Here is a 71,590-nt window from a genome sequence, read left to right as displayed (position 1 = left end):
ATTTAGTAGCTTTTCTTCCTTTTCCTCTTCCTCTTCGAAAATAGCCACATCCTTAGCTTGGATTCTTTGAGATGCTCAGAGAAATCCTTCTTGTTGGTCTTCTTTTATTTCATCAACATTTTTCCAATCTACTTTTTTTTTTTCCTTAGTTGTAAAAGCTTCCCTAATTATTTTGTCATAATTTCCATCATCAATAATAGTATTAAACACCTTATTTTTAATCAATTGATGGCTTTTGGGAGTGACATTATATGTCTTAAAAGATAAACTTGCCTCTCTTCTGCTCATATTCTTCTTCATTATCACCATCTGGCTCACAAATGATCTCTTCATTCTTCTCAACAATGTTTACAGTCTTCCTCAAGGGACATTTGTTTGATTTGTGTCCCAATTGATTACATTTGAAACACTTTCCCACTGTAGGTTTGGCATATGGATTTTCTGTTCTTCTTACGTCTTTATCCTTCCCTTCTTTGTCTACCGTCTCTACTGCCTTGTTTCGTCTATACTGGTTATTATTCTTATTGCTACAATCTTCAAACTCTTCTGTGGACTCTATAACTATGTAATCTATACAGTTCCTCCAACTTCGCTCTTATTGCATTATTTCTACCTTCAGGGCCATATTCTTCGCCTTAGATAAGGTTCAGATAACTTGTATACCGATTTTGTCTCTGAGTGCTGGCCTCAACCCCTCCAAATATCTTGCAACCTGCTGTCCTTCTGACTCCATGAGGTTGTTTCTTTTAGACAATCTCATGAATTCCGTAGTGTATTCATGGACAGACTGACTGCCCTGTTGACAACGCTGGTATTGTTGAAACAGTATCTGCTCAAAATCTGGGGGTAGAAACTCCATCTTCAATAAATACTTAATCCTTTACCAAGTTTGTACATGACCTTTACCTTCCCGTTCTCTCCTAGATTGAATCTGTTCCCACCATGCTGACGCTCCCCCTTTCAAACGGCATGCTACCAATCTAACCCGTTTCTCTGGAGGGGTCTCCATGTAGTCAAAGAATCTGTCAATTTCTGCAATCCAATCCAAAAATTCTTCTATGGCCAAGCTTCCATTGAAAGATGGGATATCCACCCTTAACCAAAAATCTCCGCCATCCTTTCAACAAGGCCATAATTATTTCTCACCATATGACCTTCATATGGTTGATGACGTTTGAACCAATTTGGTTCAAAATCATCTTCTTCCTCTGAATCTCCATCATAGACATATTGTTTATGAATTGGGACAAGACGACGTCTGTCAATAGGAACACTACAGGCCAACTCCACCCCTAGCCTTTCTATTGTCATTCCACCTCCTGTGTGCATCAATTTGTAGAGCATCCAGACGATCTACAATTTCTTCAAAGCGCTCATTAAAACACCCGAATTTGAGATCCATCCATTGCTCCAAACGTCGCTCCAATCGTTGCAACGCTTCATCCCCCAGAGGGGCTCTAGCCTCCTGATCACCGTCACGAAGACCATCACCGTCACCACTAGTTGACATCCTCTCTCTGATACCTCCTGAGGCAGCGGATACGCAGTTCTAATCCAAGAACTCACAATAAACAAGAAAATTCAATTCAATTCATCGATCCCCTTTCACAAACCCTAAAACAAGTATTTATAGAGGTCTAGACTAAGGACAAAATAGTAAATAAAACTAAAATAGTTACAAATTATTTGATAGTAAACTAACTAATAAATCTAAGATAATTACAAAATATTAAACAAAAACTACTTTGAATATTTAAATTTAAAATCCTAAATCTTTAGCCATTATGCTGTGTCACAGGCACCCCAAATCGGGGGCAGAAAAAGTGGGGTTTCGAGAGTTTGGGAGGGTCAGAGTTAACTCTTTTTTTCCTTTTCGTGAAATTAAAAATATCTATCCAAACGAGAGAAGGGCTCACTCTGACACTCTAAAACCCTCGCTTTACTTTACTTTTTCTCACCGCCATCAATCCAAACATAGCATTAGAAACCAAATTCATATCTTAAATATCTATTAATTTCATTGAATAAACATAGATATGATTAAAAAAAAAAGTCAAAAGCCAAGAACTCTTTCAATGACTCAAGGAAGGTTAAAACCAATTTCTAATATTAAATATTTATTAGTTTCAATTAATATAATGAGATTTGATCACTAAAACACATACAAAACATACACACAAATTCCAAAAATTCTTTGGATCATGCATAGAGAATTAAACATTAATCCAAATAAACGCTCTTGAATAGAATTAATAGATTGAATGAAATCATCATAACTAACAAAAGAACATAAAATAAATTTAACAAAAAAAAAAGATTGCCCCCAGATGGAGAGTTTATATTTTGATGATCCATATCTTGCAGAACTTAATCTATTCTCTAGTCGTAAGAGTGAGATTGGGAGATCAATTACATAAGTATTATTCAATCTTCTTGAGTCCAAAAAAGCGTTAAGAATTTTTCTTAGGTTGCTAGGGAAGGCAGGGTGCTTTTTAAGTTAGGGATTTAAAAGAAAATTACATATATGGCCTTAAAAATTAATGACATGACAATGTGAGCCAAGATGGACATAATTGCATTTTTTTTTTATTGCAAATTTTCTTTTTCTTTTTGGGCACATAGACGACAAACGCCCCCCATCTTGCGCGGACATGGGATTCGATCTCGGGTCCTCCCCGAAACGAAACGTCCTACACAAGGAAGCCAATACCAATTAACTCAAAGACCATTGGTGCAAATTTTTTTTTTCATTTTCATGGTTTTTTTAAATTATATTTAAAAGTTGCCATATCAAAATTCAATCAGTCATCAAATGATATATTTTTAAAAATTTTAAAATATTTTTGTAAACATTTTAAAAACTATTATTTTGAAAAATTCTATGAAAGCATATTTGAAAAATCAAATTAAAACATGATGACATGGTAAATATTTTATTGCGTGTTTTTTTCGCAAATTTTCTTGTCATTTTTCGATATTTTTTTAAAAAAATTATATTTTTAAAAGTTGTCATATCAAAAAGCTAATTTGTTATATTTTTAATATTTTAGAATAGTTTTTTAAACATTTAAAAAACTGTCATTTTGAAAGAAAAAAAAAATCTATGCTGGCGGCATATTTGAAAAATAAAAGTAAAATATGATGATATGGAAAATATTTTATTATGTGTTTTGTTCACAAATTTTATTGTCATTTTCATGATTTTTTTAAAAATTATATTTAAAAGTTGCCATATCCGTCATCTAAGGATATATTTTTGAAATTTTAAAAATATATTTTTAAATATTTAAAAAACTATTATTTTGAATATATATATTTATATGTCCTCCTCCTAGTGCAACCTCAGCATATTTAAAAAATAAAATTAAAATATGATGACATGACAAATATTTGAAAATTTATTAATATTAATGAAAATTAAATATTTTAAAATTTAAATAAAATTATTTTATTTTTTTCCCCATGATACTCTTTAAATCCAATAAAATCACAAAACATTAAATTTTAAAAAAATTAAAAATTAAAAAAATACTTCCATTGAAATATTTTGTTGGAGAGAAAAAAAACCATTTGATATTATTTTTTTTCAAATATTAAGTTGGAGACAAAATTTATATTAATTTAAATATTTAAGTTTGAATTATATTATTAAAAAAATTAAAATCAAAAATATACTTCTTTTAAAAAAATAATAACAAATATTTATTATTAAACAATTTTAATATTTACGTAGATATTTGGCATATAGTAGTTTGGGTAATTTTTTATATATTTGGCATATATTAGGTTGGGGTATTTTAATAAAAAAAAAATAGATAATATAAGATTTCAAGCTAAGAAAACAAGATAATCTTACATTCCAACCACACAGTACTTATGTTACTGAATCAAATAAAAATTGTGTTTACACTGTGCATAAATATCTATGCCCTCCTCCTGGTGCGACCTCAACATATTTAAAAAATAAAATTAAAATATGACATGGCAAAAATACGCACATCCTAATTTTAACTCACTAATTTATTATTATTATTATTATTATTATTATTATTATTATTATTTTGAAAAAGTGGATGAAAGCACATGATTGCATTAAGAGGAAGAACTATTTAAAAAAAAACACAAGCCTACTTTAAAAAAAATTTCATAAATATAAAATTTTAAAAATTTTTGATAAAATTACATGTTACTACAAAAATGTAGAAAACACAAGGCTTTAAATATAGAATTAATTGTAGTTTTTAGAGGGGCTATATTTTTGTTTGATAATTTTGAACCAACCACAAAGGCCTCACCATTGTGTTGGAAAAGAAAACCTTTCAATTGAGAGAAAATAAATTACAACTCTCTTATTACACGATGGTACTCAAAGAAGCAACAGCAACAATCAATTGCGAGCTATTACATGGATATACAATTTTCCTTTAAATAATACACAAATAGATTTCTATAATTTCATGTAATGTGCTCCAACACAAAAGAGAAAAAACAAATATTCTTCAATCAAGCCACATATGAAACCACATAATACTCATAAAATCTATTATTTGCTTTTTTATCCAAACGGTTGAAAAGTTGATCAGAAATTAAATCATGAATTTCTGACACAAAACAGGTACTTAGACTAGTGTTTGTAATTCGAATAAAGATATAAAGAATACAGGACTCATGGTTGATTTGCTAATAAACTTTCCATTGTGCGCAACCAAGTAACATATTGATTTTGATCCTTTGAATGCAAGCGTTTGAGAAGGAAATCTGTCAGTTCTGCACCAACACCTCTGGCTATAAGATATTCTTTCAATGCTCCTTGTAAATTAGGATCAAGACTCCTGCATGATTGATATATCTGTCAGCAAACTTTAATAATATACTATAGTTTCTCATGCACTCAGTCAAAAATGGCACCTGAATAAAGTTACAGTCATGTGCTCCAAGAAAAATAAATAATTAAATAAGACAGCCAAGTAGCTCACTACCTTGCAGGCTATCATGTTACTTTCTGTTTTGATTAAGAAACCCCATGTGAACTTTAAGCCACAAAAGGATAACCGCCAATGAATAGGCTCAACTATTAAGATTTCATTTCATATCCTCATAACCTTTTTTCTGCAAATGTTCTTGAGAAAAGAGAGTGAATACTAGCAAGTAATCTAAGACTAAATTCAACTACTAAGGAATAAAAATTAGCATACTTTTGTTCTCTTCTGATTGCAGTAATAGGTTATCTTTAGAAGAAGGAATATATATTTTCTAAGTATTAATATGTGATTCTTTTATTTGCAAAATCTATCCCTTTAATTACTGTAAAATATCCTTGCTTCTATCAATATATGGGTGGCCTTTCATAATTTCCCCTTGGAGAATAAATTTTAAAACAACAAAGTTCATCAATATTCCAAAACAAAGAGTAGCCTGTTGTACAACCCAACACACTCATTGAAACTTCTAAATTTATCTAGAAAATTATACTGCTTTTGAACCTGGCATCAAACTTTATTGATGAAAGCATTCAACTAACATAACCAATCACTGTAGAATCCCACCAATTGATAACTAAAAACATGCACAAGACCTATTCAACTATCACCAGCAAATGGTTGGTAAGAAACAAATAAAAAGCTAGTCAATGACCAAGCAAAAGTTGCTTGCCTATATATTTCATTTATCTATAAGAATGGTACTTCACCTTTATGAACAAGGACAAATAGCAATCTATGAAAAGTTTGGTTCAACAAAAGTGTAACAAAAGTCCATCACTTTTTAATGGCTTAAAGATGAGGTAGCAAGAGCTCAAGGTTGTTGGATTATTTAACATATATAATAAATAAAACTCAAAAAATAAATATATTTGTTTTATAAAAAATTTTATCCGCATGTGTTTTTTACTTGGTCTTTATTCTGTTGGTTGTGCTGATTGAGGATCATGTTATCACGCGACTTTTGGGACATGTTTACTCAGTGTTCAAGTGAACGAGATAAAACAATATCTTCTTTTTAGACTTCTCTTTGGTTACATCCATTTTTATTTTCCGATTTCGATATTCTTTAGTTGTTGGGTGTTGAAAAGAAACTCCATCACCATCTTCTAGATTGTGCTCAAACAAGGTGGATCCCGGATGTATCTCTGGGAGAATTTTTTGAAGTACTTACAAAATAAGGCAGAAATGCTCCCTAGGACAATGGCACAGCCATGCTTCCGATTGTCTTATTGTTGTTATTATTTTTAAAAGATCTTGCTTTACTAGGATTGAGTTCGAGGTACATTTACTTATGTACTTATTTAAAATAGTTAATATTATTTATTGACATTTCACATCCGAATATTATTTGCATATATTATACAGCAAAGGCACAATTGCATGAGTTGCCAATATCCAAACTTAGACGAAAAAAAACAAAAACAAAGGTTTTCTTACAATTTCTTCACAAATTCCTTACATTTGCACTGACATAAATTACTGATATATGGTGCTAAATGCCAGGTCAACAAGGATCTACATGTTAGCAAAATGAGACAGGATAAGTTTTCTCAGTGTATTCAAACATAGTATTTACATGATGAATGTCGTTGATAACAATACTAGGGTGAAACTTACCAAGTAAAGAAGGATATATATAGCAGTATATTATGCAACAAAAAGTTGCAAGCTAACTCATAATGGAGATATTTGAACCTTTTATCACAAAGATCCAATTCACATATGGGGCATGTTCCAAAAAGCATCAAATCATCTAAAAAATTATTATGTGAAACAACACAAATTTAAAGCTCCATACTGTTCCAAATATATACTCTTATGAGAACCAATATTTGCACACCCTTGCCCTTAGCATCATGGACCTTGGCTTGAGTTGACTCAATGAGGTACTACATTGAGCGAGCGATCTTTCTCTTACGAGAACCCAAAAAGGCTTTGAAGATCTCATATGATACAAACACCGGGAAAGGGGAACAAAGTACTCAAGTAAATATTTGAACCATCTACATATCCAGTCATAAATGATTCTTTAAATAGACCAACTGTAATTATCAAGAGGGATCCAGCTGCCCTTTTCGTGTCTATTTCTGTCAACCAATTCTTAGAAATTTGATGCTCAAAACGCTTTCCAATTTACATCAAGAAAGCAGAATCTATTTTCCACAAAAATACTAAACTCCAACTTATGATACCAAAGATAATGTGTGCGGTAAACTCTTTGTAAGGCTCTACGCTTTGCAAAATGAAATTATCTTAAGTACCCCAGCCTCGGATATGTGCCAAGCAAAGAACTTTTGCACGCCAATATGGAGAAAAAACCTGTTCATCTTCATGAGATACAAAATTATCTCTAGTTGATGAACATCCCAATGTGCGGCATCAAAACCAATATGAATAGCAGTCTGAATTCAAATAGGGTCACCTTGCAAAGAAATTAATTTTCAAAACTAGGAATTACCAAGTTTTATTGCCTTATGCTTCAGCAAATCAAGACATAAATGTCAGTTCCTCAACATCAGATATGTTTCATGCAAAGAACTTTCAAACACCAATTTGAAGGCAAGACCGGTTCATCTTCATAAGAAACAAAATTATCTCTAATTGATAAACATTCTAATGTGAGGCACTGATTCAAAACCGTTATGAATAGCCGTCTGAATTCAAATAGGGTCGTCTTGCAAAGAGATTAATTTTCAAAATTAAGAATTACCAAGTTTTACTGGCTTATGCTTCAGCAAATCAAGACATAAATGTTAGCTCCTCAACATCAGATATGTGTCATGCAAAGAACTTTCATACACCAATATGAAGGCAAGACCAGTTCATCTTCATGAGATACAAAAATATCTCTACTTGATGAACATCCTAATGCGAGACACTGATTCAAAACCAATATGAATAGCAGTCTGAATTCAAATAGGGTTACCTTACAAAGAGATTAATTCAAAACTAAGAATCACCAAGTTTCATTGGCTAATGCTTCAGCAAATCAAGACATATACATCAGTTTCCTTATTAGGAAATCTAAAAGCCTAGTTCTTCCAATTATGAGCTTCTCATTCCTAAATTTCACAGGACTAAACACTTTAAACAAAGAAGCAAATCAAAGCAATCTTTAGCAAAAAAATTTCTACAAATTAAAATTTTTTTTAAAAAGAAAAAGTTGCAATATTTACCTGAATTTGGGACCTCTATACTTGAAAGCCTCCAAAGAATCTTGCGAAGAATGATAAGCAACACGCCTAATCCTAAAATCAGAAGAACCAAATCCTTCTCCAGCAAACACACTGCAGTCAAAATGCAGCAAAGGCTCCGCCTTTGGCCTCTTGACGCAAACCTTCATCCTCACATTCCAATCCATCGCATTCTCCTCTCCAAAGAACAACCTTCCAAGTTTAGCCGAAACAGCAACCTCCTCCTCATCACTCTTTCTAAGGAACACATCCTTCGTCTTGGGATCATCGCATTCCAGCACGAACCCGTCCACAGTGTCACCCACCTCAATGCTCTGTGGAGAAGTTCAAAGAATCAAATGCTAGGGTTTCCGTGAGGGATTGGAGTTGCGGGAAGTTACCTGGGGTGGAGAGGAAGAAGGAGATGAGAGCTCGTAGGCGAGCTCTGCACGGACGGCCTGGAGGAGATCGCCGTCACGGAGCAGCGCACGGCTCCGGCGATATAGCTGCCGGAGCGACATCGCTAGCAGGGACTTCGGCCGTCGTGCCGGTGATAGGGTTTATGGTTTGGGCTGTTTGGGAGCTTTGATCAGTTTTGAGCCGTCTGATCTTTTGATTGTTTTGATGGACGGTGAGGATTAAACTCGTTGGTAGAGCCACCGGCTTTTGAGATGAGCAGTGGGGTATATTGTTCAGATTGAACGGCTCATGTTGAATTTTAAGTAGAGTAAAAAATAGCAAGGTAGTCAGACCAGATTCAACTGAAAAAATCGCCATATGGCCCGGACATACTCCATTAAATTGGGTATGAAAAAATCTGGTGTTAATCCGATGACCAGGTTCAACCGGGAACTGATTGATCAGATCGGTCAATCGGGTCACAATGTTAGAAATTTTTTTTACAATATTTCATAATTTATTATTATTTTCTCATTAGAAACCACAAAATCATGTATATCTATTAATATTAATTTTTAATTTATAATTAATAAATAGAATTACAAATATATATCATAAACATACCAATAAAAATTAACATCTAAAAATAAAACCCATTAATATGTTATGTAAATACTTTATAAAAATATAAGTTATTAAGTAAAAAACAATAAACGAGTGCAATTTTATTATAAAATATAAAAATAAAATATTTTAATTAAATAAAAAAATATAAAAAAATTTGAAACAAAATAAAAACTCAATTGAGATTGGGTAAGTTATATAATTTATTGATAAATATATATCATCCATATAAAAAGATAAAAATTAATGAATTGAATTTCTTATCAATTCTAACAAAATAAACCAATAAAACAAATAAATAAATAAATAACACTAAGAGAAGTTTGATAATTATATATTAATATATTAAATTTGTAAATATTTAAAAAACTTAAAAATAAATGACATAATTAGAAAACATTAGTGTATATTAGGGGTGTAAACGAGCCAAGCTACTCGTGAGCTACTCGAGATCGGCTCGGTCAATACTCGAATTCGATTCGATTTTTCACGAGCCGAGCCGAGCTCGAGCTGCTCGTTTATGTTGCGAGCCGAGCTCGAGCCCAAACATACTCAGCTGGTGAGGCTCGTGAACCTAAACGAGCTTATATATATAATATTAAATTATTATATATATTAATTACAAAAATATATAATTATATAACTATATTAAATTACGTATATTATATATATATATATATATTATCCTAATTCGAGCTTAAACGAGCCGAGCTCGAGCTCCTTGAGATTTTCAGCGAGTCGACCTCGAGCACAAAAAAAATGGCTCGAACGAGCTCGAGCCTTCGAATAATATATTCGAGCCAAGCTCGAGCCTGGTGATACTCGGCTCGGCTCATTTACAACCCTAGTGTATATAAAGTCATTTATCAATTTAGATATCAAATTTGAGCAGTTTTTTATATTATAATTATGGTTTTAATATTATATTCGCTCATTATTAATTATTATAATATTTTTTATATTTTATTATTGACCTCGGTTCAACACTTCAACCTTGATTCAACCCGGTCAACCCCACTGATCCCTGGGTTTCTGGGTCAATGCCCGGGTCGAGTGTGACAACCTTGAAAAATAGTTCACTACTCCCTCTATTCCTTTTTACTTGTCATAAATCCCTGTCATTTTTTAACATAAAAAAACATTTATTATTTTTTTTCCAAAATTACCCTTAACATTAATATTTAACTCTTTTGTTGGAATTAAATAAGAGAGAGAAATGTGAAGATATAAATTAGAGGGTAATTTTAGAAAAATAACTATATTTTTATAAAATTTTCGTGAAATAGCTAAGTTCTTGGTGATATTAGATTCGGTTAACCAAGACGGAATAGAGGGAGTATTTTGTATGACTGAGAACCAATATTAATACTTTTTTTTGAAAAATATAACTAATCAAACAGTGGAAAAGTGGTTTTAATTTAATAATTATTCCAAACCGGGGGCTATATTAATAGGGCCGGCAAACATGAAAGGGTCTAAAAATAATTCTTGCTAATACTTTTCCAACCTGTACTGCGTGTTGTACTTTCCATCAGTGGAAGTTGACGTTAATTATTTTTATTCATTTTTGACCAACTGGGCAGCCTTATTATAATATTTAAATAATGTAAATTATGTCTTTAATTATTACAAAATAATGATCAAATGAAAGTCAACAGCTACCTCTGTGCATTTATAGTAATCAACCAACAAACAGCCCTCCTGCATTAAAAATAATATAGGGTAAAATAATGGATGTCCTTGGCATATATTCAGAAGGACAGACAAATTTGTGCGATTATTTCAATACTAATAAAAACCCTTGTTTTTAAAATTTAAATTTTTAACATCTTTAATAATGCAAAATTACCATTTTCCTTGTTTTGTAACGTTTCCATTGGATTCTCTCATGAAAACAATCACCCTCAAAGAAAAAAAAAATTCATTATAGAGGAGAGAAAAAAAGAAATAGTATTAATCATCCACGACACAAAATTAATGTGAAAAAAGTGAACTCACTTTCTATGTTTGTCTGAGTCAAATATTAATCGGAGATGGGATCACAGCCTCATAAGTATTACATAAAGATTTTTAAAATTTTAAAGATTTATTAGGTATTAAAAAAAAATGGTGTGTTGAAACGGTTTATCCATGTTAAAAAAAGTTTAAAAAAATGAAAGGGGTCTATAGTGTATCCAAAAATGAGGAGGTGAGGTTTTTATTAATAAAAAAAAGAAGCATTAGTAAAATAATTTTTTTACTCTCACTTGATGATATGATCTTTCTAATTGAAGCATATACTTTCAAATTCCATTGAGATATGGTCTATTTTCTTTTATTAAATAGGCGTCATTTACTGAATCACCATTACATACTTCAAATAAAGGCAAAGTCATTAAAAAAATATTATTTTTTTTCAAAATTTATTTAAAAAATTATTTTACATTTTGTTATCTATACTTTTATTAGAATTTTTTAGAAAAAATAAATCTTTGATTACTTTAAATTGGTTCGTAAATGTTTAATTTTCATTATTTGTTTTCTTTTGCTTTTTTATAAAATACTCTTTGTTTTCATTTTTTTTTTAATCAAAGGTAGTATGTACACTCCACTAATTATATATAAATATATATAAAGTTTCAATCAAAGGGCGGGTTTGTAACCTAATTCCTGTACTATTGAGTGAAAGTGCATGACTGGACAATCAATTTTTGGTTATGCATACACCCTAATTGTATTTGGATTTATGGTATTTATCAAATAATAACAATAACAATAACAATAATAATAAATAAATAAATAAAAGTATTATATAAAAAGATATGGTATATTAAGAAAACCCATTCAAATATTCAAAAGGTGATTTTGATAAAACACCCTTTCTTTTTTACTTAATGTCTGCTAAAAAAATTCTCTCAAGAGTGCAATTATAACTGCCCATTATATTCTAGATTGGAATGAAGGTAAATATTCTCTGGTAAGAAGTCTAGTTTATCTTGAACACTCTTTTATCAACAAGAACCGGAAAGTTTCCAAAATTTCAACTTCTTTAAAGGTTTTGAAAATTTGTCTTGATGACTTATAAAATCTATTCAACTTCCATAGAAAAATCAAAGATGAATATATATACACTCGGTCACATGCATGTGAATTAAGTTGACAAAGAAAAACTAATCATTTTATGTATTTTGTATACAACCCTTGGTCCCCATAAAGTTGCCTTACACTTTATTTTGGTTATTAAGTTTTTAAATAATCATTGCTCCTACAATAATAGAATGCTTAATTCCTCTCCCAAGTAAAAAAGTTAATGGTTGTCTACATTCATTTTTTTAAAAAGTTTTTTTAAGGAGAAGACCTAATTAAGATTAACTTATTCATATTATGAAAACAAAAGTGGATATATATATATATATGGCCTTTGGTTATTAAGGCAAGATACTAGAAGCCTCATAAAAAAATAGATCTCTTTTAATCATGTTTATAACATCGGAATATGGATTCCCAGGGATATAGATTCTTATAAATGATAAAGTCAAAAATACTTTATTCTTTTGATTGATTTATACAAAAAAAAAAAATCTCCAAATGTCATTAAAGGTGTGTTTGGTATGAAAATTAGTGTAAGATTCCCAAGAGCAAAAAAATGTATTATTCCCATGTTTTGTATAAAATATGTGAAATCATTTCGAAGAACAATTTACTCCCAAGTACACATCATTTTCACAAGAAATGGCTTTCTATATCCTCATATCGGATTAAGTATAAAATATTCACATGTGCTATTCCAATGTTTAGTATTGGTAACATATATATTCTCCTGAAAATATTTTTTAGTAAACCAAACAAAAAAAATGAAGTATTCCTGGGAACTCATATTCCCATAGTAATAATTAAAACCTTGTACCAAACACCCCTAATGTATGGTTAATAGGAATATTTTATGCCTAACTTCTGATTAGAAATTTAGAATATCGAAAAGATATAATTCTCTAAATAATCCCTCTATTTTTTTTAACGTATCCTTTTAGTCCTTTATTTCAAATTGTAATTTTTTTAGTCTTTCTACTAGTTTGAAGTGAGTTACTAAAAGTAATAGAGGGATCAAAAAGTTACAATTTAAAATAACAGACTAAAAAAAATAAATTTTAAAAAATAAAAAAACTGTTTAGGGAATCATACAAATAGAAAACTATCATTGTGAAATAATATCTATTTGAAGATACTATAGTTATTGGGATGAATTTTATAAATTCTATCCCAAATAAACACGAGAATAATGCATTCCCTCCATTGTATTCCTCACAATCTTAAATTAATCCTCCCACCAAGCACGTCTATGCTATCAGATCCAACCCTTCTTGCTAAAGGCAGATATATATTTGTGTGATTTAAAAACTATAACAAATAATTTTATTTAATTCAAGGTGACCCAAAAGACATTAATTCAGGCCCAGGGACTAAAATAAAAATTTTGATATTTCCAGGTGACCCAAAATAATATCTATTTGAAGATACATAGCATATTAACCGAATTTATCATGTATTTTTTTAATAAAAAATTAATTTTGTATATACTTTGAAATTTTTTTAAATAATATAATTATAATTTACTAAATTGATTAATTATAAAAAAATTAATTAAAATATTGAAAATGATAGCTTGTTATGAAGTTGTTTATTGTAAAACAAATATAAGATAATATAAAGGGTAGAAGTAATTTTATAATATTTTTGTCCCGAAAAGTTATCCATAAAATATCAAATATGGTACAAGATAAATAGTTGTGTTGTACCATAACTACTTGTTTTGTTCTGTACTGTTTGTGCGATACTTAACTGCGTATTAAACGCACTCTGACATCCTCTTGTACTGTACTTTTTTTAACTTTTTAACAAATCAAACAAAAGATAAATGCTGTACTGTCCCTCAAAATTTAGCACATCAAGGGACCCATAGTCTTCATGGATTCTCTTTTGCTTAGAGAACAAGACGCTGGTGCTGCCGTTCTTCCCGCCGAAAGCGCAGCGTTCATATAACAAACCCTCTGTTTCTCAATAAACAACCCTCTCAAACCCTAGATTTTCACTGCTCTCCTCCTCCAAAGCTAAGTTTCCATTCTCTACGCCATTAGAGTTCACTAGAGCTCGCTGGGATGGAGAGTTTCCTCAAAAAGAACTTTGATTTTCCACCAAAGAACCCCTCTGAGGAGGCTCAGCGCCGCTGGCGCTCCGCCGTCGGAAAAATCGTCAAGAACCGCCGCCGACGCTTCCGCATGATCCCTGACCTCGATAAGCGCTCTCAGGTCGAGGCTAATAGGCGCAATATCCAGGTTTATTGCCAGATTATTGTTTTGATTACTCTTTGTTTGATTGATTTGATTCTCTTGTGTTTTTGTGCCTTAAAGATTGAAACTTTATCGATGGTGATGATGAAATGGAAATCACCCCCAATTGAAGCAATTTTTGCCTTGTTTAGGTACTTTTGTGACGTGAAAAGTTGTGAAAAGTTTCAGCTTTTTCTTTCTGAAACATGGTTTAGAAATTACACGTGATTTATGAATTTCTTTGGATTTTAAAAATCTGTATGAAATGGTATGGAGGTCAATTCGTCTTGTGGGCTGAAGTTTCCAGGAAGTTTCATGTGTCAATGTCAATGACTATGATAATATTAGGTCATTGTATGGGACTTCTTGTCGGGTTCATATTGTAAATGGTGAATAATGTGGTAAATATTTAGTCTTGTTTTAACGGCTTAAAGGCCAGTTGCAACTTTTTTTTTGGGTTCATGAACAGTAATTGGTGGCACTTTTGAATGCTAGATGAAGAGTAAGAGGGTGGAGGCAAGACTACATGGGTGTAAATTAATTAAGTTAACTTCGTTTGTAGGCCACTATCCTTCTTTTTTTTGTGAAATCTCAAATGGTTATTTGGAAGAAGATAAAATTCGGTTTAATACTATTCATCAACATGGATCATAAGAGTTGAATTTATGGAGGATACAAGCGTGTAGAGGTGATGTTTCTTTGAAATAAATTGAAGAATCAATTCAATACGAGAGAAGCTTGGACTACATTCTAAATAGAGCTTGTGTTAAAGAGAAACAGGGATTTGTGTGGCTATTCCTTGATAAGTATTTTTGTATGTCAACATCCTAATTACCTTAGGTTCAATGTGTATTGTTGGTCAGTCTATTTACTATAATGTTGCTATTTTTGCGTATCTCTTCTTAGCATTTAATGATTTTTTCCCATAGGAGAAAATCAGGATTGCTCTATATGTTCAAAAGGCTGCTTTGACGTTTATTGATGGTATGGCTTAGTTATTTGGTTTGATTAAATGTTGGTTTATATCTATATATATATATTTTTTTATATCATGTGCTTTATTTTGTTTAATATGTCTATTTCTTTCATATGCAGCTGCCGGCAAGAAAGAATATGAGCTTCCGCATGAGGTGAAGGAGGCTGGGTTTGATATAAGTCCTGAAGAATTGGCATCTATAGTTAGTGGCCATGACATGAAGAGCTTGAAATTTCATGAAGGCGTGGATGGTATATTGAGAAAAATTTCTGTATCACTTGATGATGGAATAAGATCGAGTGATTTAGAAATTAGACAGAAATTTTTTGGCATCAACCGTTATGTTGAGAAGCCATCTAGAAGTTTTTGGATGTTTGTTTGGGATGCATTACAAGACTTGACTTTAATAATTCTCATGATTTGTGCCGTGATTTCTATAGTTGTTGGACTTCCTACTGAAGGATGGCCTAAGGGCATGTATGATGGGCTTGGAATCTTACTCAGCATTTTCTTGGTGGTCATTGTCACAGCTGTCAGTGACTATAAGCAATCTTTGCAATTTAAAGCATTAGACAAAGAAAAGAAAAAAATATTTATTCAGGTGACAAGAGATGGTTATAGACAAAAAGTCTCTATTTATGACCTGGTGGTTGGTGATATTGTTCATCTCTCAATAGGAGATCAAGTCCCAGCCGATGGCTTGTTTATATCTGGTTACTCACTCTTGATAGATGAATCTAGCCTATCTGGTGAAAGTGAACCAGTTTATATTTCTCATCAAAAGCCATTTCTTATGGCAGGTACTAAAGTCCAAGATGGATCTGCTAAAATGTTGGTGACCTCAGTTGGTATGAGGACTGAATGGGGAAAGTTAATGGAAACTTTGAGTCAAGGAGGAGAGGATGAGACACCTTTGCAAGTTAAATTAAATGGTGTGGCAACTATCATTGGAAAGATTGGTTTGCTATTTGCTACACTGACATTTTTAGTCTTGTTGGTAAGGTTTCTAGTGTACAAGGCTAACAATGTTGGACTGTCAAAATGGTACCCTAACGATGCCTTGTCAATATTGAACTACTTTGCAATTTCAGTGACCATAATTGTTGTTGCTGTTCCTGAAGGACTACCGTTAGCTGTGACACTAAGCCTTGCTTTTGCAATGAAAAAATTAATGGATGACAAAGCCCTTGTTAGGCATTTATCAGCATGTGAGACAATGGGTTCAGCAAATTGCATTTGCACTGATAAAACAGGAACTTTGACAACTAACCACATGATAGTTGAAAAGATATGGATTTGTGAGGAATCTAAAACCTATAATGATAAGGAAAGCTCTGATCAGTTGTTGTCTTTTGTGTCTGAAAAAGTTATTAGCATCCTTTTGCAGTGCATCTTTCAGAATACGGGCTCTGAGGTTGTACGAGGAAGAGACGGTAAAAATACCATATTGGGTTCTCCCACTGAAACAGCCTTGTTAGAGTTTGGACTTCATTTGGAAGGTGCTAATAATACTCAGCATCAAAATTGCAAAAAATTAAAGGTAGAACCTTTCAATTCTGTTAAGAAAATGATGTCTGTTCTGATATACCTTCCTGGAGTGGGAACCCGTGCATTCTGCAAAGGTGCATCAGAAATCATAGTAGGTATGTGTGACAAGATCATTGGCAGTGATGGCAATGCAGTTTCTTTGTCAGAGGAGCAGAAAAGGAATGTAATGGATGGCATTAACAATTTTGCATGTGAAGCTCTCAGAACACTATGCCTGGCCTTTAAAGATATGGATGAATCTCATTCTGGAGAAGATATCCCTACTGTTGGTTATACATTGATTGCTGTGTTTGGTATCAAAGATCCTGTGCGCCCTGGAGTCAAGGAAGCAGTTCAGAGTTGTCTTGCTGCTGGGATTACAGTGCGAATGGTAACCGGAGACAATATTAATACTGCAAAGGCTATAGCTAAAGAATGTGGCATATTGACTGATGATGGTTTAGCCATAGAAGGCCCAGAATTTCGCAGCAAAAGTCCTGAAGAAATGAAAGATTTGATACCGAAAATCCAGGTCTCTTTTCCTATGCCAAACAAGCTAAATGATTTACACCTCAGGTTCTTATTTAATATTGATAAGGTTCTGTGCAGGTAATGGCTCGATCTTTGCCTTTGGACAAGCATAAACTTGTGACAAACTTAAGGGGTATGTTCAATGAAGTTGTTGCAGTTACTGGTGATGGAACTAATGATGCGCCAGCGCTTCATGAATCAGATATTGGTCTTGCTATGGGTATTGCAGGTACAGAGGTAAGTTCTCTTCTTTGCATTTTTTCTTGCATGTTGGTTAGAATATTATATTTGCAACTTTTTACTGACTTGATTAAATTTGCTGGCAGTGTTTCCACAAAAGCTTAATTTTGTGAAAGAACCAATCTAGTAGCTTCTTTGCTTTCACATTTCTTGAATTCCCAAGCATGATCAGTTTCAGGTGTTAATTTGTACAGTAGTTCCTTTGTTATATTGTAATTGAAGGCTTTGTCCTAGACATGCTTGCATAGTTCCATTGTCTCAACTTAACCTATGTATATTTATATTAATATAACATATATACATGTGTGTGTCATTCTCCTGAATCGAAACCAGAAGTTCTTTGCATGGATTTGTCTTCTATTGTTGTCCAAATAAAGATAATTTTTTTTTTCTCTACGCTAGCATCACTTAGTTACATTTTAGGCAAATTAGAATTTTTGCTTCCTCTTGAATATTTAAGGATCAGTTCAAGTTGTAGCTATTTATATTCCATTTATTGCTATATGAAATATATATGCTTGCACAGGTTGCAAAAGAGAATGCTGATGTGATTGTCATGGATGATAATTTTACAACAATTGTGGGTGTTGCCCGGTGGGGTCGCGCTGTTTATATTAACATTCAGAAGTTTGTGCAATTCCAATTGACTGTCAATGTGGTTGCTTTGATGGTAAATTTTGTCTCGGCATGCATCATAGGTACACTGAATCCTTCTTGTAACTCCCTTATCACCATCTTTTTATTAGTTCCTCTTGAGTAAAATTTGTGCCTTGCTAATGCATAAAACACATGTTCCCTAATTTACTCTTAGGAAATGCTCCTCTCACTGCTGTCCAGTTGCTTTGGGTCAACATGATTATGGATACACTTGGTGCTTTAGCATTAGCAACTGAACCTCCCAATGATGAGATGATGAAAAGACCCCCTGTTTGGAAGGGTGAGAATTTTATCACGAGAATCATGTGGAGAAATATCATTGGCCAGAGTGTTTATCAATTAGCAGTGCTTGGAATTCTCATGTTTGATGGGAAGCGCCTTCTGAAACTCAACGGTCCAAATGTGGATGCTGTTCTCAACACCTTCATCTTCAACACATTTGTGTTTTGTCAGGTACTGCTTTTGGTTAGACTAAAATTTCTTTAGTCCAGTGTTACAGCTTTTCATGTTTGGTGATTACAGTTAAATTTTGCCATGTGCTTTTCAACTGGTTCTGATAAATACTCGAAGAGTTTTGTCCATTGCAAAAAGAAAAAATGGGTCTTGCATTAATTTGATAAGATCGAACATTTTAGCTAACAAAAAAAGGAGGATTTTGGTGAGCCATAGAATTTAGGGGAGAATACAAGTTTATGTTCTCATAGTTGTCAAGTTCTCATACAAGACTACTACTATTTTTTCTCATACTAGCATGCCCCGTGATGTGATGATCGAAAACACTTGTCAAAAGCCATAAAATTGCTGTTTTTTCTAAAAATGGCGCAATAGAGTATAATTGGTGTTGTCTTTTAACAAGTATGATGTTGATGAAACAGAAACTGCAAATTGGGAAATAATGAAGTCTTATTCATATCAGACAAGTATGTAACTCCTGTTTCATCTTGTAAATTAATTCTAATAGTGATTGTGTTTGAAGAACTGTGATTAGTCCTCATAAATTGCATTGCATTGGCTTATACTTGTGACAAATTACTTTTTTGATCCTCCGAAATTGATGGGCTCCATTGTGTCAGGTTTTCAATGAAATCAATAGCCGGGATATGGAGAAGATCAATGTGTTCCGTGGAATATTTAGAAACTGGATATTCACAGCTGTTTTGTCCTCCACTGTTGTGTTTCAGATAATAATAATAGAAATCCTCGGTACTTTTGCAAGCACTGTGCCATTGAACTGGCAATTGTGGTTGCTGAGCATCTTGATTGGTTCAATCAGCATGGTTGTCGGAGCTATTTTGAAGCGCATTCCTGTTCAGAAAGTCAATCTTTCTGCCTATGATCAGAATGACTATGAACCACTCCCCAGTGGTCCTGAAGTAGTGTAAAGGGAACTGATACTCCTCCAAAACTTCATATTTTCCACGACATAAACTGATCATGTCCTTTTGAAAGTTAGGAATCCAGGAACTTGGCTGTGTAACTTTCGCAACCAGATAATGCTGTTTCCACATAAGGAATTGTAGAATTTGAATCATTTAATGATGTCAACTTTGGTTTGTAAGTTTTACATGTTTGTTTTGTAATTTAAAGGTGCAGAGCCTATCTTAAATCATAGGCAAGTTAAAACACAATTGCTAGCAAGTTTGAAGGAGCATTTTAGTATATAGTTAGGTTCTTGTTTGTTATGGTCTTGGATTTGTTGCTATTATATGAGGGGGATGTTGTCACGTTGATATTTGTTTATATATAAAAGGTACTAGTTTTCTGCAGAGTTTTGGTTGTTTGCGATAATTCTTATGCGTTGTCTACGAATTTTTGTGTTTAACCACCCCTGCAATCTTATCAGTATTTCATTTTCATTTTCCTTCCAGATGTTGTGAGTTCAAATCTTATAGTAGTTTGTCCACATTTTTTAAAATGTTTTTGGTATTTTACCAAAATTTTAAAAATGAAACTAAACACTCAGCGGATAAAGTTTTAAATTTTCAATATTTGCTTTTTTTATTTTATTTTGCTTTAATGTTGATTTCCACACATATATATTTTCAAAATATTAAATATGTGCCATGTATTTATATTCGAAGGAAAGAAATTTTTTTTATTTTTTTATTTTTACAATGTGTACAAACCATTACACAAACTCTACTTTACGCCTTAATGGCATATTGGGAGAAAGTCAAATTCTCAACTTTCTCTATGACTACTTGGTAATTATGACAATGACTAATGAATATTTTATCAAACTTCCCAAATTCCCACTAGAAGGTATAATAAACATGTGTTTTTTGGACAAATGTGGACAACCCTATGTTAATGATAGACACATGTGAGGAGTAAAGCTCCATGACACTTGTACTCTCACCTTTTGGCTTTTGCGAGATGGGATATGAATCCGCCTTCTCAAGAAAGAAACAGTGGACTCGGTGCTATAAACCAAATTATTGTTGCCAAATATTTTCAAAATATAAAAATAAAAATAAAAATACAGTGACCGGAAAAAATGTTGAAGCACCAAAATAGCTTGATCACTTCAACTAATTTATGAATTCCATGAAAAATAGTTTTTTTTATCAGAGATGAGAATTATGAATAGAGCTAAAAGAAATTTATTTATAACAACAACAACAACAACAACAACAACAACAATAATAATAATATCTTTTGTTGTTAACACAACTCTCGGGACCAACATCTTTAATATCCTTCTTGGGTACCGATACACAAGTTCTGTCTATTTTGTAGCGAGGTAGCCCTGAAAAATAAGATTCAAAAAACAAGCTACTAAGAGAGCTAGGGTAAATTTTTCCAATGAGTACCTAAGTTTGGCCTTATATCAGTTTGAGCACTAACTTTCAATCTGTATCAAAATGAACATCAAGTTTTAATTTCATTTCTTCGGCAGGGTAATTGGGGATTTCCGATGGATTTTTGGTGACGTGGACTCCGGAAAAGCTTTCATGGATGCCCCGGGTCCACGTCACCAGGGCTATAGTATTCTGGAGAGAGAGGAAAAGAAAAGGATGATGGGAGAGAAGCTGACATGTACATCTTACGTGGACCAAAAAGATCACATTGGTTAAGTGGCTAAGTTGGTGAGTCGGTGACGTGGACTCAGGGCATCCACGCAAGCTTTTCGGCGTCCACATCACCAAAAATCCATCGGAAATCCCCAATTACCCAGCTGGAGAAATAAAATTAAAACTTGGTGCTCATTTTGATACAAATTGAAAGTTAGTGGTCAAACTGATATAAGGCCAAATTTAGATACTCACTGGAAAAATTTATCCCATGGAGATATTTGTCATTCCTTGGTGTGTTAGGATGGTCTGATTGTCACACAATTGGAGTCTACTTCCTATTCCTAATGTCATTTTGAGCAACATGACGTGATAGTAAAGGCTTATGCGGTACAGGTTTGAATCATATCCCTTCTTAACCATGTCAGATGCTGGAGGGGAGCGATACAGGTTTGAATCCTGTCCCTTCTTAATCATGTCAGATGCTGGTGGGGGGGTGTTCTATCTTATCTTGAATCACTCTGGGCTCCAGCAATGCCTTTTGGGCTTAGTCACTCCTGGAAATCAAGCAACAGGATATATGTGGTCTCTTGATCACAGTCTGACCTGCTCTTGCCTATCTGCTTCTATCTTGCTCCCAGCCAGAATTCATCTAGAGTCTTCTAGTCGGCTAGAGAAAGGTGGCTTAGTCATGTCAAAATTCTATTATTATTATTATTATTATTATTATTATTATTATTATTATTATTATTATTATTATCAAGTACATTTGTTTATGAAGGGAGAAGCATCACTAATAACATTGTGGTAGCGAATTAACTTTTGAGTAACCTTCAAATGCGCAACTCTTTAAATCACGTCTTGAAGTTGATTTTTCAAAATCTTTTGATATGGTAGACTGGGAGTTCATGAGGAAGAACATCCGGGCTATAGGCTTTGGAAGCCACTGGATCAATTGGATTGATTCCATACTTATCGTTTCCAAGGCTAATATTCTAATTAATGGATCACTCTCATGTTTCATCTGCTATAAACAAGGACTTAGACAAGGCAACCATCTTTCTCCTATGTTATTTGTATTGATCATTGATGTGCCATATTCAGTCACACTTCTCACTTTTGACGTCCTCCTTGGGATCCCTCTTGACCCTTGGGGAAAAATATACCACTTATAGAACGCAGATGATCTCTTACTTATGTCTATAAGAGGGATGGAGGACAAGTGCATTTTCAAATTAATTTTATACATGTTTGAAGGTATTTGTGGCCTTGCAATTAATTTCCATAAAAAATTCTTATATTCTTCCAAATGGGACAATACACCAAACCTTGGTGCAGCTCTAACCCTTTCGTAGAGACTCCAATTTATCTTATTCAAGGGAAAGATTGACCTTAATCAACTCGGTGCTCTTGACTGTCCCAACTTACTAGATGTTAGTTTCACCTTGTCGGCTTGGGTAATCTAAGAAATTGACAAGATTCGCAGGGATTTCTTTTAGAGTACTAAAGACCCTAATTATCCTAAGTGTTGTTTTGTGGCTTAGAAGCGGGTGTGCAAAGCAAAGAATCAAGGAGGATGGGGCATCCTCAACCTTCAGGATTTCAACAGAACTCTATTGGGTAAATTATGGTGGAAGCTATCAAGGAACCTACCATGGTGCTGGTCCCCAGCTATTTCCTATAACTACCTCCATACTAGACCTAAAGGGCAACATTCTCTTGTTTTCCTCCAGAGGAAATCTTTCTTCTAGCGAGGAATACATAACTGTCTGGATGCCTTTAAGCAAGGGTTAGCTTCAAAGATTAAACATGGCAAATCCACATTTTCTTAGCATAACTAATGGTTAATGGGCAATACATCGAAGGATTTATGCCTAGGGCTCTCCCTCTTTTGGCCAAATTCAGACATTTTAGTATTTGAGTTCCAACTTATGCCGGCAAACATTATAGTGGTGCATGCTAACCTAAGGGAGCAACTAGCTGAGGGCAGGGACCATAAGGTATGGCGTTGGATGAGCAGTGGTATTTTCGCTGTTAAATCTTTCTATTAATTCCTTAACAATGGTGGCATTAGATGCCCTTTTCATAAGACCTTATGGAAAGATTCTTGCCCCAAGAAGATCAAAATCTTCAACTAGCTTGCCTGGGACAAAAACATCCTTATTGGGGTCAACCTGGCTAAAAGGAGATGTAATAGGATCTCCACGACTATTTGTGTCATATGTAATGCCTCTGAAGAGACAGTCGACCACCTCTTTATCAACTGCTCCTTTACAACCCGAATTGTGTACCACCATTGGCTTATACTCAACCTCCCCAGCATTCCAACCACCCTTAAAGCGGTCTAGTCCTCTTGAAGGGGCGAGTGTCATGGCAGTCTCTTTGGGGTTAGAAGAATTGTTGATTAGGGCTATAAGCTGGGATGTTTGGCTAGAACACAATAATTGTGTTTTCACTTATTCTGCATTACCATTTACTGTTATCAGTATCAAAAGGATCACATGCTCCTTGTCTAGATTCATGCAACTCCTAAGGGTGATAATGCAAATTGGGAGGAGTGCGTTATGAAGATCAAGCACAACCTCAACTTCATGACGTTCGAGGACAGGACCCCCGATGAATGGCGATCCCACCACCCTCTAACCTATCACCCATTGATCCCGATGCAGCTGCTTGAGTGGCTCTAGGCTTTCACCTAAGCCTTTCTCATTGTTTATGTTTTGTTTTTATTGATGGTGTTGTCACTGTTCCACCCATGGTGGATGTTTTTGTTCTCTCAGTGATGTTCTATGTGTGTACTAGTTTTTTTTTTCTCATATTATCTATAGTTCCGTTCATTCACTTTTTATGTTGTTATAGTCACCATTTTTGTTCTTAATAAATTGTGGGTTATCCATTTTATATAAAAAAATTACTACGTTGTTGGAAATAAGTCTTGCATGCTTGTAACAAATTGTAGGTTTGGATTTATTTTTTTCCTTTTTGAAGATGCACTTAATTTAGTAAATAATTATTTATTAGAAAACAAAAAAAAATTGACAATTTTTTAAGTATTTATTTAATAAAAGAACAGATTTTTTTTCCCGTGTTTCTCATAAAGGACTAGAAAAAATGGGCAAAAATAATTGTGAAAACAATAAATTAAGCACCTAAGCAATCCAAAGGGCTTTAGTTTTGGTATGTTTTTTTAAAAGACTTTGAACCAATATTTTCCAATTTTTTGAAAGAAAAATTACAGACAATTCAGTGATGAAAAATGTGTTTTAGAAAATCCTTTTTAAAAATGAATTGAAGGGAAAATTATTTATTTGATTAATCAATATTATTTTTTTAGAAAATAATTAACAACTATATTTTTTAAATAATTTGGCAGGATAAATTTTTAAGTGTTTAACTAATAAATGAGAGCCTATTTGGATTTTTCTAAATTTTTTTCTTGACAAAGTATTTAACCAATAGGTTCTCACTTACAAAAAGATGAAGTTACTATTCTTCTTGTTGAATGGTGATAATACAGATATGTTTTGGGAAAAAATTATTTTAAATAAAAAAATTAACAAATATTCTTGAAATGTGTTTTTTTAATCATAAATTAAACACTTTAACCTGCCAAAGGGTTTATAGCCTAGGTAGTCAGAACCGGACCGGACCTTTGAACCGGAGGAGGCCAAGGTTCAAGGGTCAAGAGGTCCAACCGCGGTCGAACCGGATTTAATAAATAAAAATATAAAATAAAATACATTAAATATTATATTAATTTTTAAATCAAATACACAACCTATATTAATTTTTAAATACAACCTATCAAACAAAAGTTACAAAACAAGTCTTGATTCCAATCATTCCACATTCAAAACACAACATTTAACAACATTTAATTAAACTAAATCCATATAAAAGTATAAAACACTAAATAAAATTAATCTCATCAAGTTTTTCTCAAACACTAAAATCAAATCCATAAAATTAAATCCATAGCTCATAATTCTCAACAAAAGATACATTTAGATAATACTATGCAATAAGCATGGTAAGAAAATTCACAATGCATAGTTTCATACACAAAAAGTTTTCCACATTGAAATGAATTCCACACATGGGTCATGGCCATGGCCCATTGGCATGTTTTTTTTTTTTAATTCACTGTTGAAACCGGATGAACCGGTCCGGTTCATGGTTGAACCGCCCGGTTCATCCGGTTCAACAACGGTTTTTCCTCTGCCCGGTTTTATAGGCTGAACCGGACCGGCCTAATACCCGGGTCCGGTTCAACCGGTCCAACCCAGTTCTGACTACCTAGTTTATAGCCACATTGACTCCACTTTTAAAAATAAATGTGACATTTAAGTATCTTGAATTCAAACCTAATTAAGCACAGTGGTGATAACCGATCTTTGATTGTGGGTCAGAGACTATAACTCGCACTCTTTGTCATCGAGTGATCATTTAGTTCTTGCCTTACCTTAGGAACACACCATTGGTACAATTTTTTTAACTAACAACGCTTGAGATATTTGAAAAAATATTAAAATAAATAACAATAATAATAATTAAAAAAAAACTGAAAGAAAATTTTACATAAGCTAAAATTAACTAGGGCCCCAGGGCCCTTCATCCCAAGCAAGAAATAGTACGAGAGAGAGAGAGTGAGACTGAGAGCAAGAGATCGAGAATCGGAATGGAGAAACCCAGCGAGATCAGCAGCAACAAGATGTTTGGGGGCTTCAATCGGAGATACAAGCACACCAGCTCCACCCTCGGCTGCTCCATGACCTTCTCCATCTACTTCCCCCCTTCGCTCACCTCCTCCCAGAAGCTCCCTGTAAGCCCTCTTCTTTTTTTCTCTCTCTCTCTCTCTTTTTAAGCGGTTGATTGTGTAATTCTTCTTGGATTATGGACTTCATGTTTTGATTGTGAAGATTTGAAGAGATACATATCTATATATTTTTTTCTCTCTCTTGCTGATTCTGATTTTGTATTTTATTGGTTGTTTTTGTGTGTGTATGGGTTTTTTTTTAAAGCTCAGTGGCATTGATTTTGGTTGGATTGTTGTTAATTTCTTTTTCTTTTTTTTTTTTGGGTGAATATGATGAATGCTGTTTTCATTTCATCTTATTGGACTAAACATTGTCAAGTAGTTCGATTTTTTAAGATCAGTGGCATTGATTTTGATGGCTTCATTTTGTTTATGAATCTAGAAAAATTGGATTGAAAAAAAGAAATAAAACATGTAGAAAAATGTTTATGGTTGGATTGCGGTTAAATCTTTTTTGGTGAATATGATGAATTCTATTTGGGTTCATCTTATTGGGCCAAACATTGTCAAGTAGTTCAAGTTTTTTTTTTTTCAAAGATCAGTAGCATTGATTTTGATAGCTTCATTTTGTTTATGAATCTAGAAAAATTAGATGCAAAAAAGAAAGAAAATGTAGAAGAATGTTTTCTTGAGTGAGATTAACTGAAGATTATAAATTGGATTGAAAAAAAAAGATATAACATGCTCTAGAAAATGAGATGACTGAGTTCCAGATGTATGTGATTTTTTTTTCTTCTTCTTGTTTTTACTTAATAGGTTCTGTACTGGTTGTCTGGCCTTACTTGCAATGATGAGAATTTCATTATCAAATCTGGTGCCCAAAGAGCTGCTGCTAGTGAGGGTGTTGCTCTTGTTGCTCCTGACACATCTCCGAGTAAGTTATTGGAATAACTACGTTACTGTAATTTACTTTTAAGTTTCTGAAATTGGCAATGCCCCATTTGCTGTATCAGAAATTACTCACTTTTCATTTTTATCTTTTCCCCACATGTTGTCCTGTACTATATTCTTTGCAAAAGATGGCATGTTGCTTCGACTGAGAATCTTGAAACTTTTCCCCTGCTTTTCGAAATTGAGCACCCAATTAGTTGTCATTGGACTATGAAACTTTGGACAAACTGTATGGGTTGGGATTTACTAATTTTAATTCATCTGAGATGTCATCTAGCCTATTGTGTCTTTCTCCTTTAGAAGCTTGTTTGACCTGATCAGCTACTTGTATGTGCTTGTGTTATAAATCCAAATTAATTATATTTCCATTGTTTGCTACTATAATGCCATTTTAATTGCTTTGGAGAAAGTTGGCACCCACATACATGGACAGAAGAGCTGAAGCTTCAAGATTATCTAGGACAATCTTGGCACAATGATAGTGTACCAGCCTTTCAAGTAGGTGGCAAGTTACATGAAATTCACAGTGCAACACCCAATTCTTGTTCTTATTACAATTTTTCTTAGCATTCTTGGTCAGAATACCGGCTCTATTGTTGCTTTGGAAATTCTTGATGGCCATTCAAAATTTGCATATCGTACAAGTAGTTGTATTAATGTGTAATGTCGGTGACCTTTTTCCTGGTATCAATTATGGCAGGAGGTCTTAATGTGGAAGGGGAGGCTGACAACTGGGATTTTGGTGTTGGTAAGAAATTACATTCCTTACCTATTTCTTGTAGAATTTTGGATGGTCTTCCATAAGCATCAATAAATTTGAATTTTTTTTGACTTCGATCCACTTATATTTTGCACACTAATTATAAAATATTCTTGGTCCTTTTTGAAAGTTTTAGAAATATAATGTTACTCTCTTTATTAGAGTAATTAATAGTCCTACGTTGGTTAACTTAGTGCCTGTGAATATGAATTTATAAGCCTAGGTTTTTATCTGATTAGCTTAAACTTTTGGTTTGAATCAAGTCCAAATAATATTTGGTTTAATTTGTATTTAATGCTATGTATTTGTTAGATTTTTTTATAAATAAATGATACGATGTTAAAATAAGCAGAATCATCAACAGAAAAGTCAGATTCTGGTGCACTTTGCTCATCTCAGTTTACAAAGTAACAGTAGTAATCAATAAACTTGGGTTTGTAAGTCTGGAAAGTCAATTGTTTTTCTCATTCTAAATGTGTCTTCTTTATTAGACTTGGATTTGAATAATATAATTGATATAAATCTTTGAGAAAAGGCATAGATCATGGTGATTCTTGTTTCCAGTTTTTGAAAGCTTGAAATTGTTGAGATAGTGTTTAGAAGGACCAGGAAGACATGGCTGCAAGGATTACAGAGATTGGGATATTTTTTATTTGGTTAAATGCGCTATGTTGTAGCTGGAGAAAATAAAAAAATAAAAAATGAAATCTTGAATTTGCACAGCTTCATCAGCCGAGGTGTATCCATTCCTTGGTGGAAGAGAGAAAGTTGAGGAGCGCAATGACCCTTAGTAGCAGTGCGCCCCCCCTTCTTCCTCCTCTGGGCTCTGGCCACCTGGTGAGCTCCATTGTGCGCGTTGTGTCCCGGTCCCTGCCAACAACCGTGAGGTGGTTCCGCGCTAACCTGTCCTTGCCCAAGGACGGGTAGGGGTGGCAAAACGGGTTAGCGGGTCGTGTTCGTGTCGGGTTGACCTGTGAATCTGACACGTTTAACCCTGACACGAACACGACACGTCTAAAACCCGTGGCGACACGACACAACACGTTTAACACGTTTAAGTCTTAAATAGGTTAATACGACCTGTTTATCTGTTTAAAACATGACACGTTTAACACGCCACACGATCACGACACGCGACACGTAATTTTTTTAATCAAAAACATTTTTTTAAAAAAATCCAAACTAACATTAAACATAAAAATACTTAAACATCATATTTGCCGTGAGAATAATTCAATTAATTTATCAAGTTTACTATCAGACACATTTACCTATTCATATTAAAGCGGGTTAACAGGTCATACGTGTCAACCCGTTTATGACCGAACGCTATTTAGCGTGTCATAAATGGGTCGACCCGTTTATGACACTAACCCGTTTAACCTAAACCCAAACCCTCCTAAGACCGTGTCGTGTCGTGTCGTGTAAACGTGTCTTGTCAAAAATTGCCACCCCTAAGGATGGGCCCCATCAATGCTCCACTGTCTGTGGCGGTGCGCCAGTGTCCCTCGGTTGGATGCGCTGGGGGTTGCGGGCACGGTGTTCCCCCTCGCTCAAGATATGGCACGCACGACCATGGTGAGTTCGGGTGGCTGCCGGCAAGCCACTCGGACCTCGGCCGAGGGTTGGGTGACACATCCACGTCGCGGCGGCATTGTCTGTCCTTCGACCATTCGGTTTGTTGAGTTGGCCCCACTGCCCACCGAGGTGGTGCCACGCTAACCCGCCCTTTTGCCAAGGGTGGGCCCCAACGGTGCTTTGCTGACCACGGTCCACGGCCGCGTGGTGGCGCATCGATGTTCCTCTCGGTTGGGTGCGTTGGAGGCCGCGCGTGGCGCTCTCCTTCGCTCGGGACATGGCGTGCACGGCCATGGTGTGTCCGAGCGGCTGCTGGTGAACCACTTGGACCTCAGCTGGGGTTGAGCGACGCTGCCGTCCTCGCGGTGGCGCCGCCAGTCCTAGGAGTGGAGCCTACAACGTAATTTGACTAAACACGGGGGAAACTTACCAGGTCTAGACGATCAGCTAAGGAGTTCCAATAGCTTGGAATGATCTCAAAAAATCATGTTAAGGAAATTCAACATTCGATGTTGGATGTTGTGGATACTAGTATTGATGTGCTAATTATGAATATCCGACTTGTTCTGCACAACATCGGCCACTTCCCCATAGTCAGTGAAAACATGCCCAACTTCCATTTGCCGTTCCTCTGCAAGAGTGAGAGTCATCTCCAATGCCATTGCTTCAGCTTGAAGGCTAGAATTTGTCCAAATTTGGAAATACCCTGCAAGGTGAATCCTCCTGTCAGTGGATATAAACATAAAGCCAATACCACCGACCATCACAACAGAAGTCCAGGAAACATCTATGAAGAGAGATAATTAGAAAAGAAAGGAGAGTTTAGGTTAGCAAGAGACTTACCTATCTGGTTTGTCAGCCTTGATCAGTACTCTTGAACATGCTCCAAAGCACGGAGAGCAATGTTATTGAGATCTGGCTACAAACCTCTAAAGACAAGATCACATTTGGTTTTCCAGATTCATAAATTTGGAATTATATTTCAAAATCCAGTCTTCGTTACAAATATCCTTACCAAAATCAAATTTGGTATTCAGAAGTCTCTCAAGAGAGTCCCTAGACATCCCCTGTGTTGGGACATTTAAGTCGAAGATGGTCAAGGCTTTCCAAGTGCAAGCCACAAAGTAAGCAATTGGAGGAAAAGTGCCAGATTAATCAAGTGAAGAAAGTCAAAGGTTTGAACCCTCCCGTGGATCATCAACCAGGAAAAGAATCTCACCCTAGGGGTAACCTAGAGTTGCCAAAGTTTATGCCAACCTTGCCAATAGAAAATCCATGTCCCTAAGGTTGAAAAAATTATAAACTAAAGAAAATAGTAGGTAGCGTTTGGTTTGTAGAATGGGAATGAGAATGAGTAGAATAGGAATGGTAATGAGAATTTGTGGTAATGGGAATGGGAAAAAACACCATGTTTGGTTGGAAATATAATTCATTGGGAATGGAAAAAGAAAAATGAGGGGTAGTTTTACTGGTGGGCACAAATTTTTTTTTTTGTAACGTTGTGGTCACAAATTTTTTTTTTTGTAACAACGTTGTGGCCACAAATTTTTTTTTGTAATGTTGTGGCCACAAAACTGTTCTCCGGTTGCATTGATGGCCACAAATGTTTTTTTTGTAACGTTGTGGCCAAATGTTTCATCATTATAACGATGTGGCAACAAAGGTTTCCTACGTGGATCGTTATAATGATGAAACATTTGTGGCCACAACGTTACAAGAAATATATTTTTATTAATATCATTAATTAACAATTAATTAACTATAATCTATAACTAATTACTAATTTAAATATATTTTTAAATGAATATATTATGAACCATAATAATTACTTTTTAACTATTAATATTAATTAATGTCCAAATTTATTGTTAATATTATAATAAACAATTAATTAACTAATATAAATAACTAATTATAATTTGGTTGATATAAAAAAAAGTGGGTTAAAGCAAGGGTAGTATTGTCATTTCATTGTCAAGAAATCAAGAATCCCCTCAAAATTCAAGTGCATGTGATTCCTTCTCCATAACTTTCTCACTCCTTCATCATACCTTCCTCACTCCCATTAGTCCATTACTCCACATCTAAACAAGTATTTACACAATATAATTAATGACTCCCATTCCACTCCTTCAAACCAAACACCTCCTTAGTCAATGAAGAAAGTCTGGCCAACCTTAAGTCCTTGATACCCAAGTCTCCCTCAGTTTTGTTGAGAGTGGAAATGTTCCGTCTAACAAGCTGGATGCCCCGACTATTGCCACCCTTGACCCAAAGCGAATCCCTCAGTAGTTTGGAAATCAGATCAAGAATATGATCAAGTAAATAGTAGGATGCCAAGTCATATATAGGAATTAAAAGAATAGAACTATTAATCAAAGTAAGCCTGCTAGCTTTGGATAGATAATTATGATCTAATCTGGCAATTGTCTTGGAAACTCGAGAAAGGCTGGAAATAGGAAAGTCTAAGCCTTTTAGGAGCAACAAACACTTAAAGATAAGTAAGGGGAAATTCACCCCTTTTGAAATTCAAGATGTTGGTGGTGCTATAAGCTAGCCTCTTATTGATCTAGCTGGGAAAATATATAGTAGATTTGCTGGAATTGGAAATTTGGCCAGTAAGATGAGCATAGATATCAAGGCAAAGCTTACATTTTCTAGCAGATTTACGATTGGCCCTAGTAACAAGATTTAGGTCATTTGCGTACATGAGATGATTGAAATTGAGAGCTAGATTAGGATTGAAACTAGGGACTAGATCTAGAGATAAATGCTTTATTCAGTATAACCGTGAGATTTTGAGAAGCAAAAATGAACATATAAAGGGATAAATGGACTCCTTGTCTGATTCCTCTGGCAGAGGAAATCCAATTAGAAGGTTGACCGTTGATAAGGAAGGAAAAACGGTTTGAGGAGAGGCATGTCTTGACCCAAGAAATCCAAAGAGTTGGGAAACCCATGTTAGAAAAGATGGCAATATTCCACCTAAGGGTATCATAAGCTTTCTCTATATCAGTTTTGATTAACATCTTGGGGCGCCCTTAGTTTCATTTTCTATAGAGTGGACAACCTCTTGGATAGCTAAAATATTGTCCATAGGGCTACGACTAGCAATGAAACCACAGTGCTTTCTACCTATTATATTTGGGAGGATGTATTTAAGTCTATTAGCCATTATTTTGGTAATAATTTTATAACAGACGTTGCATAAAGAAATAGGGCAATAATCAGCAACCATCTTAGGCTTATCATGTTGTTGGATCAAAGCCACATAGGTGTTACCCCAAGATTTTGGCAAAGAAGAAGTGCAAAAGAAATGTTTAACTGCCTCAAATAAATGGTTACCAATGTCATGCCAAAAGAAATGATAAAAATCCGCATTCAGACCATCAGGACCCGACTCTTACCGTAGAGGAAAAAGCAAAGAGTTTTATACACCTCTGCCTTAGTCACAAGTTTAAGAAGCGAAACATAGTCATACTTAGAAATATGATTATGATCAGAATTTAAAGCCACCAGAAGGTCTTTGAAAGAGGAGTGATGACAGTTGGACCACAAATTCAGATAAAAATCCAAAAAACAATGCTCAATTTGAGCCTTATCAATGTGGGCATTACCCTGAGTGTCAGTGATATAGGAAATTGTCCACAAATCCAAATAAAAATCCAGAAAACAATGCTCAATTTGAGCCCAGTCAATATGGACATCACCCTAAGTGTCAGTGATATGGGAAATAAGGCTTTATGCCTATGGATATGGACACTGTTGTGAAAAAACTGGAATTAAGGTCCCCATTTTGGACCCACATCAGTCTAGCATGTTGAGCCCATTTCAGAGAATTCTGACGGAGTATGGCATTATGTCTATTGTGCAAAGCTCTAAGATGAGAAGGGTCATAGGTCTGGGAGTTATCAAGGATGTCTGCATTTTCAAGGGCTTCAATTTTACGTCCGGTTTCTAAAATATCCCTATCTAAAAGGTGCATTCCGGAAGATCTCCAGGAGATAAGTCTAGACCTAGTGTGGGCAACTAAATGAGAGAAGGCATGCAAAGGGTTCGAATTGGCTTTAGAATTCCAGACTTGGTTGACAATGCGGTGACATTCAGGGTGGTCCATCCAATAGTTATCAAATTGAAAGATTATACTCTTAGTAATATCGCGAAAGAGAGCAACAAGTGAAAGTGGAGCATGATCAAAGGAAATTCTAGAAAGGTGAGAATTCTAATACAAACCAAAATTAGAAGTCCAGAGAGCATTGGCTAAGCAATGGTCAAGACGGGCCTAGCGACAAGCCAGACCCGCTTGAGCGTTGGACCACATAAACTTTGGACTGACAAAACCAATATCCAACTAGTTATTACGATCAATGAACTCAGAAAAAAGTTTAGCCTTACGAGATTGGGATTTTGATACAAGGAAGGTAATTTGTAGGGAAAAACCTTTAGGATGTGATGACAACAAATGATGTTGGTTGATTAGGATCAAATGAAATTTAGTTTGGGAAGCTTTCTTTCATTAGTCATATTCTTTAAATTCAGAGCTTAATTGGGATCCGGTCTTTGCGGTATTCAATAAGTTCTGAGGGTCTTTGGCTCAAATATTTGCCTTGACGATTAAGTGTTTTCTCTAGTCATTTCTTCCATATTTTATGGTTCAACTACATGAAAATATTTTATGCTGGTCATCATAAACTGAATGAATACAGCAAACCATATATGAACTTAATTGCTACGGTAAGTCCAGAAAAGCCAGTTTATTTCTGTTTTTTTGCTTGGGACTTCGTCTCCAGATGATGGACCCCAACTTATGTAAGTTCAGAGAGCCCGTATTTTGTCTTTTGTTTGCCAATCATTGTCTTTTCCTTTTTTTTTTCTTAAAGATTGGGCCCAAGGCGTGGTTTTATTTACAAAAACTAAGTGACCTCACATATGCTTGAGATTATGCCAATAAATAGTGTATGAAGGGTGTAGAGTATCATAAACAGCTTCTGAAAATGGTTTTTAGTGGTCCGAGGGTTTGGTGTGACCTAGGAAGTAGGTGGTTGATAACTTCTTGAAGTCCAAAGCTTTCTCTTTATGAGCATTGAAATATGGGGTTTTGGTCCCAAACTGGTTAGTTCTGTTTAGTGTAATTCATGCTCATATACCCTTAAGTGTGTTTAACCATCGTTTGGCATAACCTGCTTTATGTAGGGTAGTACACTTATTTGCCTGGTAATGAAGTTCTCCACACTCAATTTTTTGAATTGAGTGTCAAGTGAGGTGTGAAGTAGGTGGTTGGGTGGATTTTTTTGGTTAAACTGACATTTCAATCTTTTTAAAAGCTGTGGCAAAGAATTTTAGAACTGAAGGTGCCAAAGGAATTTGCACAGGGATTGTGGACTTGGATCAATTATTGAACGATTCTAACAACTAGAAACAGCTTAGATCCTCAACCCCTGAATACACTTCAGATTAACTGAATATCTCTTTAAGAAGATATTTTCTCGTATTTAATTGATTTCTAACTTCTGCTTGTCTAGGTGCTGGATTTTATTTAAATGCTACACAGGAGAAATGGAAAAACTGGCGCATGTATGACTATGTCATAAACGAACTACCAAAAGTTTTGGCTGAAAATTTCGAGCAGCTTGACACATCAAGAGCATCCATTTCTGGGCATTCAATGGGTGGGCATGGGGCCTTGACCATTTACCTCAAAAACCCTGACAAGTACAAGGTAGCTAATTATGAATATGGAATTATGTGTTGATTTAGTATCCCACACTACCAAAATTTCTGCGAGCATGCCTTTTACTGTTATTATTGCCTCTTTTTTTTAGTCTGTTTCTGCTTTTGCACCGATTATCAATCCGATAAACTGCCCTTGGGGTCAAAAAGCCTTTTCAAACTACTTGGGTAGCAATAAGCCTGACTGGGAGGTAATTCTTTTTCATTTTGGTTTTTCTCTTACTAGTCCTAAATCCTGTTGTATCAATTAAAGCAATTAATTGAAGCTTGTAATTATTTCCAGGAATATGATGCCACTTGCTTGGTTGAAAAGGGCAAAAAAGTTTCAACTACAATTTTGATTGATCAGGTACAGAAACTACATTCATTGAGTTTGTACCTTGGCAGTTAGTGTCTTCTTTATTTTAGTTGCAAGGATTTGAAATTTATAATAAATCTATTTTTCTGACAAAATTGGCATTCGACTTGGTATCAAATCACACTCTAGATTATCTCAAGAAAATCTATTCCCTAGTAAACTTCCATGTTTGGCTTGTAGTTGCTGCCATGGTGCAGGTGCATGACCATGCTCCAATCATGCACCGATAGCCATCATTATTGAGTATTTTTACTGCTATTTTGCTTGGGATTACTTTTACTTTTTTTTTTTACTTGCATGTTGTCTATGGTTTTCCAAGTTTCTGACCATTGATGTCGGCGCTGACAGGGAGAGGATGACAAGTTCCTCCATGATCAGCTCTTGCCTAAGAACTTTGAGGAAGCCTGCAAGAAGCAAGGTGTTCCTCTGGTTTTGCGACTGCAACCCGGCTATGATCATTCTTACTTTTTCATTGCAACCTTCATCGAAGATCACATCCGTCATCATGCGCAAGCTCTGAAGTCTCCATGAACTGTGCTTCGATTCTTACTAGTAGCCTTTGAATCAGAACTGTCCCAGCGATCGTATTAAGTGTTCGTGCATACCGTGTTATTTGCACTAGTTAAATGTTAAACCCTCTGTTTTGGCCCATAAAAACTGAGGAGCCTGTTCATAGTTGATTTGCATGATGAGGATTGGTGGATGTTCTTGGCAATGTTTCAATTGTAGTTCTTTGTGTTTGTTTGTTTGTCTGTTTTGTTGTTTTTCCAGGAAATTGGTAGCAAAAAAGCATGCTATTTACAGCGGAAATAATATTCATATATTACTTTGATTAAGTGAACCTATCCCATTAGCTTATAATATTTGTTCAGGGTAATTTGAACAAATTGGAACTAATGTTATTGGAACTAATACACTAGATTATTGTTACTTATATTCTAAATATTGATATTTAAAAATTTATTAAAGAAATATTAATGATTGTTTGTAAGAAATACTTGAGAGCCCGATTTGGATTGCGGAATATGAATGGGAAAAAGGGGAATGAGAAGAAGGGAGGAATGTGAATAAGAATAGAGGAAGAGAGGATAATGTTGAAGGTGTTTTGGTTGGAGAGAATGAGAGTTAGGTATATGAAAAAGTAAGAGAGAGATAGGATGAAAATTATATTTATAAGCTTTTGTATAAGTAAAATCATTTGTAGTATAAAATAATGAATTATGTTTAATAATAAATATTTAACATTATTTATTATTAAATATTTAGAATATAATTATTTATTTTAATTTAATATAGTTAAATAATTAAAATTAATATAATTTTCACATATTTAATTAATATATTTAACAATAATAATTATTAATAATAATAGTTAAAAATAAAGATATTTAAATTATTTTATTATGTTAATCAATACGTATATATGTTACTATAATTTAAATTTTTAATTTAAATTATTATAATTAATTATTTAAAGTAATATTTTTTTATTAACATATAATTAATTAATAAAAAAAAAAAAATTCACTTATAAAAAATAATTTAAATATGATTATTTATAATTATTATTTTTTTATTTTTTTTATAATTAAATCTATTAATTAATTATATTAAACTTTTAAATATTAATTAAATATAAATAGAGGGGTAATATGGGTATTTCCATGCTAGGGGGTGCAAGTGATTCCCACTCCCAAGAATATATATTGGCATGTTCAGTGGGCAGGCTAAGGAGTATAATAACTTTTTATTAGATGATCTACTTTATTTTACCCATACATAATAACTAATTTTATGGGGAGTAGAATAAAAAGAAAATTAATTTTTTTTCCTTTTTATTTAGGGGTTGTTTGGTATTGTTGTCAACCTCTGCTTTTTTGTTTGTTTTTTTTTCAATTTCATGTTTTGGAAATAAAACTGGCATAACATGTTTGGCACATTATTTTTATTTTCAAAAAATTTAGCAATAATTCTTATATTTCAAAAAAACAGGAAACAACATTTTTATATTTTCAAATTATTTAGAAACATTTTTAAAACTCTTATTTCCACCATGAAGCCCCTCATCTTCTACTCCTCTCTCTCTCTCTCTCTCTCCTTTTAATTTTTAATTTATATGTTTTTTAAAAAATATCATTTTTTTACAAATTAATACCAATAGTCTAAAAAAATACTTTTAAGAAAAACTATTTATATAAATTAATTATTTGGCCATGATATCTTACAAATTGGGATAAAAATAATGAATTTGAAAAAAATTATAAAAAAAGGGGCATAATAATTTTGTGGTAGCTAAAAGTATTTTTATTTTTATTTTTTGAAAATACACAATAGTTAGTGTATGCAAGCATGCTTTCATTTTAAAAAAATTGATAACAAAACAAAAACAAAATAAAAGTGAAACAAAAATAAAAATGATACCAAATGACCCCTAAGTTTCTCATTTCACTGTTTCCTCTTTCTTTCAATATTTAGGCTTGGGACAAGAAATTTGAGATAGGTCTAAAAGAATCTTTTTAATATATATATATATATATACACTCCCAAGTTTGGGAGTAAATGATAAAAGTAGTTTTGTTTATTTACATGCAATTCATATAATATTTTGCCATTATTTTAGTGCGCATTTAACATAAGAATAAAATATAAGTTTATCATGTCAATTTTCTTTTTCTAATTTAATTTAGTTTTTTATATTTTATCTGCCCTTAACCAACGTTATTCATCAAATGTAACAGGTGATGTATGCGCAAGAGTATCAGAAGAAGTGGTTTGATAAAAGTTATAGTTATCAAATTACCAAAAACACGGAGGAGTTTTTTTTGTAAATTGATCAAATTCAAGGAGTTATTTGTAAAAAATCATTTTTCCAATAAAGAGGAGAGAAACCCAAACCCTAGCGAGCTCTCTTCTTCACATGCCAATGGCAACCCACAATCTCATGCCACACATCGCGCGGCACTTAGACCACCATTAAACAAAGCAAAAATAAAACAAAAGAAAAAACAAAATCGATACCAAACGACCCCCGAGTTTCTCATTTTACTGTTTTCCAATTTCTTTCAATATTTAGGCTTAGGGGCGAGAGGTCTAAGATAGGTCTAAAAGTTTTTTTTTAAATGACTGTTTAGAGTAGTTTTGTTTATTTACATACAATTCATATTATATTATTTTAGTGCGCATTTTTTTATAATCGAATCTAGTTTTTTTATATCTTATCTGCTTTTAACCTATTTTATTTATCAAATGTAACATGTGACGTATGCCCAAGAGTATCACATGGAGTGGTTTAATAAAAAGTTAGAAGATAAATACTCTATTTAGTCCCTCTAATATAGTCAATCTACTCCTTTTAGTCCCTCTAATGAGATTTGTCCTTAGGAGTCTCTGTATTTTAATTTTTGAGAAATATAAGTCTCTCTCTAATATAATTTGTCCCTAGGATGTTCTATGAGAACTTATATTTCTCAAAAATTAAAATACAAAAACCCTCATAGGGACAAATCATATTAGAGGGATTAAAAGGGCAGAATGACTATATTAGAAGGACTAAATAAGGTATTCTACCAAATTAAAATCATCAAATTACCAAAAATGGATGGTTTTTTTTGTAAATCGATCAAATTACCAAAATAGTAGGGTTTTGTTTTTGTTTTTTTTTAAATTGATCAAATTTCAGGGAGTTATTTGTAAAAATACCCTTTTCTAATAAAAAGGAGTTATTCATAAAGAAGGGGATTCGAAGAGGAGAGAAACCCTAACCCTAGCGAGCTCTCTCCTCAGCGCGCCAATGGCAACCCACGATCTCACGTCGCGCATCGCGCCGCACTTGGACCGCCACTTGGTCTTTCCGATGCTCGAATTCCTCCAGGACCGGCAGCTCTACGATGATGGTGAGATCCTCAAGGCCAAAATCGAGCTTCTCAGCCAGACCAACATGGTAGACTACGCTATGGATATCCACAAGACCCTATACCACACTGAAGACGTTCCTCAAGGTAATTGGCTTCATATTGTTTCCTTTTTGGATTTATCTTGGTTTTTTTAGGGTTATGATGTGTTTTTTGGGGCTGGATTTGGTGTAGACATGGTGGATCGGAGGGTGGAGGTGGTGGCTAGGCTGAAATCTCTGGAGGAGGCTGCAGCACCGCTTATTTCGTTCCTACAGAATGCGACATTGGTGCAGGAGCTCAGGCCGGATAAGCAGTACAATCTCCAGATGCTACAAGATCGGTTTCAGGTCTGTGGTTTTACTTTTTATGGTTTCCCTCTTTTAAATATCTGTGTTTTCATTAAATATTTGGTCTTATGATGGCACTCAGCTTGAAAAAATCATAACTTTGATGATAGTTGTAGCAATTGTACTTCTGGGACGTGATTGTGAGCTTTTGTAGAGACAATTTTGGATATTTTTCAAATTGATTTGGGTGCCTTTAGCGTGAGATTAAAGATTTTTTGCAGAGGTGGTTTGGATCTATCTTGTTGTTTTAGCACCCAGATAGAGGATTTGCCGACTGTTGGACAATCCTTTGCTAGAAAAGTTATGAACTAAGTAGTTAGTCACTTCCCGGATGGAAGTACAGCTTCCTTGTTACAGTAACTAGGTCATTGTCAGTATTTTCAATTTTTTTCTGGAAGTGTGATGTTGACCATAATGGAGTGGAGCTATGCAAAAGATGTTCACTTCTTATTCTTTTGTTATTTATGTAGCACGCTATTTATCAATTTATATTGCATTTGTGTTATTTTAGATGTTCAATTGCTAGATTCAAACTGAAATCATCGCTTTGATATGCCCTATAATATGTACTGCACTTTCATTTAACTCTGTAAGTGATCAATGAACTTCTGTTTGAAAATATATGCTTGCATTGAGGAATTAGCTGTTTGGAAGTGATTATTTGATTCTCATTTCTATCACATTGTCAACTGCTCCTGTGGTTAAAGACCAGAGGTGAAGCTAGATTCATATTATGCAATATTCCTGCACAGGGATGACATCTTAATTTTGTAAAGATGAATATTTGCTATCCAAAGCCACTGGAGGCTTCAACAATGTATTATCTTTCTGTGAACAGATTGGACCTGATCAGATTGAGGCTTTGTATCAGTATGCCAAGTTCCAATTTGAGTGTGGAAATTATTCTGGTGCGGCTGACTATTTGTATCAGTATCGTGCTTTGTGCACTAACAATGACAGAGGTTTGAGTGCATTATGGGGCAAGCTTGCAGCTGAAATTTTAATGCAGAATTGGGATGTTGCCCTAGAGGAACTTAATCACTTGAAAGATATAATTGATTCAAAGGTACAATCTTGGTTTTTGTCTCTGTTGAAATTTTATTTGCAACCTTGATTTGTCTTAATGTTTTCTCATTTTATTTTTGTGGGAATGTTGGTCCGGGTATGCAGAACTTTGCATCTCCTTTAAATCAGCTGCAGAACAGGATTTGGTTGATGCATTGGAGCCTTTTCATATTCTTTAACCATGAGAATGGAAGGAATGGAATCATCGATCTGTTTTTTCAAGATAGGTTTGTCTTTAAACTCGAAGGGGAAAAGAAAAAAAAAATCTTCGTTTTCCTCTATCTTTGTTCCAGTTAAATAATGAAATTGCACTAGCCTTGACTTTTTTTTAAAAAAAGTCTTGCTTGTGTTACTTGATTATTGCACTGTTTTACTGTCCTTTCTCAGCTTAATCTATTACTGTTTTGTCTTGTTCGCAGATATCTGAATGCTATTCAGACAAATGCGCATCACCTTTTGCGTTATGTTGCAACTGCTGTCATTGTTAACAAAAGGCGAAGAAATATGCTCAAGGAATTGATCAAAGTTATTCAGCAGGAACTGCATTCTTACAAAGATCCTATAACAGAATTTCTAGAATCCCTGTATATTAATTATGACTTTGAAGGAGCGCAGAAGAAATTGAAAGAATGTGAACAGGTAAGTGATCAAACTGAATTAGCCTGTATCTAATTTTAGATCCTTCACCAGGGTCAGTATGTTTGTCTATCTGTTGTCCAGTAAATTTTAGGAGCATTATCATATTGGCGTATATCATACAGTTAAAATAAGTTGAAAGATAAACATTTATAATTCTTGGAATATAAGCTAGATATAATCTCTTGTAATTAGCAGACTGTCCTTGCATTGTAATTAACTCTTGACAAGGGGATGAGAGAAATAGTCATTGTGACACATGATTGATAGTTGAAACATGTTTAACAGAAAATTGATAGAATAAGCAGCTACCCAGAATACTAAATATTTTGATGGTATTTCCTGGAGTGATAATAACCACTACTTCAAGAATCTTGATAGGATCCCCAATCTATTGAAGTTTGGAATATGCATCTCAAGCAATAAGATGAACCTAGCTAGAGCCATGCGTCCAATAGAACATTGACCTTTTCTGTCAGCTTTTTATTTTGAATTGTACACACAATGCCTGTGCTGTTGTTGCTATATTGGTCATTAGGGCCACTACTATTTGTGTTGTACTCCAAGGATTTGTACTGCTAGCCCACATGAACCTATCCGGTTGAATGGATTCTGTGATGATTGAACTGCCATCTTCCCCCTGGTGTGTTGAAATACATATGCAAAAACTATAATAATAATAATAATAATAATAGTAATAACAACAACAACAACATCTTGCTTGGTGGGGTGCTGTTAAGAAATGTGTCTATAGTCTTGCAATAACACAGAGATGGCTCAGTAGCATACCATGAAAGAGGACATGAATGGAGTCTGATAAATAGGGGAGCAATTAGTTAGAAAGGAAAAATAGGGAATGTATTAAAGGTTTCTTTGTGGATCGTGGGAAAAAACTGAAGTCTAACTAGTAAATGACACTTTGGAGTAGTATGAGGTGGTATAGTTGAGACAGTCTGTTATGTTTTGTGAACATGGCAATGAATTACAATGCTTATAATTAGAGTAAGAAATAGTATCTTTATATACATATTTATTTGGCACATTTTAATGTTTGCTGCCACTTTCTATAAGTGGCATATTTGATTTCTCTCTTAAAAATCAGATATTAAGTAAATGACTACGTGCAATCAACAATATCAGCCTTGTTTTTGGTTTTCATATTTCAGACAGTTAAAAAAGAAAAGCTATCTTCTGATCTGAATGATTCAAAATCACATTAGTTCTGTGACAGTTTATTATTTCATTATGATATAGCAGTATCTAAGATTTCAAGTTCCCTGTGGCCTAATTTCTTCTTTCAATTGTCTTGTTGTTAGCTTGTCCTCGGAGGATCATTCTGTAGGTTCATTATGTCTTGATAATCAATAATAATAATTTGGTTCCATCCAATGAAAGTTGGTTGTTGAAACAGTCACTTGTGATCTACTGTTTTTTTTAGTTCTGGGTCGATAAAGAGTTCACCTGGATTTCCCTATGGAATGTGTAGATATTCTAAAGATGCTTCTGGTCATATTATCTGTTGTTAAAAAAAAATTGTATTTCATCCCCTTATAATCAGCCATAAGGTGAGATTGCGGGATCCTTCAAACGGATGTATGTTGTCACTGTCAAATTATAGGCAATAATACGTAAATCTTGATACTACTGGATATGAACAACGATATAATTGGCAAATTGACAAATTTTTTTGTAGCCCCTTTTTTTAATTAAATGAAGCACATTATATATGAATTCAGGAATCTTAATGTTGTTCCCTTTAATTTTTCACATAATTATTTCTTTTTCTCAATGTAATGAGGTTCAGGTTGATATATTGCACGTTTTACTTGCGTGTAGGTTATATTGAATGACCCTTTTCTTGGCAAACGTGTGGAAGATGGTAACTTTGCTACTGTGCCTTTGAGGGATGAGTTCCTTGAGAATGCTCGCCTCTTTATTTTTGAGACTTACTGCCGTATTCATAGGTGCATTGATATCAGGTGTGTAATTTATTTTTGGCACATTTAGAGGAAACTTCCAATTTTATTTTCAAACGGATTTGCTGAATTCAACCAACTAGTGACACGGCTATAGATCTGGCAAGGGTTGAGCCGTTGCACATCTTTCCTGCTATCTGTTGCGTGCTAGTTGTATCATAAGATTTATGACAATGCCTTCTCTTACTGTAAAAATTGGAATTCCTCTCATTACTTTTTGCAATAATGCCCTCCAATTTGGGTAAAAATTTCTAACTATTGAAAGAATGTGGTTTGTTAGATATGTTGGGAGTTACATAAACTTGTGTTATAAGAATATTATTTGATTTGAGAATTATCAAATGACATTGAGGACCTGAAGGAAACACTTTTTTCCTTGACTACAATATATGCACATAAGTAATAGCAGGATCTTTTCTGAATTGATCTAGAAAGGAAATCATTGTCGGGGTGGCACTGGTCATGAAAGATGTTAACTTTTTCACTCCCTTGTGAAAGTATGCCACAAAGCCTACCTTCTACTTATCATGTCAACATTTCATGAGAGTTGATGAGACACTTTCCCTCCAAGTGGGAAGTAGTTTCTCCAAAGACAAAGAAAGGAAAAGAATAATAGATCATGTGGCTAAAAGTTCAATTATAAACTTTCTTCTATTTTCAAGCTTATTTATTATATCACTACTTATTTCAACTTGTGCTTTGTAATAGCCTGCTTGCAGAAGAGTTGAGCATGACCTATGATGATGCCGAAAGATGGATCATGAATCTGGTTAGAAGCTCAAAGCTTGATGCTAAGATTGACTCTGTTGCAGGGACTGTTATTATGGAGTCAACTCACCTCAATGTGTAAGTTTAGTTCCCAGTTAATGCATACATATTGATCTTAAAAACATCGTTGCAAGAGCATCACGTTGTTGTGTGCCTTTAATCGTACCTTTGAGCTTTGGCATTACTTAAGAAAGCTGAGGTTGCCAGTGGAAAAACTCGAGTTCATGCACTTCACATCTTAATATTCTCGCACTGATTTGTATCATCTTGTTTATATGATGTATGATATATGTTATTGTGCCTTTCTACAGATATGAGCAGATCATAGAAAGCATGAAGAACCTTGATATGAGGACTCGATTGCTAGCAAAGAATGTTTTGGAGCCAGCTCAAGTCATACAAACGGCTCGGTAGAGATCGAAACAAGTTTTGAATTGTGATTTTGGAGCTTGTATTTTAGTTCTTCAGGCTATAAAAGATTGAAATTTAGTTTTGCAAATCGGCCGAAGCTTCACCTTTGCTTAATTTTTAGTATTTATTTTGTATCAGTTCAGAACATTTGTTATTGAGTTTTTTTTTTTTTTTAAAAAAAAGCAAGATACCTTGTGGAACTTGTGATTGCTTACCCAGTTATCCATACAAAATCATATGAAGTTAGGTTTCAGATTTTTGGGGATGGCCTTTTGAGTCTGCATGGGGAAAATTGCATGTGTATACCTATAATTTATGATTATTACTCTTTTGGGGGTTCTTGTAAAGGTAGATCTTTTCGGTGAGTGCTAGTGTTCATTATATATTTAAAAATTTCAACTTAAAATTATTTGTTTAAGTGATTTAAGTTTTTACCATTTGAACTAGTATCTATTATTAGAATTAGTATCTAGTATAGTAGTATCTACGGCTTGAACCAGCTCTATTGGTTACAAGGTGTATTCTACAAAATATTATCATTTGTTTATTTCTACTTTAATAAAGAGTGAGATTTACATGTTATGCTCTTAAAAAACAATTAAGGTGGTGTTTGGTTGATTATATTTATAAATACAATAGATTTTTGGTTTACATGTTATGTTTTTAAAAAATAATTAAGATGGTGTTTGGTTGAGTGTATATATAAATATAATAGGTTTTCCATTACACTGTAATTAAAAAAAAAAATGTATTTAAGCAATTGTAATGCTTAGATTTCTAATTTGGAAGTTAAAAGTTGTTAATTTATTTTTTTTCAAAAAAATTTAAATTACGTCACCCGTGACCGCTATATATGTTGGTTAAAGCTCACTGTACTTGAATTAGTAACATGCCCTAAGCTGAGGTAGCATGACTGAATAAAATTTAATTGGATTTTTCTTTCAAATTACACATTATCTTCTGGGATGCATGCAAATTTCCTATTATAAAAATCAACACATAAAAGCTGAGAGCAGAGGACTTACATCAGTGAGGGGCAAAAAAATCATGCATTTATCTATAAACAAATACAAAATAAATTATTTTTAATAGAATTCAGAAAAATTAAAAATTGATGATTGTATCTTTGCCCTGCCTAGTCCAGATAAACCCTTTATGACAACAATTTGGTAGGAAATGAAATGAAGATTTTATATTAAAAACTATAAAGAAAATTTAACAAAATTTAAAAATTAAGGATTAATAATGTAAATGATTTAATTTAAATTTTTTTTAAAGAAAACATAAAGCGTAGTGCTTTTATTTATTAATTTTATATAAAGTTTACATTTATTTTACATTCCGTATTGTCATATAACTACATTAACCATCTTATAATATTTTTATAAACTTATAATTTTTTCCCCAGCTCCAACCATTTTGAGGTCGTATCAGCGCTTGTTACCTCACCAAAACTAATACATGTGTAAAAAAAAATTAAAGGCGCCAAAAAAATAAAATAAAAATAATAATAATAATAACAATCAATTTTCTTTATTATACAACATGCTCCATATTACAACAATTGTATTACATTGTAGGAGTGAAATTCACAGCAGAGAAGTGATGCAATTCTACCTATAATAAATTCAGGTGAGGTCAGGTGAGGTTGATCTCCATTTCTTACCAGAATAAGAGCTTCAACTTTCTGTTTCTATAGATCCATTCCTCGGGAACTTTTTCTCCGATCATATTGTAGCAAATTCCCTAACAAAACACACGATAATATAACGGCTTGACGAGGATGGAATCATGCAAATAAATTGGCTTCATAGTACCATACATCTATATGTTTTATAGAAAAAAAAAAGAATTAATGATGATACCAGTAGTGCCGATGTTTCTTTTCTCATCTATCACTGGTTCATGATCATGGCAGCAGGAAACATTTTATCTAAAAAGGTATAAATACCGCCTCCTAGTAATAGCGCCCCGCTGCAAAACAGATGGTATATCAGCCTGCATTGCCGAAGAAACTAAAGTTTCAATTAATGAGGGTGAACAAGTTGATAGGATAAGACTGGTATATAAGATAGTTTTGCTAATTAGGTGAGTAGTAGATGGATCAATAGATCAGATATTCGGACTATCACATTGTGCAAACATTGAACTTCCCTTTTCAATAGCACAGTTAAGATATAAAATGTTTTTATTTGCTTGGATGATGTTATTGCTATAAAGGTATCTGATTTCTACGTCATACCTCATAGGGTTTATCCAGGCGGAGAATTTTCGGAATGAAAGCAAACTCTGCACAGTACAAAGTCTATTGTTATTTACATTCCTAGAATTTCAAGATTATGAAAATAGAGGTAATTAGTGCGTCAAGTCAAACGGGTAATGCTGAATAACAAATATAAATGATCAGAAATTATATCATCTTGATTGCATAATTAAAACAGTGGAAGAGATATCTAATATCTGCGAAAATCTTTCTTCTTAAAGAGAGCATATATAATCTTATGGAAAGATAAGTTATGAGAACAAAAGTACCTGCAATGCACCAGCAAAAGAGGCGGCGAGTAATAGAGGAGCTACATAACCAGTTGTATATGTCAGCAACAAGCTTCCCCCGATCACTGGATCCTGTTATCAAATGACAAGCAATGAGGAACATTATTATCTTAAAAGCGTGACTAGATCTCTATAATATCCTGACAAGGCTGAACAAAGAAATAGAAGAACCAATAGTTAATAATCCACTATTTGGAAGATGTAATTTGACTTATTATTGCAAGATAATGTTCACTTTCTTCTCCTTCCATATGTATCGTGTCAAACAGATTAACTTTTTATCGATAATATAAATCATTGAATAGTATCAGAAAGTTTTTTAAGCATATTTTAATGAGCCGATGTAGGCTACTTTCCTATGCAAAATCAAAGAAGAACACAGGCAATAATTTGTCATCTCACATCGAAACCAGAAACTAAACAATATTTAGGTCTTACAGAACTTCAGTTAATACTTCAAGGCTTGAAGCTGCTTTTTTGACATTCTGATTTAGTTCAACAACTTAGTTAACAAGTTTATACTTCTGATTGCTGGAGCCTGGATATAGATCAAACTTTAAAAACTACATACACCATGAACTACATTTAGGTTTAAAATCCGACTAGAAGTACTATAGTAGGTATCCTTTTACAGAATCCTTTCCATAATTATTCAGAACTTAATATATGATATACAAGTAATGTAGGGAATAGCTTTGCACTCTTGACTGAAAGAATCAGTATATTAATCAAAATCTTGGGAAAATTAATCATTTATCAAAGATATCAATACCCTGGATGCTGCAACATATCCTAGAAGAGTAGCCAGCACAGGGGTACTGCAAGGTGATGCAGCTAAGGCGAATGTGAGGCCTGCCAGATATGCTTGCACACCTGAGATTCAATTTTTTTAAGGATATAAGAACCAATGTGAGCATAATAAAAGTGATAAAAGTTTTTAACCAAAATAATAACCGAAAGTTGGCCACTTGGGGCAGGAACTATATTTACTTGAAGGAAAATTGGATGCAGCAGCCCGAGGATCAAAATTGTCAAAGAATGAGGGAAGTTGGATTTCAATAATCTGCACAAAAGAAGGAACAGATATAAACAATAAGGTGGCAAAGGAAATTCTATGAATAAATTAGAAACACAACATAAGAGACATTTCCTGAAATTTAAATTGTAAATGGTTGGGAAGTAAAAGGTGTATATCCATGAAAGTTTCTAAAACACAATCAACAAAGAAGTACAGCACAACATCCAATTACCAAGTAAATTAAATCAATTGTTGGCGGAGGCTCAAAGATTAAAATAATATAACTCAAAGCAATAAAAGATGAGTTGATAAACAAAATAAATTCATCTTTTGACTGAAGATGTTCACAAGTCATTCGGGTTAATAGTAATTGAACTGATGTAGATTCTTAACTGAAATCAAGATTTTTTTTGCAATTTACAATTAAATTGTGGGGATATTCTTATTGAGATGCTCAAAAAATTCCTTATAATAAATGACCAGACCAAACAAGCTGATGGATAAGTGTAAGTTGACCAATTTTACTCAATATATAAGTTAAGGACCATCATGATAAAATCCACAAATACTTGGCAATCAAGAAATAGAATTTTAGAAATCTATAATGCTTCAGAAAAGAAAGGATGGGAACACCGTATTGGATGAGAAACCATTCAGTAATTTTCAAGGCATGATTAATTTTGGAAGTTTCTGACCAACTCTTATTAAACATGCAAATCAGGACAATCAAGACAGCAAGGCAAACAGACATAATCATGCAAAATCAACAGCTGCAAATCTGAAGGATAACACACTATCAAAGGCAGCAGATTTTTAGGGCTTAAACCTGTAGAAGGAAAGAAGACTCAATCAAATAAGGAAAACTACAGTCAAGAGCAACCAATCATAAAAAATAATGACATATTGAAGGTTATTAACAAACCCAAAATAATTAAGAATGGCATTGCAGAATTTAACAAAGAGTCTTGTTCAGCCTTTAGAGGGCGCTTTGATGAAAAGTTAAGGCTGGCTTAAAGCTCTTAATCCTCCTCAATTCTCAAAATTTTTAAGCGGAGAGAATGGTTGCTGTGATCGAGGAAGAAATAGGAAACCAACATACTTAAATCAGCAAGGCAATGGACAGACAATTGGACAAGCATTTCGCATATTTAAAGGCCATGATGGCCAGTCTTGCTGGTCCTGTTAAATAAAGGCAAGGCAATTATTGTGGACAAACCAGAGGCCCATATCTCTCATCTTGATTCGTACTCCCACTGCACCAATGAAGGTGACGACCTCTAGTTCCTTCGGTCTCCCTACTGCTATGACTGCTTTGCATTAGAAAGAAAATTGAATCCCCCACCTTTGATAAATCAGACCCAATTGGCTGGATCGCAAGAGAATAGAAATTCTTTGAGGTCAATCAAACAGAGGAAAATCAGAAAGTGACTCTGGCCATATAAGCATGCTAGGCCACGCCCTTCACTGGTTCCACTGGCTCCAGCAATGGAAACTACAACTGACATGGAGAATGTCAACCACCGAGCTTATCTAGCAATACAACAGAAGACACACAGACCACCCTTTCAACCAGTTGGTTGCACCCTGACAAACCTCCGCCATCAAGATGTACATCTTGGAATTCACTGAATTGGTAGCCCAAGTCCCTAATTTAAATGAGCAATATTGCATGGATTTCTTTTTGAATGGACCGACATAGGTAATTTGAGTGAGGTTTCATACCCATGACCCAAGGGATCTTATTCTGGAAATGGAGCTTGCCTGCAGCCTAGAGGCAAAGCCATGATTTGTCGAGGTAGCACTAATAGTCAGCCACCACCAACAAAATCAGGGATGAGCTTTAGCCCTGTGTTGGACACCAATCTCCATCGCAACATTAGTCTAGTCAACGCTTACAGCACTGTGTGCCACCCACCCTAACAGTAAATTTGAACCATTGATTTGTGCCATAGACCACGAGACACTAGCGGCAATTTGCAGTGACTAGAAACTCAAACTGCCCTACCTACTCATTGGTACCAGGGTACTAGTTGGCTTGGCAAACCAGGAATACAATGAGCGTTAAAACGAAGGCCTCTACTAGCATTGTCACCAACCATACTCACCTTTACATGAGTGCCCAAATTGGAAGCTTCAAACTTTGATTATAATAGCAGAAAACAATAGCATCAACTTGGCTGATCTTGAGGCTTGGGAAGCCAAGGAAAGGGACGGCAAGCCGTACCTCTCCTAGAAAAAGTTGGCCACTTTATATCTTGACAAATTCAAGAACTTTATAGATGCAACGAATACCATGAACCATAACTCTACTCAGAGATCAGCCTCCTGTTATTTAAATTGATATTGGGGCTTTTCACTATTTTGTTTCTCATTCTCTAATCAAGAAATTAAGGTGGTGTTTGGTTAAATGTAGTTAAAAATGCAGTGGATTTGTAATTACAATATATTTGCAAATCCCTATATTTGAACATACAAAAGGATCAAATCTAGTGTTTGGTTGAATGTATTTAAAGATGTTGGATTTCAAGATTTTGTGTTTGTTTGAAAGAATTTATAAATCTGGATTTTGAAAACATGTGTTTGGTTTGATGTATTTGTATGATACACATACCTATGGTAAGATTACCCCATCTTGGTGATCCTTAAGTTTAATTAATTAAAAAAAAATACCTTATTAAATGTTATTAATTGTAGCAAAAATAATTGTGTATAATTTAATTAATTTAATATATAATTATGTTTTTTAACAGTTATTTTTGTTTTTAATGATTGTATTATATATATTACATACTTTATAACTTTTTCTATTAAAGCAAAATTTTGATAAAAATATGATAATCGGCTATTACTTAAATCTCAAGTGAGATAAAACAAGGCCCTCTCTTTTTATTATTATTATTATTTTTTTCATTTTTTTCCCTCACCACATAGTCATTATTTTTTTTTACACTTACTTACGTGTACATTAAATAATTTTTATATTAAATATGAAAACATATATTCAAGAACAAAACCTAATTAACAAAAGAATGAGAAAGATGATTGATTACCATCTTCTCTTGAATATTGGGCACATTTGCTACAAAAGTAAGGGCATCTCCATGATTTCTCACTTAAACAGAACGTATCATACCAGCTAGAGAAACAATATCAGAAAAGAGCACAATGTCAAAAACCATATGAATGAGAAAGCAAACATAGAGAAAACATCATCCACACTTCAAAAACTAAAATAGCACAGTCTAATTGGCATACTAAAACATCAAAGAAAATGCCAGAAAATCATTATTTACAACCTTGCATTATACCACGATCTTGATTATCATCAGCGCATTCCTCGTCGGATTCAGTGTCATCGTAGCTAGGATCAACTACGGGCTCGTCAAAGGGCCAGAGAACCGGAGACCTGGAGAATGGCAGACCACCAGCGCTTCTTCAGGCACCAGACGCTTTCCTAGACGGGATGTGGATGAGAAAAAAGAAAAGAATTGCTGGGTCGTCTTCTCACACCACACCCTCTCACTGTGAACCCTAGTTTACCCTCATCTTTTTCTCAAACCTCAACACCCTCAAGTGATAGTCACGTGAGGGACATGAAAGTTCAGGATTTTGTTATACGGCAGATTCGGCTATAAAACAAAATTCCTCACTTTCACTGTTGACTGGATTTCAATTTTCTACATGAAAAAAATCCTTTCAAACAAACAAGTGAACTTACCAATTCTAGGGATTTGAAAATACATGGAGTTTTAAATCATGCCAAACAAACACCACCTAAGTGTCCTAGTGATTGCCATGTCAGGCTTCTATGTTAAATTAGGCAATGGTCAACAAGTGACCACCACAAGAAACTTTCGTCCATTTCGGGTACAAATTAGGTCTAATTTTTTGCAGCTGATCATTACTTATTTGAAATAAGAGGCATGGATTTGATACTGAAAATGGCTTGACTTGCTACTTTGGACGAAGTGTGAGCTAATTAGTAGAAAATGACCTTAACACTCAATCATTCATGTAGACCTATTACACTAGAAGTGACCCAAGCTTACACGTTGCATGCAAACCAAAAATGCTTCCTAAACTTGATTCAATCCAAAAGCTTAAGTTGACAGAATAAGGGATCTGGTCTTATATTTTCAAATTCTTATTTACCAAATTATCCAATGTGGGATGTGAGAGTTATTATCTAATGTAATGTATTCCTACAATACATGCTATACTATGTTAACTAGTCACGTTGCAAACAAACCAGACATCCCTTGCTTTGATACCATTTAGATAAAAACTAAAAATATTATTTGGGCATGATTCAACTTAAAAGATTAAGCTAATAAGACAAGAAGTCCATGCTTAAACATTCAAATCTAGATTTACTAAAATTAACCAATGAACAACTTATTAGTTACTTTAATAGTGTATAGCCCAAGAGGGTTTGATGGCCCTTTTCAAGATAACAAATGGTGGTTTATAGGCCATTTATGGGAGACTCATGTAGTGGATGGAGGCTCTAAGTTTGGTGAGAGATTGGTGCCCTGTAAATAGACAGGTTTTCAACAACTCTTGCACCAATTTGAATTAGATTTCAATAACCTAGTGGGCCTACTACCACAAAAAAGACCCTTCAACCATTGTATTATGCTTCAATATGGTGCAAGGCTTGTTTCAATTTGGCTTTATAAGTATGGTCATGCCCAAAATGATGAAATAGAATTGTTAATCATTGACATTCTAGCCATAGGAATTATCTGACCCAGCTCCAGCACATTTTCCTGATTAGTGCTTTTGGTTCACAAGAAGAATGGTAGCTGGCATTTCTGCATAGACAATTGGTAGCTAATAGAGGTGACTACTTTGAATAAATATCTCATTTGGTAATCTAGGAGATGCTAGATAAACTACAAGGTGTCCATTATTTCTCAAAAATCAATCTCCATTTATAACATCATTTATATTAGAGTTCAAGAGTTCAAGAGGATGATGTGCCAAAAACAACCTCCTGAAACCTCCTAACCCATATTGGACACTATGAATTATTTGTTATGCCCTTCGGCCTGGTTGTGCTCCAGGTCCGCCCAGCCAAGTCTGAGGTGACTTACCCCAAGTTAAGTTCTTTTTTCCTTTCCCTGGCAAACCTGTGCTCATTCGTTGCATCTATTTTTTTTTTCTCTACCTTCTCCTCTGCACCACCTAACATCGAGCTTTCTTCACCAGCTCTCCCTAGGTTGGCTCCTTGGGGGAAAAATCCCACCCATATCAGCCAAAACTGTCCTACCTAGCAAGAATGCCAACCCTATGCCTTTTTATTCAAGGAATGGCCTTTCCAATCATTACCTTTCTCCTTATCTTCTACATAATGTTGTGGCTAATGAGGAAGTGATCTTGCTACCTTTGTAGAGGCTGCAAGGGTTGTTATTTCATTTGCTTTGCTGCCTCTAATGATGTTAGCCTTTTCTCCATTCCTAGACCCTATTCCCTTGGACAATGCTTGTACCTTTTTGTGGTTCAATGTATATATAAGTTTGTAGGAGTTTAAGTTTATCTTCATAAATGTTCATGAGTTCCCTAATCTTGTATGTTTGGTTGGAATTGAAGCTTGTGTCTACTTCTTGATCCATGCTTTATTGTGATGCATAGGGTGCATCCATGAACATTCTCTATTCTTTTCATTTTTTTCAATTTTTTTGTTTTTTGTTGTGGTTTGATTTCTAGTGTTTGGAGGCATGGCCATAAGGTGTTTTGACATTTTGCCTCACCTCACAGAGAATCAAATCTTCAAACAAAGAAGAGAATAACCCAATTACAAGCAGCTAAGCCAATGAAACAACAATCCTTTAAACATTACAGAGGTAGCAAGGCCACTTTCTCACTGGCCACACCATTATGTAGAAGAAGATAAGAAGGCTAATGGTCGGAGAGGCCATACCTAGAATAAAAAGATATAGGGATGGCATTCTAGCTAGGTAGGGCGGCTTCGGCTGCCATGACCAGGATTTTTTTCCAAGGAGCTGACCTAGCTCAACTTGGCACCACATATATAAGGGTGTAGTCATAGGGCTGAAAGAAATGGGAAGGATGAAGATATAGGGTTTGAAAAAAAAACCAAGACAAAAAGGGAGTAAATGAAAAGAAAGGGAAGGAGTTAGTGAAGAAAGCTCAATGCTAGGTGCTGCAGAAGACAAGGTGGAAAACAAAAAAGCTGGGCAAGGGATGGGCATGGGTTTGCTAGGGAAGGGATGGGAAAATCAACTTAACTTGAGATGGGGTCCGCAAGACTTACAAATACTCCTATAGATGATATTCTTTGGCCTACCACCGACGATTTGTTCTTCAATTTTTAACAATATATAGATAAATAGTTCATCATGGAACAACCATTTGCAGGTGTTGCAAGACATTCAACTTAAGGCTAATAAAAAGAAATGCCAAATAGACGAACAGGGATGGAATACTTGGGCCACTTGATCTCTGCCTCAGGAGTAACCATGGATCTTACCAAGGTACCAGTAGTACTTTGTTGGCCTAGTCTATATTCTATAAGAGTTATTTGGGGTTTCCTAGGATCAATGCTTTATCAAGAACAAAGGTTGCATCACCTAATTGTTGACCATCCTTCTCAAGAAAGACACCAAAGCTCAACTTTTGTGGACTAAACCAACCAAGAATGCCTTTCAGGAACTCCAACAGACTTTTATATAGCTCCAGTATTAAGGAGGTTGTCATCAAAAGTGACACCTCAAGCAAAGATCTTGGTATGGTGTTGATGTAGGAAAGGCATCCGCCAGTAAACCTTAGCAAGATATTATCTGAGCGGTCCCTGGCCAAATCCCTTACGAGAAAGAATTGATGGCTTTAGTTTTGGTAATACAACACTAGTGACCTTGCTTGGTGGTTACAAATTTATGATCAATGCAGCCTCTGGTATCTTCTTCATAAAAATTAAAAAAATAAAAAAATAATGGCACGGCTCAATGTAACTGGATGCAAAGCTATTAGGATATGATTATTGTAGTGGTGTACAAGACAAGATGTTTCAATAATGGAACACTCTTTCTCCCGTATGATGATGCTAAAGAACTTGTTATCCTCAGTGCTCCTCTTTGGTCGGACTAACCAACAATGGATGGGAGGATTAACATAGATCCAACTCTCAAATTCATTGTTGATGCACTACAATAAGACCTAGGCTCACATTCTCCTTACTGTTTGATTTAGGGGCACATGTTCTTTCAAGGTCATTTGGTACTTCTGCCAAGCTTCCTAAAGCTCTAAGCTATTGCCGAATTTCACTCCACCCCAAATAAAGGTCATTCCACAGTATACATAACCTATTGCCAGCTATGGCCAAGTTTATACAGGAGAAGCATGAAGAAAAATGTTCAACACCTTGTGATATCCTATTTAATTAGTCAGAAAGCCAAGTATGAAGTGTTGTAGCACACTGGCCTCTAAACCATTACCAAATTTGGACTCTATACAGGATGACTTATCTATGGATTTTACCTTTCCAAAGCACTCAGATATGATTGTCTTAAACCACAGTAGAGCTTTTTACTCGAGAGATAATTCGTGTAAATGGCCTACCCAAGTCCATTGTGAGTGATTGAGATACCTTTTTGAGCAACTTTTGGTAGGAATTATTCAAATTGAAGGGTATGACACTTAAAATGAACTCTTATTATCACCAGAAAACCGTTGGCAAGACTAAGGCACTAAATCGTGGTTTGAAGACATATTTCAAGTGTTTTGCTTCAAATAAACCCCGTTCATGGACCTACTGACTATCTACGATTGAGTATTTATATAACACATTATATCATTCCTCTGCTGGCTACACCCCTTTTGAGGTCATCAATAGGTGGCCTTCTCCAAGAGGGCAACATTTCCTTCCATAAGAATGTTGAGTTGAGTTGAGTTTGTCACCTTCTCTTTTGGACCAAGATAAAATCCCTTAATAGTTCAAATATAACCCCCAATGGGGAAAAATTGCATGTAAATAAATGCCAATTCACATAAGTGAAATGCCAACTTTTCAATAAGGGACCGAGTCTTCTTCAAACTCAAAACCCAACGTCAAAATATAGTAGTAGCTAGCTTTTGCCACAAATCCTCTACTTATTATTAGAGGGGGGCCCGAACCCAACTCGGAATTGGCCTACCTACCTGTAACTGGCTTGTACTATAGCGGGTCTGGTTTAGGAAACCTTAACCTGTGACTTGATGAGCCAACCTGCCGGGTTGGTTTTTTTTTTTTAATTTTTTAAATTATATCAGGAAAAATTATAAAACTTTGACCCTAACAGTATTTGAACTCGCGTCCGTTCTTCACTCAACATTCATCTAATCACCTAAGCCAAAGTGTTATACTACTTAATAAAATAAAATAAAATAAAATAAAGACCAATATATAGCTATTGGGCAACTTGGGTTGTGCGCAGGGATGGCAATGGGGCGGGCGGGGCGGGGCATGCCTCTACCATCCCCGCCCCGCATGGTAATAAGCGGGGCACCGGCGGGCAGGGGCAGGGGGGCACCGGCGGGGCACTATTCCCGTCCCATTTTTTTGTTTTTCGTTAATCTCCCGCCTTGCTTATAGTTATAAATAAGTATTTAAAAATTCTTAAAAAAACATTTATAAAAATAGATTTATTTTTATAAAAACATATATTTTTAAAGACAACTCATAAGAAATTTATTGAAAAATTTTTAAAAAAATTCATTTACCCTATACATTATATAATATTTATAATAAATTAAATTATTATCGGGCGGGCGGGGCGGGCGGGGCAAGCAAATACCAAACCCGCCCGCCCGCTCAAAAATCGAGGGTGGATCGAGGCGGATCGGAGCGGGAACTTCGGGGCGGATAGGGTTTTGACATCCCTAGACTTGTGCGTCCTTTCAGTTCTCTGAAGATATCAATGTAGATATAACCTTCAATGTCTTTGAATGGTGGCAAGGTAATAGAAACCCACACCCTATTTTCTCATTAGTTGTAAAAGACATTTTGTGTGCCTTACGCCTATTATAGCGTGTGAGCAGACTTTCCATACAAGTGGAAATATGTTGGACATGACATGTTTCCATTGTTGCAACAAAACATCAAAATTCAAGTTTGCACGGATAGTTGGAGGCGTGCTCAAGTTCAGCAACAAGAAGCAGAGATGGGAAGTGCAAAAGCTAATGGCCTCTTCACTAATAACATCGTAAGTACAACAATAGCGACCCGAAATCCGAGTAAGAGCCAGAACCTTATACTGACAAATAAGTAAGTGGTTGACAACTCCGATCTAAGGTAAGAGAATTACGCAGGTTTTGATTTCTTTCACGCCTAAGAGGATATGTGGGCAACATAATTCGATTGGTAAACGAATTAAGAGCAAGCCTTTCATTTTTTAAAGTTATATTGAATTATTTTGCATTGTCCCAAATTCTTCTGATTTATTAGAAATTATTTTTAAATTTTTTGACCTTCTAAATTAATTTTCTTAAAAAAAACCCACTTTGTGGTTTTCTTTTTATTGATTTATTTTTAATGACACCACAACAATGAAGTGCAAATTGCTTAATCAAAGTGTTTGGTGGATATCCTGGACATCCCAGGTTCAATCCTCGCCCACTACATGCTGTAATTTTTTATATCCAATTGGCTGAATCCGTCCAGAAAGCAAGCCAGATCTAGTTCACCATAATGGTGACCTGAAGTTGGCAAGTTAAGCCCACCGGGTCTAGCTAACGGGTCCATACCCTCCTTTACCCATTACTATGGGTCCTTCAAGATCTTGAAGATAATTGGGCCAATAACTAACAAGATTCAATTAACAAAGGATAATTGGGTACACCATCTTTTACGTTTCACAACTCAAATCTGTCATTAGCTATCACTCAGTCGAGTCTTCTCTAATTGCGGTTTTAGCAGTCATTGAGGAGCCCATCTTTGACCCTATTTCTGTACCTTAAGTTCTGGTCATTTGCAAACAACGGTCTTCGAAACGAATCCACTTAGAAAGATAGAGATGATCTCAGCCCTTAGTTTCTTGATTTCCACCTTAAGGGCAAGGCAATTTTTTATCTAGCGGGCAATGTTACACATGCAAATCAGGGCAATCAAGGCAAACAGAGATAATCATGCACAATCAACAACTGCAAATCTGGTGGATAATACACAAAATCAAGGGCGGTAGATTTTAAGGGTTTACACTTGTAGAAGAAAAAGGGATGGAAAAAAGAATTAATCCAATAAGGAAGACCACAATCAATAGGATCCAATCAGCTAAAATAATGATGATGCATTGGAGAATATGAATAAACCCCCTAATAACGAAGAAGGACATTGGAGAATTCACCAAACAGTCTAGTTCAGCCTTTTCGCTTGGTTTGAAGACTTGTTCTCCTGATTCTTCTTAAGTATTCAGTTTTGGTTGTTAGCCTTGTACTAAAGAATTACTATTATCAATATAGTGCCTTATTCTTCCTCCAACAAACTCTCATAAGGGATAGGGATTGAAATTCTAAATTATAAGTTAAAAATTTACAAATCAATCAACTTTATCTAGTAAATACAAAGCCAAGTGGGTTAAAGTCATCCATTTCCACCAGCAACAATATTTTGAAAATATCCGGAATGCATGGTATTTTGAAGAATGATTTATATGGACAAATTAATTAACATAGGGTAGATGATAACACAGACCTAAATGTAGGTTATGAGGAGGGACAATACTCATCAATGTGAAAAGAATGTTACGGGAAGCAAGCTTAATAATTTATTCCTTTTCAACAACTAGATTAGTATATGTTGTGGCTCATTTAAGATTTCCTTCTACGATAAACCGCCAATGAGATGAAATTTATAAAGCAGCATGTTCTTGACATATAATCCAAAGAGGAGAGCAGGTCACATAGAGAAGATGCAAAGTAAACTTATGTTTACCCAAGAGGCACAGAAAGGGTGTTCAAACATAGTGTTACCTGCAAAAGATTCAAACCCATAACAATTGCAAGTCCTGAAGCAGCCAGAGGAAGTCCTTGTCCTACTTGTCCATATGCCTTTCCAGCAAAAGAAGCAGCAATGCCAAGGATAGCTAATGTAGTTGCCAATCCCAATGAGAAGGCAACTGAATTAGCAACAATCTGAAAAGAACAGATGCAAAGATTGCCAAAAGCATTATAATAGAGAACATGACCTTTAGACTAGATTACAACGAATTCGAAAGAGCATTAGAAGTTCAGCTTGCCTAATACAGAAATAACAGAGAAGATCATAAACCTGATGTGGGAACAACAAAACTGAGGAAAAATAATTTAGCCTTATGCATGTATAGCTAGAGCCAGAATTGGTTTAACAATAATGAAGATTATTGTCATTGATGGCCAAATCCAAACCTCCATTGCCTTACTAATTAAAATAAACAAGAAAAAAGAAAACACAATGTTTTGGGGATGAATTAACCCCATTAATAAATGGAAAATGCAGGCATAGCTAGTACTTCAAGAGTGTAACATACAATGGTATCAATCATGTGTATCTATCAAATCTCCCTAATTAGTTAGTAGGGTTTTATTGTTCATAATTCTTTGCATTCGACACACAAAGTTCCACTAGAGAGTTAGAGTCTAGATAAATGGTCAAAAGTCTATTCTACTATCAGGAAACAATAACTACTGTTGAAGTAGTTGCAGAAGTAACATTATCTAATGTTCATAATAGTATAACAATTACAATCATTCAAACAAGAATGAACTTAACACATATAAAAAGTCACCTAACACTCTAACAGCATTCATAAATAACTGGTGTGTATTAATTGGACAACGAAAATGAGTAAAGACCAAAGGCTGCAACAGTTCATTTGGTCTTTGTTTTGATCATTAAAAAAGAAAAGGAACAGGCCATCGTTTTTCTTGGTCAAGTCCTATATACATTCTTTCAAGAGATGGCTACCCTGCTAAACTCAACATAATATTTGTGCTACAAATGGTGTTCAGGAATTCTACAACAACAACAAGCCGTTAGTCCTAACAATATTGTTCACAAACACTCTACGTAGGAATCACAGGGGACTACTTGCATGCAATGGAAGCAGAACTCTTATGCCACATAGATGAGCAAAAAATTTGATTTTTTTAAAAAAATAATAAAATGAGAAGTAAATTATCAAACTTCATTTAGTTCACCATGATACTGACATTTAAGCCAAGAGATAGTTCTACCAACGAAGTCTCTAAAACTTTCATTTTTTATTTTGTACCCAGCACTTAAACTAACTTAAAGAATACAATAATATGACATTTTTCTTCAAGGACATATATTTGAATAGGATATAGTCTTTTCAAACAAGAAGAAATAAACTTTGAGAAGAATAATTACCTCTGTGCGACTTTTGCCAGAGCCAAAAGCACCTAAAAGAATTTCAGCAGCAAGAAATAACCATCAATTAGGCCCAATAACACATCACCAACAAGTGTCAGGCAGTGCCAAGTTTCAAAGGATTGAGCCATGTGTATAAGACTAAATTAATAAGGGTTATCAAGACATACCAATGTAACCCAAGGTCAGTGGCAAAACACTTAATGTACAGGGCGATAGACTAGTTACAAGCCCTGCCCCAAAGATGACTGCTAAACTGCCAAACAGAAAAAGAAATCATGCATGGATGAAAATAGAAATAATATTCTCAATTTCACTACTACTGATGCAAAAAAATAAATCTGGAGTAGAATATAGAATATAAAACCTGCTAAAACTGAGAGCTGACAACTGATCCTGAACAGCTTCATTAGCCTGTTGTCCAGCAGAATATAGAAAGCCTCCAAACCAATCCCCAACATTCAAATCAGCCAAAAATGGGATGTATGCTACTTCCTGTCTCAAATGAAAAAAAAAAAAAATTATTTCCTGAGAACATTTTTCACAATTTGACAAATAAAAAAAAGATACATATTAGAAATATTACTGACTAATAGGACAAATCAGCAAAGAATATATATTTTTTTTTAAAAGCCAGGAATAATGTATCACAAATTCAAAGTCAAACACTACTAATTGGGATAAAAATTCAAAAATGAGAACCTGTTAAAAAGTTTATTGTACCACATAAACTTTGTGATTAGTGAACTACACTTTAAGTTTTAATCTGTTAATTTTGATTTAAAATATAAATTTATTTTGTATTGATCAAGAAGTTCACTACTTTTGAAGCAACCTGCGTACAATGACCATCACGATATTCTTTTGAAAAACTCCTCTTAAAATTTTTGTCAAATTATGTGTGCGAATCAACAACAAAACCTCCACAAACTTCAGATACTCTACCTTAAAATCTCTCATACAAATTTCCAGATTGACTTGCACAAAGCCAGGATACATTTTGTCAAGACAATCTCTGAGAACTACATTCCAGCATCTTGAACTACATTACTTAATCCGATACAAGACCTCCTTTTCAAACTCCATCTAAATTTAGTTGATTTGCTAGAGTTTATTCAACCAACACATGATAGAAATAATAAAACTAGCTAGCAAGCAGTGCATAGAAAGCCAACTGGTAAACACTGACCATGATATGATTCAAAGGCAAAGCATTTGCCGCACCCTCGTGAAGCATAAACCCCGCTGAACATAAAGACCATGCTCATAAGCATTTCAACAGACACCTAACATGCACCACAAACCTCAAACTCCAAACAAAAAAAGTTCAGAACCTGCCCAAACCGGAGACGATACTCTGAGCATCTTGGCAGGAAAACCATGTCTCTCAACTCCTGAAACGACGAATAAACCATTGATTCACGGGAAAAACAAACAAAAAAAGCAGAGATCGAACAAGAAGAGACCTTTCTTGGATGAATTCGTGAAGGCCGAGAAGCGGGGATGAGATAATACGCCAGGAGCTCTGGAGAAGAGGATAGGAGAAGACAAAGGCATGGTTCTCGGCGAGAAGGTTGAAGACGATGGAGTTTGGAAACGCGCGGTGAGAAAAGAGGACGCCATTGCCAAGGTGAGCTAAGCTCTGGTGTTGGTGTCAAAACGGGTTAACGGATTAACGGGTTGGGTTGATAATCCAACCCGTTTACAAACGGATCAGTCCCATGTAAGGAATATACCCGTTAAGCCTATCGGGTTAACGGGTTCACTTAATAATCTTACCCGTACCCGAGGCTTTACACCACAATATTAAGCCACTATATTTTTTTCTTTATATTAAAGCGCATTTTTTGTTGCTATTTTGTTTTCTAATGAACAAAATTGAATTAAAAAAATAAATAAATAAATAATATTGTATAATAAATAGATTGAAAATAATCTTAGTTATTACCAACATTGTCAATTGTTTGGATGACGGAATATGAATAAAGATAGAAATAAAAATTTTCTTTGATTTTAAAAAAAAAACTTGCTGGAAATGTAAAAAGTTAAAAGAAAATGTATGAGAAAATTATCATTATATTCTTAATATAAAAAAATTGATATATATATATCACATTAATCATACAATATAAAAAATAATATTTTTGGAAAAATTATTTGTGAAATTTTATTGCTTTGCTTTTTAATATTTTACAAATTGATTTATATAGTTTTTTTTAATAAAAGTCTATTGTTTGGTGAGTTAGTTTTTCTCCAAATTAGTATATTTAGTCTAAAAATATTATAGTTTTAGCAAACCTATTTATAAAATTTTATTGTTTAGCCTTTTGGCATTTAATAAATTGGTTAAATAATAATAATTTTTTTAAAAAAATTATTGTTCGGCAACTTGATTTTTTAAAAATTAGTATATATGTTATTTAAAACAAAATTTAGGAATACATTTATAAAAATCTAATATTTGTCTCATTCACTTTTTACTTGTCATCTAAAATTATTTTTAGTTTCTTTTAAAAATAATTTTGGAAAACAATTTTCTGGCTCTACGACTGCTCAAATAGAATTATTTATTTAATATTTGTATTGAAACAAATTCCTTTATTTATAAATATGGGAAATCTCATTCAACATTTTGATTTTTATGATTAATTATTATAATTAAATATTTTCAAATGTAAAACATTTCCCATATCATTAATCATTTCAATTACCATAGATTATATATTTACATTACCTATAGGACGGACTTATAACTAACTATTAAATTAACTAATTGTTATGGGATCTGATTATTATAATTAACTATTAAATTGAATAAACACTTTACTTACAATTAAGTATTTAGAATAAACAAACTTTTTACTTCTACAATATCATTCATTTTATAATGATTTTTTATTGCAAAATATTTTGAATTTCCTTGTAATAAATTAAAATTATTATAATTAATTATTTAAATTAATGGCTTTCAATTATAAATATAGCAATAATCCCAACGTGATTAGTCAACTTTAACAATGATTTACTAAATATTTTAATCTACCAATGATAAACGTCCACACCTGCGACCCATAATTCTAAGGATAGCACTCACGAACAAAAATTTTTTTCAATGAAGTTGACAAATGACAAAAAGAAGGACAAACTAGTAAAGAAGTGTACCAGTTATAGTGAATTGACTAACCTCCTAAAGATAAACTCCCCCACCATACAGTCCTGAAGGGGAGAAGAAAAGGTATTTCTCAAACAGAACTCTCATAGGGGACCCAGAATGTGAAATATAATTTAAGAGACTTAAACTCAAGACCTTTCAATTATTAGCACAAGTAGTTATCAGTAGGTTAGTCCACAATATCTACTCACGGACAAAGTCTTCCAAAGTTTTAATCTTTCAAGCCACTTCAAGAAAATTAAAAAAACAAAGTAATGAACATAACACACTATTGGTTCCATGCAAACAAACACAAAGTAGCAATCATGTATAACATCATCCAAAGTTTTCATAAGTACATATCAAAATCATAAATAGTGTTCATTGCAAACACTACTACTTCAATGAGAGGCTATCATTTAAGAAATTCCTTGCTTGCACTACTACTTCATTGAGAGGCCACATATTGCTATTTGATCCTCCTTACTCTACAACCAATCAATTATGAAAAAAAGTCAATGAGGAAAAATAAACATTATTGATTCATTGACGTAGAAAGAAAGTGTTTCAAATAATTAACTCTGCACCCATGATTAATAATAAAATTAAAATCACACTTTAATAACAATACACATTGAAAAATAAAAATATAGCAAACTTTGGCACACGCAATCTAAAGCTCATTCTCCCACTTCTTCAGCACCACACTTCAAATTTTAGCATTATGGTTTTTGTTAATGGATTCACACTTCAACAGGCATAACCTTAACTCATTCTCACACTTCTTCTTCAACATCACACTTCAAATAAATTAAGCAACACACTTCAAATAAATTAAATAAAGGAACTAGCGCAACGTTTGATGAGAACTCAAGTCGCCCTTTTCATAGGGTAGCCAAAGCATTATGAACCTAGCTATTTTGATCTCATCACTAGTTTAGGAGGAACCATATGTGAAAAGAACAACAAGAACAAAAGAGGGTAACAAACATCTAGTTTAACAAATTTCATTAGCATATTGGTAATGAAACTTCTATTAAAGGCAAGCCCTAATACTAATTATCCCAAGATAATGTCATAAAAACCTCCGATTAAGAACATGTGTGAATGAGAGATAAATGAGCAAAATAAAAAAAAAATCAATTTTATTTATCTTGATATAAGGAACATGAATACATGAAATGTGAACTTTATTGAGAGTAATAATACAAACTAGGAACTAAATTTGCACTAATCATATCTTCCTAACTTCTTCTATTTTCTCATGACATATTTTAGTTAATGGTCGTATAGTGGATATACCAAGTTATCGTTGCAAACCCAGAGATATTATTACTACCAAAGATAAACAAAGATCGAAAGTTCTGGTTCAAAATTCTATTGAATCGTCCCCCCATGAGGAATTGCCAAAACATTTGACTATTGACTCATTCCAATATAAAGGATTAGTAAATCAAATAATAGACAGTAAATTGATTGGTTTGAAAATAAATGAGTTGTTAGTCGTAGAATATTATTCCCGTCAGACTTGAACCTAACGAAAATTAAGAAGGAAAGATTCAGACAATTTTACTCCCTTTTCACTGAAGTAAAATAAATAGATCTAAGGGCTTTAATCCGCATTTTCCCATTTACGTATTACAAATGGATCAACAGTAGGATTTTCCTTTTCGTTCTTTTCTTTCCGATAGTTGCATTTTACGTATCAAATCAAAGTAATGTAATTAGGAATAGGGAATCTCTATCAAATGAGAGTCTTGGGTTGCAATAAGGGTATCGATTGTTATTTGATATATTGTTGTGATGGATAATGTTGGTCAATTAACAGAAACGGAAAGAGAGGGATTCGAACCCTCGGTAAACAAAAGCCTACATAGCAGTTCCAATGCTACGCCTTGAACCACTCGGCCATCTCTCCTGCATAATATAATGTTATTATTGACCAGAAACCGAGTGAATAGCGAGTCATTCATACAAGACCTTCTTCTATTCATTGATAATATTTTTTAGTTTCATCCAAGCAAGTTCAAAAGTCTCCGCCTTATTGGGGAGAATGCCTTCTGTAGTGGGTTATCAACCCACCCTTAGTTCAAAAATGGGTTCTTTGCAAGAAAGAATTACTTCTACCAAAAAGGGTTCTATAACTTCGATCCAAGTAGTTTATGTATCCATGGATGATTTGTTATTTCATTTTTTTAGTCGGAACCTTAAGTGGTTCTCGAAAAAAGATAGTGAAAAAAATTATCCCTAACGTCAAGACTAAGAGGAATGTATAAACCAATGCTTCCATAGATTTAATTGTTATTTATAATTATAGCTTCCACATATCTAGTATCAGAGTTTGCCTTGATTTGGTACCATTTCCATAGAGTTTCCCTCATTCTTCAACAGGCAAGCAGTCAAAGATGATATTCTCCTCCCACTACTTGGGAGCTCATAGTTTCATGTTTCTATTTCACTCCCGATGGTTCTTTTCACCTTTCCCCCATGGTACTACTTCGTTATCGGTCACCCAAGAGTATTAGGCCTTGAAGGTAGTCCTTGCTGATTCACATGGGATTCCACGTGCCCCATGCTACTAGGGTCAGAGTGTAAGTTAGTGATGCTTTCGGCTATTGGACTCTAGCCATCTAGGATATAGAACTCCACCACTTGGCCTAGCAACATAACTCTTGTATTACTCTTCCACAACCCCTTTTTCATGGTTTAGGTTGCTTCCATTTCGCTCGCCGCTACTATGGGAATTACTTTTGCTTTTTTTTTCCTCTGGTTACTAAGATGTTTTAGTTCGCCAGATTGTCTCCTACGTACCCATGGATTTGGTAGCAGTTCGAAAGGTTGACCTATTCAGCAATCTCAGGATCTATGCTTATTTGCAACTCCTTGAAGCATTTCGTCGCTTGCTACACCCTTCCTCGTCTCTGGGTGCCTAGGTATCTACCAAATGCCTTTCCTCATTTAAACAACGCAATTGACGTTAAGGCTATGTTATCTAAAGGTGCTTCTAAATCAAAGGATCTTGTCAATGTCCATGAATGAGAAATCATAGATTGAACTACCGAATCGAAAAAATTGGGTGCTATCATAGTATCAGCTAAGTTCACTGGCTGGAGATAAGCGGACTCAAACTGTTGACATCTGTCATAGGGTAAACCACTGCCTCTCCGGCCTCCCAACTAATTTTACCATAGAGGCCAACTATGACAATGACTCATTCCCACACCCCAACATAGCTTACAACTTTCATCATACTATGCTCTCCAAAAAGCAACTCTTCTCAAAAGGTGCTGAGTTGGAATCCCATTCTAAGGATTCTTGTGGTTCTAAGGAATCTAGGTACAAGAGAATAGGAACGGAGAGCTTTCCCCTTTTTTTCGGCTTGCCTTTTTGGCATTAAGAATGTTGGTTTTAAGAACGAGTGATTACCCTTCTCCGACTCTTACTGCCCAATAGGAGAGAGGGTAGCTAATGCGTTCCACTTATTGAACAGGGTCTATGATCAATCTGTGACCCCTTGGGATGATCTCGAAAATTCCTACGAGGTAGAGACGATGTGGTCTGTCCATGGATTTTCCTTCCTTTTTGCCACATTTCGCTCAAAGGGTTGAAGGGAGGTAGTGCATCAAGCTATTCGTAAGGGCCAACTTGATCCTCTTCCCCAAGGACCCAGTGAGGAAACCCTAGGAGAATAGCCGACTGAACCTATCATCCATGTAAGATCCATACTAAATCTCACCAACTGCCCATCCTACCTCTTCTATGTTCTTGACATCCCATCTTTTTGTCTCAGTAGAGTCTTTCAGTGGCATGTTTCGATCCTCTTCCCCATTACTTAGAAAAAGTGAACCACTGGTTCAGGTACAAGATACTATCATTACCGCCTGCACAATTAGACATCCAACCTATAATCGCAATGACCCAATTGCAAGAGCAGAGCTCTACCAAACTGATCTTTATCCCTCGAAGGAAAAGTGGAATATACATGAAAGAGTCATATGCTTCTTTCTATTCTTTTTCCTAACGCAGCTTGACCATCTTGGACTTGAACTAGAGACCTCACCTGTGAAGTAAATCCTCGCACCTAGAATCCAAAACAATTTGGAGAGAATCAATAATTCTTTTTCGAGATCGATTCAACCTTCCTAAACGCAACACACAGCTCTCGTCGTATTTCACTCTTTAAGTATGCTTGTTCCCTCTTTCCCTTACCATGGCAAGTCTTTGTGAAAAAACTCTGATGGGAAGAAAAAAAGGGTGTTAAGAGACCTTCCTAGTCTAACCCTAGACACTCTAAAGATCCTTTTTCAAAACTTGCTCTACTTCCATTTCGAGTCAAGAGATAAATACAATAGACACATCCCATTGCACTGATCGGGGTGCGCTCGTAGTGACTTAGGGGGTCGCAGACCAAGAAGTTAGTTGTTTATACTAAGCATTCTTCTTATGGCCATATCTAAATCTCCTTGTCCCTGCAGAGAGGAAAAAGAATTTCATGTTCTTTTCTTCCTTTTGGGAAAGAAGGATTAGAGAAACCCTATTGATTGCTACTTTCTCCATACTTCCGGTAAAGCATGAAAAAAAAGGCTCGAATGGTATGATCCCTCTATCACCCAATAATGAAAGGGGTGATATCGTAGTTCTTGGTCTGTGAAGATGCATTGTTAGGTGCTCTATTTTCCCATTGAGGCCAAAACCTTAACCTATGCTCGAGAGATAGCTGTCCATACAATGATAAGGAATGTATGGATTCTTGAGAAGAGAGAAGCTGTGGTGGTCCCCCTGACTACTAGATCCCACGAGTGAATAGAAAATTAGATCTACATTGGATCTCACCTGAATCTCCCCATCTATCTTCCTAAGGAGATGTTTGTTTTTCAATTTCTGATTTAAACAAGAGGAATACGCCATGCTAAAGTGCCTTGGATGATCCACATCCTCAGGTCAGGCGCTAATGAACACATTGAACTATCCATGTGGTTGAGAGCCCTCACAACCCAGCCATAGCAACACAATTATTAGGGGCTCGCTCTACCACTTGGCTAATAGCCCTTTATGGGGGCCTCCCAGTGGGGGACCTGCTATCCCAAAAGCGAGAGAAACCCCATCCCTCTCTTTCATTTTTACATCCCCATGTCCCTCCTATGTGGAGACATGGGGACATAAAAAAGAGAATCCAATCAACTTGTTCCGAACTAGGATAATAAGCTCATGAGCTTGGTCTTACTTCACTGTCAAGAAATGAAAGAAGACTTCCATATCCAAGCTTTAGCTTAGACGTAGCTCATTTCATTTTTGGGTGTGAATCAGTGTCAAACAAAATGCCCAACAAATATTGGCTCTCCCTGAAAAGGAGGTGATCCATCCCCACCTTCCAGTACGGCTACATTGTTACAACTTCACTCTAGTCACTAGTCCTCGCCTTTGGCATCCCCCTCCTTGCGGTTAAGGTAACAACTTTGGGCATGGCCAGCTTCCATATATAGTGTAATGGGCGGTGTGTACAAGGCCTAGGGATGAAAGTCATCACCATATGGCTGATTGGTGATTACTAGTGATTCTAACTTCATGCAAGCGAGTTACAGCCTGTAATCCAAACTAAGAATGGGTTTTTAGAGTTAGCTCATCCTTGCGAGATCGCGACCCTTTGTCATGCCCATTATAACACGTGTGTCGCCCCATTAGGGGCATGATGACTTGTCATCATTCTCACCTTTCCTCCAGCTTATCACCAGCAGTCTGTTCAAGGTTCCAAACTCAATGGTGGCAACTAAACATAAGGGTTGCTCTTGTTATGGGACTTAACCCAACATCTTACGGCATGAGCTAACGACATCCATGCACCTCTTGTGTCCGCGTTCCAGAGGGCACCCTCTCTTTCAAGAGGATTAGCGGCATGTCAAGCCCTGGTAAGGTTCTTCGTTTTACATCGAAATTAAACCACATGCTCCACCACTTGTACAAGCCCCCACCAATTCCTTCAAGTTTCATTCTTGCAAACATATTCCCAAGGTAGGATTCTTAATGCATTAGCTACAATATTGGCTGGGTCGATAGGCACAACGCCTAGTACCCATCGTTTATAGCTAGGACTACTGGGGCATCTAATCCCATTTGCTCTCCTAGCTTTCATCTATTAGTGTTAGTGTCGGCCCATGATAGGGCTTTTGTTGTTGATGTTCTTTTCCGATCACTACGCATTTCATCGCTCTACCAAAAATTCCCTCTGCCCCAATCACACTCTAGCTTTGTAGTTTCCACTGCATGTCCAGGGTTGAGCCCTAGCATAAAAAGCCACCTACATATGCTTTACATCCCAATTATTCCAGATAATACTCTGCCTTACCATGGTTGTTGGCACAGAGTTAGTCGATGCTTATTCCTCAAATACCACCATTGCATCTTCTCTAAGAAAAGAAGTTCATGACCTGTGGGCCTTCTACCTCTACACAACATTACTCAATCAGGCTTTCACACAACAAGGAAAAATTCTTCACTGCTGCTACCTGTAGGAGTCTGGATCGTGTCTTAGTCCTAGTGTGGCTGACCATCCTCTTGGACCAGCTGCTGATCATCGCTTTAGTAAGCCTTTGCCTTACCAACTAGCTAATCAGACGCGAGCCCCTCCTTGGGCAGATTCCTCCTTTTGTTCCTTAGCCTATGGGGTATTAGCAACCGTTTCTAGATATTGTTCCCTCCCAAGGGTAGGTTCTTACGCCTTCCTCACCAATCTATCATTGGAAAAACCATATCTCGTTCGACTTGCATGTGTTAAGCATGCCGCCAATGTTCATCTTGAGCCAGGATCAGACTCTCCATGAGATTTATAGTTGTACTTATAGCTTCCTTGTTCATGGATAAAGGTGATTCGGAACTATCTTTCATTCCAAGGCATAACTTGTATCCATGCGCTTCATATTGGCCTGGAGTTCGCTCCCAACAATATAGCCATCCTTGCCTTATCACGTCAATCCCACAAGGCACTTATCCATTCTCATTTGATCACGGTGGTGGAGCAAGTCAAAAATAGAAAAACTCACATTGGGTTTAGGGATAACCAGGCTTGAACAAATAACTTCCACTATGTCAAGGTGACACTCTACCGCCGAGTTATATCCCTTCCCGACCCCATCGAGAAATAGATCAATGCACATATCGCCACCAAGATTAATAAAAATCTTAAGACTAAAACTAATAATTATCAAAAAAACTTGCAATGTTTTTGATTGGATAGGAATGAATGTAGAAAGATTATATCATAAGATATCAAATCAAAAACCTTGGTTCTTCCTAGAAATTGAGCTACTTTTTAATGCGTATAAAATTAAAACACAAATCATACCAATTCAATTATTTTTTTAATTTTTATTTCTATAAAAATCTTAGTCAATATAATAACATTAACTTAAATAAATGAAAAAAAGAATCCTCATATATCATACAATAAAAAAGAATATATTAAATTTGAAAATGTCCAACCAAGAAAAAATGAACAACAATGGCAAGGAGATCTTAGATTAAATCTATGGAAACAAAAAAAAGATGTTGAAGTGCGAAATCAAAAATTTAAAAACATAAAAAGAATAAAAATAAAAAAAAATCCAAAAGCGAGAAGGAATCATAGCTCTAATTTTTTTCTTGAAAAAATATTTTCTTTTTCAATTAAGATGGGATGACTCCTTGAATCAAAGAATGATTGATAATATCAAGGTATATTGTCTCCTACTTAGACTAATAAATACAAAGGAAATTTTTATATCCTTGATTCAAAAGAGGAGAAATGGATCTGGATGTGATGCTATTTCAAAATGATCTAGCTCTTACAGAACTAATTAAAAAAGGAATA

General features: G+C 34.7%; 5 protein-coding genes and 1 non-coding gene across 7 annotated transcripts; 3 read left to right on the top strand and 3 right to left on the bottom strand.

The window, feature by feature from the left end:
• Positions 1 to 4,517: 4,517 nt before the first annotated feature.
• Positions 4,518 to 8,836, bottom strand: LOC120262920. Its single transcript, XM_039270832.1, has 3 exons — positions 8,557 to 8,836; positions 8,159 to 8,490; positions 4,518 to 4,832 (listed from the first exon to the last, which is right to left on the bottom strand). The coding sequence occupies exons 1-3, from the start codon at positions 8,674 to 8,676 to the stop codon at positions 4,667 to 4,669; spliced, it is 618 nt and encodes a 205-aa protein (XP_039126766.1). The 5' UTR covers positions 8,677 to 8,836; the 3' UTR covers positions 4,518 to 4,666.
• A 5,289-nt stretch (positions 8,837 to 14,125) lies between these two features.
• Positions 14,126 to 20,181, top strand: LOC120263489 (probable calcium-transporting ATPase 8, plasma membrane-type). Of its 2 annotated transcripts, none has more exons than XM_039271408.1 (7): positions 14,126 to 14,490; positions 15,414 to 15,468; positions 15,580 to 17,519; positions 17,597 to 17,755; positions 18,285 to 18,456; positions 18,570 to 18,868; positions 19,489 to 20,181. In XM_039271408.1, the coding sequence occupies exons 1-7, from the start codon at positions 14,314 to 14,316 to the stop codon at positions 19,795 to 19,797; spliced, it is 3,111 nt and encodes a 1,036-aa protein (XP_039127342.1). In that variant the 5' UTR covers positions 14,126 to 14,313; the 3' UTR covers positions 19,798 to 20,181. The 2 variants fall into 2 exon arrangements, with proteins under 2 accessions (XP_039127342.1, XP_039127343.1); XM_039271409.1 differs by lacking the exon at positions 14,126 to 14,490 and adding an exon at positions 15,167 to 15,298.
• A 5,859-nt stretch (positions 20,182 to 26,040) lies between these two features.
• LOC120263520 (S-formylglutathione hydrolase) lies at positions 26,041 to 36,314 on the top strand. Its single transcript, XM_039271460.1, has 7 exons — positions 26,041 to 26,251; positions 27,002 to 27,119; positions 27,837 to 27,884; positions 34,997 to 35,193; positions 35,297 to 35,395; positions 35,488 to 35,553; positions 35,911 to 36,314. The coding sequence occupies exons 1-7, from the start codon at positions 26,108 to 26,110 to the stop codon at positions 36,091 to 36,093; spliced, it is 855 nt and encodes a 284-aa protein (XP_039127394.1). The 5' UTR covers positions 26,041 to 26,107; the 3' UTR covers positions 36,094 to 36,314.
• A 2,995-nt stretch (positions 36,315 to 39,309) lies between these two features.
• On the top strand, positions 39,310 to 44,872 carry LOC120263624 (eukaryotic translation initiation factor 3 subunit E). The gene is made up of 8 exons (XM_039271590.1): positions 39,310 to 39,560; positions 39,648 to 39,802; positions 40,641 to 40,868; positions 40,973 to 41,094; positions 41,287 to 41,506; positions 43,340 to 43,482; positions 44,188 to 44,325; positions 44,559 to 44,872. Exons 1-8 carry the CDS (start codon positions 39,353 to 39,355, stop codon positions 44,659 to 44,661), a joined length of 1,317 nt encoding a protein of 438 aa, XP_039127524.1. The 5' UTR covers positions 39,310 to 39,352; the 3' UTR covers positions 44,662 to 44,872.
• Positions 44,873 to 46,152: 1,280 nt separating this feature from the next.
• On the bottom strand, positions 46,153 to 62,252 carry LOC120263925 (cytochrome c-type biogenesis ccda-like chloroplastic protein 2). Its single transcript, XM_039271905.1, has 13 exons — positions 62,063 to 62,252; positions 61,931 to 61,990; positions 61,786 to 61,841; positions 60,964 to 61,091; positions 60,767 to 60,852; positions 60,597 to 60,628; positions 59,198 to 59,359; positions 48,202 to 48,274; positions 47,984 to 48,084; positions 47,191 to 47,283; positions 46,901 to 46,947; positions 46,524 to 46,632; positions 46,153 to 46,404 (listed from the first exon to the last, which is right to left on the bottom strand). Exons 1-12 carry the CDS (start codon positions 62,217 to 62,219, stop codon positions 46,554 to 46,556), a joined length of 1,074 nt encoding a protein of 357 aa, XP_039127839.1. The 5' UTR covers positions 62,220 to 62,252; the 3' UTR covers positions 46,153 to 46,404; positions 46,524 to 46,553.
• Positions 62,253 to 65,578: 3,326 nt separating this feature from the next.
• On the bottom strand, positions 65,579 to 65,665 carry TRNAS-GGA. Its single transcript has one exon. It is a non-coding gene; the product is annotated as a tRNA-Ser (tRNA).
• Positions 65,666 to 71,590: the final 5,925 nt, after the last annotated feature.

Source organism: Dioscorea cayenensis, chromosome 6 (genome assembly GCF_009730915.1).
Source record: "Dioscorea cayenensis subsp. rotundata cultivar TDr96_F1 chromosome 6, TDr96_F1_v2_PseudoChromosome.rev07_lg8_w22 25.fasta, whole genome shotgun sequence".
NCBI classification, from domain to species: Eukaryota; Viridiplantae; Streptophyta; class Magnoliopsida; order Dioscoreales; family Dioscoreaceae; genus Dioscorea; species Dioscorea cayenensis.
This window is presented reverse-complemented; position numbering and strand designations above follow the sequence as displayed.

What these genes read in the sequence shown, in the direction of transcription:
- LOC120262920 (XM_039270832.1), bottom strand. Translation starts at nt 8,676, where the DNA reads ATGTCGCTCCGGCAGCTATATCGCCGGAGCCGTGCGCTGCTCCGTGAC. An exon ending in CTTCTTCCTCTCCACCCCAG is followed by an intron (nt 8,491 to 8,556) that starts GTAACTTCCCGC and finishes ACTTCTCCACAG; the next exon opens with AGCATTGAGGTGGGTGACAC. An exon ending in TATAGAGGTCCCAAATTCAG is followed by an intron (nt 4,833 to 8,158) that starts GTAAATATTGCA and finishes TCAATCATGCAG; the next exon opens with GAGTCTTGATCCTAATTTAC.
- LOC120263489 (XM_039271408.1), top strand. Translation starts at nt 14,314, where the DNA reads ATGGAGAGTTTCCTCAAAAAGAACTTTGATTTTCCACCAAAGAACCCC. An exon ending in TGGGTATTGCAGGTACAGAG is followed by an intron (nt 17,756 to 18,284) that starts GTAAGTTCTCTT and finishes ATGCTTGCACAG; the next exon opens with GTTGCAAAAGAGAATGCTGA. An exon ending in TGTCTCGGCATGCATCATAG is followed by an intron (nt 18,457 to 18,569) that starts GTACACTGAATC and finishes ATTTACTCTTAG; the next exon opens with GAAATGCTCCTCTCACTGCT.
- LOC120263520 (XM_039271460.1), top strand. Translation starts at nt 26,108, where the DNA reads ATGGAGAAACCCAGCGAGATCAGCAGCAACAAGATGTTTGGGGGCTTC. An exon ending in CCTCCTCCCAGAAGCTCCCT is followed by an intron (nt 26,252 to 27,001) that starts GTAAGCCCTCTT and finishes TTTACTTAATAG; the next exon opens with GTTCTGTACTGGTTGTCTGG. An exon ending in CTACAATTTTGATTGATCAG is followed by an intron (nt 35,554 to 35,910) that starts GTACAGAAACTA and finishes CGGCGCTGACAG; the next exon opens with GGAGAGGATGACAAGTTCCT.
- LOC120263624 (XM_039271590.1), top strand. Translation starts at nt 39,353, where the DNA reads ATGGCAACCCACGATCTCACGTCGCGCATCGCGCCGCACTTGGACCGC. An exon ending in CACTGAAGACGTTCCTCAAG is followed by an intron (nt 39,561 to 39,647) that starts GTAATTGGCTTC and finishes GATTTGGTGTAG; the next exon opens with ACATGGTGGATCGGAGGGTG. An exon ending in GAGTCAACTCACCTCAATGT is followed by an intron (nt 44,326 to 44,558) that starts GTAAGTTTAGTT and finishes GCCTTTCTACAG; the next exon opens with ATATGAGCAGATCATAGAAA.
- LOC120263925 (XM_039271905.1), bottom strand. Translation starts at nt 62,219, where the DNA reads ATGGCGTCCTCTTTTCTCACCGCGCGTTTCCAAACTCCATCGTCTTCA. An exon ending in TGCCTTTGAATCATATCATG is followed by an intron (nt 61,092 to 61,785) that starts GTCAGTGTTTAC and finishes CATTTGAGACAG; the next exon opens with GAAGTAGCATACATCCCATT. An exon ending in TGGGTTTGAATCTTTTGCAG is followed by an intron (nt 48,275 to 59,197) that starts GTAACACTATGT and finishes TCTTTTGTGCAG; the next exon opens with ATTATTGAAATCCAACTTCC.